We start from the raw sequence: 58,484 nt of genomic DNA, 5'->3' as shown, positions 1-58,484 counted from the left end.
ATGTCAACTCATTTGAGCTTTTGCCTTTTTGATAGTTTTTCGTTTTTTACTCCTAAAAGGATTGACTTCCATTGAAAAATGATGTTTTCCATTGTTGCAGACTTTTTTCACAATCTATAATAGATATAAAGAGAAACGGTAAAAACATAAATGTTCAGTGAAAGATCTACAAAGCAGAACTTAGTCAGGGTCGAAAATGTCAACAAACTCTTGTTCTACATTCCCCATTTCCATTCTCAGTTTTATACTTATAAAAAAATAGTTCCCCTTTATTAACTTGCGGGTATAAATCATCTTTTTTTTAAATATAGGATTTCGCAATGTTTTCTATACATAAGCTTAATCCTATACTTAATAGAAAAAAAGAAAAAAAACCAATATGGCGTCACCGTTCATTTAAGATCACAATCTGACACCCTATGAGCTGTCTGACATAGTGATAACAGAGCAGGATGTGATTGACCATTTCCAAATTTTAAATATTAACAAACCAGCTGGACCTGACAAGCTACCTCCAAAATTTCTTAAGGCAATTTTCCCATCACTGGTTACACCTTTAACATTCATATTTAATAAAAGCTTACAATCAGGAATAGTTCCCAGTGATTGGAAACTTGCAAATGTATCAGCTATCTACAAGGGTAAAGGAGATCAGGACAATGTTTCAAACTACAGACCTATCTCTGTTACTAATTGTTTTAGCAAAATATTGGAGAAAATTATTTTTAAGTATTTACATAACTATATACATGATCATGCAATATTAACTGACCAACAGTCAGGGTTCCGAAACAAGGACTCTACTATAAATCAGTTACTTTTATTATATGATGAGATAGTAAAAAATCTTGACAAAGGGAAAGATGTCAGATTTATTTTTTGCGATGTGTCAAAGGCATTTGATCGTGTATGGCACATGGGACTTCTATATAAGTTAAGAAAATATGGAATAAAGGGTAATTTGCTTAACTGGTTCAAAAGTTATCTTTCTGATAGACAACAAAGGGTTGGAGTAAATGGTTTTTTTTCTAACTGGAATACTGTCAAGGCAGGAGTCCCTCAAGGGTCCATCTTGGGCCCTTTTCTGTTTTTATTGTTTGTGAATGACATAGTAGATGTGGTTACAAACAAAATAAAACTGTTTGCAGATGATACTTGTCTATATTGTGTTGTACATGATGAGAGATCAGCAGCTGAATCCCTGGGGCAAGATCTAGAATCATTAGATCAATGGGCAGGAGAATGGGGTGTAACCTTCAATGCAGACAAAACCAAATCTATGTACTTTACGAGAAAAAGTAATATTGATGTCACATCATTATGCATGAATGATGCACCTCTAGAAAATGTCTCAGAACATAAACATCTTGGTATAACCTTATCATCTAATGCCAAATGGTCTAGTCACATACAGGATATTTATTCAAAAGCTTGTAAACGTCTTAATATTATGAGATATTTAAAACATAAGATTGATAGACAGTCTCTGGAAAGACTTTATATTGCATTTATAAGGCCTATTTTAGAATATGGGAACATAATTTGGGATAACTGCACACAAGAAGAATCCGATCTAATTGAGTCTGTACAACAAGCTGCTGCCAGAATTGTAACTGGGCTTCGAAAGGGAACTCCTAGATGGAAATTATATAAGGAATTAGGTTGGGATTCCCTCCAGAATAGACGTCAGAAAAACAAATTATTGTTTCTTCATAAAACTATTTCTGGAGATATTCCTAGTTATATTGCTGCTGATATCTTGTCGTATACAAACACTAATGACCAGTATGGACTGAGGAAAAAAAAGGGAATTTAAAACTCCTCAGTGTCGAACCACAGCCTATAAGAACAGTTTTATTCCACATACTCTTGAAAAGTGGAATTCACTTGATGGAGAAGTTAAAAATATTTTAAGCTTTACAGGATTTAAAAGAAAACTGAATGAGGACATAAGTCCTTGTCCTGTTTTCTTTTCCACTGGTTCACGTAAAGTTAATATAATCCACTGCCAATTAAGAAATGAGGCTAGTGATCTAAAACAACACCTTTTCTGTGATCATTTGTCAGACAGCTCTATATGTGCCTGTGGAGATCCAGTAGAAGATAATTTAATATTTCTTTTATGTTTGTCCATCTTACATTTATCAGAGATATGAGCTCTTTAGAAAAATAAGTAACTTTAATAATGTCAATCTTGATGTCCTACTACAGGGTTGCTCAGACTTTAATATTGATGAAAACACAGAGATATTTACATATGTACAACAATATATTCATGAAACTGGAAGATTTTTATAATATTTCATGTGATACTATACTGTTTAGAAATCAGCTTATAACCACAGTGTACCACTCTTTAGTCTTAATTAAAGACAAACCTAACTTTTAACACAAAAAACAACCAATTGTGTTTAGCATCTTTTTGCAAATAAATTTATATATATTTTATTTTATTTTTTGTATTAGTAATTTTATTTTCAAAAATCAAGAAATTAATAGTCATGTAATAAGATGGTACACTAAATTACTTATGTATTGCAAAAAAGGGCCAATCAATTCTTGTTATTCATATAAATAGAACAACTTTGTTGCAGTGAGTTTGTGAATTTGAGTAAAAAATCACTTAATGATCTACTTGATTCCTTACCAACACTTAGGGAGCTACCATTTGATTTTTATGGGGGGGGGGGGGGGGGGGGGGGCTAGGATGAAATTTGAAAAAAATAGGCAGGACAGGAGTTTTGAGTAAAAAAAAAGGCAGGATGAGACACTTGCAAAAAAAAAAAGTCAGGACGACAATTTAGGTAAAAAAAGTCAGGATAAACTAAAAAAAAAAGGCAGGACCGAACAGAGTGAAAAATAAAAAGGCAGGATAGAGATTACAGCTAAAAAAAAATGCAGGACAAAATTTTTCATCCTAGCCCCCCCATAAAAATCAAATGGTAGCTCCCTTATTAATGTGGTATAAAATTCGACACCACCTTCAGTAGGTCTTGCTTTGACTTTGTTAACATAGTTATTTATATACATATACACAATAAAATACTTCAAGAAGTGGGGGAATTGCCTCCCCTGACTCACTGCAACAACGTATGATCTATTAACTTATCAGAAAATTATATACTATCATGCATGTTATTCAATCCATCTTGTATGGGAAAGGATTTGTATAGGCACTGCCTTTTGTCCAATCCCTTTGTTTAAATGTACATTTTATATTTGAACAATAAAATATTTTGAATTGAATTGAATTGAATCACAATCTGCCTAGCTTCGAAAGAAGCATGCATTTTTGTTAAGTTACATTTTTTTCTGTTGAACTAATAGGAGAAAAAAACAGTAATATCGAAATATAAAAAGAACTAAATTACAGAAATCGCTTTAATTTTACAATAGTTTAGCTTATGTACAGCTTATTTGAAAATAATAATAAAATATATAGAGCACAGATGAGTTAAAAAGGATATTTCAATTTTAATGCAAAAAATGGCATTTTTTCACCAAAGGCAGATAATTTTAAACTTTTTAAATGATATAAACATTTTAAAAGTCATTTGGGGTCAAAACGAATTGATTTCTTTTATTGATTTTTGTACCATAACATAAAGTAACAACTATCATTGTACAAATCTTTGACCAAAAATCACAGGCACTTGTCTCAGAATTTGTTTTCCCTATGACACATTAAGGTATAAAGGAAATAAAATTTCGGAGACAAGTGCCTGTACAAAAAATGCAAAATGTTGTAACTTGAATGTCTTGAATTGTTTTTAACTTAAAAGTTTCGCACACGGTCTGAATGGTAATTTTTGTAAACACGCATTTGATAATTATGTTTCATTTCTTCAATACTTTGCTCAAGTGCTGACGTTATAGCGTTGACTATCAAGAAGGTCCGAGTTGACTTATTGACGATTCGAGGGTGGTTTTTTTTTTTGGTAGACGGTCCGAGTGGCATTCGGGCCGAATTGTCTCGTACCCGAAAAAAATATATGCTTCGGAGTCAAAAGTCGGTCTTATTATTGTCTTCCCGTACCAAATAATCTGTTTTATGATTGACCCTGCATGTGTTGTACCTAAAATACACGTGCAATGTCTGAAGTGAAAGTTTCAAAGCGAGGAAGGAAGCGATATTTGACAGATTCAGAGAGAAAACAACGACGTGCTGCAGTGAATGCCAAACAAAATAAGAATAGGATCTACATAGGTACCCAGTATGATCGTTGGATTGAGCTTAAGAGTATTCTACGCTTGCAAACACATACTGAAGTAGCGAATATTTTGCTTGATTTGTAAGTTTCTATAAAAGACCGAATTTTATCCCTATAGTAAACAATGATTTTGAAAAACTGAACAAATTTCATAAAAAGTTAAATACATGCATATAGCACTAGCAGCTAAACATATTCAAATGTTTTGTTTTTCAAAGTGTTTTAATGCATGACAACAACCCCTTAATGCTTGATCATGTTTGAAGTGGACCCTTTTGCTAAAATGGCAATTTTTACCCAAAATTTTACTACATAATTATAGACTGATTTGTGCATCTAAAGACAAGATTTATGCATAGTATGATAATAATAATAATAATTATATTGTATTCAATGAAAATATCAAACATATTATTGCATTAAAGTTTTACAATACAAAATACACAATACATATATTTTAAGACATATACTAACACTAGTTCCAACCCCTGAACCCCCCCCCCCCCCCTTTTGGATCCGCCACTGCTCTATTTTCAGCATGTCAATCAATACAGTTTCATTTCAATTGATATTATTATCTGTGGGGAAGTTCTATAAAGTATAAACCCTCTTTCCCAACTTAGTTTATTTTGGCACCTTTTATAGCATAGGCAGATCCAGGGGGGGGGGACCTGGGGGGCCTGGGTCCCCCTTTCGTGGGAAAAAATAGGTTGTTTATAGTTTATATAGGGAATCATTGAAGCATGACTTGAGCGGGCTCCCCTTAGGTCAGTCAGCAGGCCCCCCTTAGGAAAAGTTCTGGATCTGCCACTGTATAGGAATGAAAAAAGTGCACTGCAAAATCCATTGTAAAAAAAAATGTATTTGAAATTTATTTATCTTTTAAATAGAGCATTATATGATTTTTTTTTTTTTTAAATACTTATATACGTTTGTCTGCAATCACAGTAAATTTTAAGGTGAAAATGCAGCAATTTTTAGCCAAAGGATCCACATGAATGAATCTTAAAGCAGCTTTAATGGGACAACCAGAGGCTGTTTAGGGGAAGGGGGACAGTAGGCCTCCCCCTTTTTGTGTGGAAAAATTGGTTGGTTATTTAAAGAATCACTCAACCATGATTGGAGCAGGGCCCCCTCTTTGGTAGTCATTGGCATCCTTTATAAATTCTGGATCAGCCACTGACAACCGTACTTTTGTTGTTTTGGGTTTGGTTTTTTTTTTGGGGGGGGGGTTTGGGTTTTTTTTTTATTCCTCTAAAAATATTTTTTTCTCATCCATGGCTCGTTGACAATGAACAATAATTGTAGAAATTTGCAGGAAATAATTGTCTACAAACGTGTTAAAATTAGCACATACAGTAACTTTTCAAGTTCATGTAGGTTAGTTGGACAAAAAATAAGGAAGTAGACAAAGGTAGAGCCAAAGGTAAAAATGAACATGTCATAAAAAAATCTCCATACTCGATCACCACCCAATATCAAATGATTGACCCCTCTGGCCATCAGTAGAAACCAGATTCCACTCTGTGATGATGTCTATAATGTTAAATTTTTATTATGCCTCACCTATAATAGTAGAGGGGCATCATGTTTTCTGGTCTGTGGGTCCGTTCGTCTGTTCGTCCGTTCGTTTATTCGTCTGTCCAGTTTCAGATTAAAGTTTTTGGTCGAGGTAGTTTTTGATGAAGTTGAAGTCCAATCAACCTGAAACTTAGTATATATATATATATATAGAGTTCTGACCCCAATTTCACGGTCCACTGAACATATAAAAATGATAGTGCGAGTGGGGCATCCGTGTACTGGGGACACATTCTTGTCTTATGTTTATTTTAATATCATTATCAAACATTTATAATATATATTGTATCCTGTTAATAAAAAATCAAATAAAATCAAGTCTAGAAATTAACAAAAACCCAGTAAAACACAACAGTTAGGAAGCTTAGGGACCTTCAAAGAACAACTTTCATTTTTTAAAAGAGAAAAAATAAATCAATTCTACAAAAATGTTCAGAATTGGTCAAAATGGGCCATTCTGTAGTACAGTGGTTGACTTTGATATATGTCTGTCTTAATTGTGTATAGTAAATTATTATGTTATAAATAAGGCAGTTAACAGGTTTTTCTTTTTCAATTGAATTGTTTCATATTGTCATGTCAGGGCCTTTTATGCCAACCATACCGTCATGATACAGTACAGGTTTTTCTCATTTTTGAAGAGCGTACAATGCCTATAATTATTTCCATCCATTTCATTAGAACTTTGGTAGGTAGTTGTCTCATTGGCAATCATACCACATAATCTTTTTCTGATACAGACATCACTTTATGGAATATATATAAAAAAAGAGTGTTTTTAAACCATACTATGAGAGGGACAATGTTTTGAGTAAAACCTGACATACGAAAACAAATGTTGTAATAATATTAATTAAGTAAATATGAATTTCTTTCTTAGGTATGAAAAACATAACTCAAAGATAAACCAAAGAACTCCTGTGCCAAATGAAATCAACAACAGACCAACCAGCCCTCCTCATCAAAAGAAAAACCAAGAAGTCACCTCAGCTGTCAGTATATATGAAATATCAACTCCTGGTCCAATGCAATTTTCATTGCAGCAGCATTCTGTACACATAACTATTGTATCTGAAATTTTATTTTGTCTTGCATTGATGAAGTTGTTATTAAAGGCAAGACTTATGCATGCTTAAGACCTGTGTCTACTTGGAAAAGTTTTAAGCATTGCTTGACCTTGAAAAGTTTTAAGGCATTGCTTGGCATAGAAATGGGATTTTTTTTATAAATAAGTTCTATGTTTAAGAAAGTTTAGAACTTTCCTTAATATTGATTTGGCTTTTTTTTTGTTCCAAGTGCCAAAATAAAATTAAACAGAATGCTTGATAATTGATTCATGTTTGCTTAATATCCAGTGGCAAATATTTCATGCATGTCCAGGACAATCACAGTATGTTTGAAAGGTTCCACTTGGGTAAAAATCATGGACTTGGACAATAGAGTGTAAATATTCACGATACATTTAACTACAACCTTATTAGTGATATAAACTATGTAACCTACTAGAATGTATGAATTGAAATTCAGGTGCTTCTTTAATTTACCATATTCTGCAGACTGAGACTAAAATCATGAATGTCAGTATCCAACAGTTTTTGATTTTTTTAAATGCAAAATCCAAATAAAATTTGGTTTTGCATTCCAAGACTTAAAAAGTCTCTGGTGAACATTATTGGTAATTACATCACTTTTTCAAATTTCATTTTATTTATATCCTTATTTAAAATTATTTCCTTGTAAATTTTGTCTATTAATTTTTATATTTTTAACAGATCAATGCTGGAGTGGTGAATACCAGAGATGTATGTTCCTTTGAAGACCAACCTGATATTGTAGAGCCAGTAGAAGGTACATGTAATAGACAACTTCCGAGTTCAATTCATTTCCATAAAAAATTTGGTTTCAGTGAACATCATTTGTGCGTTTAGGGGAGTTGTCACTTCCGTTCAAATATTGATCGAGTGGTTGGAAAACTTAAAAGCTATACTGCATGAATTATTCTGCAAATTGAATGCTCATAATTATCTTTCAACACTGCTGTCATTAGGGATTATGATTAAGTACCTACAGAACAAATATTATTTCTAATTTATCCTGCAAAATGACAATCACTAAGACACTTGATGAACGTTTAATGTGTAGGATACAGGCGATCCTCCCTATCTGGTAAATGATGTCATAAAGGCGTACATAATTGACGATTTTTTTCCCTTGACGGACAAACTCAACAGCATACCTGTCAACCTGTGACAATGAAAATGCAGGTCATGACCTGCATTGAAAAATCAAATCTCAGGTCATAACGCGTACGAACTTTTTCGAGCTGAATTTCAGTATTTATGGTACATTTTCTTATAATGTATATCAAATATACCAAAACATCAATGCATGTTCACTTTGTTAAGTCATTTTAAATCTTATTAAATATTATTTCATTGCACTTTTAAAGATTTTTATAAATTTGTGTAGCTTAGTCTTATGTGCTTTACTTTTTGAGAAAAAATACTGCAATCATCAAACACTAGAATTTAATATAATTCTTAAATGTTTAAGACTATTGACTATGTAGCCTTTAACCATACTATTTTTCATTGAACAAGGAAATTAGACTATGATAAAATATAGTAATACAGTTAAAGGAAGTATAAATGTAAAAAATAATTTTCAACTTTTTTAAAAAAATTGTATAAAGGTATAAAAATAATGAAAAGTTATTTTTCAATATGTATTTGAATTTTATATTTTTATGATTTAATCTTTTTCACCCATAAAAAATAAATATAAGGAATAATTTTGAATGGTGACAAATAAGGGGAAGTAACTCTAGTTCAGTTTGTAAACCAATGCCATTGGCAATGGTGCAATTTATTTACGACCTAAAGCTAAGGTAATTGGTGTTAATTAACAGTGTGTTTGACACCAAAGCCGTCAAGTGAAGCCATGCACTTAATGGGTCACTTGATTTGACAGTTTACATAGCTAGGTGAACTTCCTATTCATGGAAGAATTACGAATTTGCCGGTATTTCAAAGGACTATTACTTATGAAATCAATCTCAAGGCTAAGAAATACGGGTGAAATCGGGTCATTTTCGGAATTCCCGGGTTATTTCAATGACCCGGCGGGTGTTCCGGTTGATCCCTCAGAATTGTGAAAATCTCGGGTCACACCCGCAGAATACGGGTCAGTTGACAGGTATGCAACAGTGGTCTTTTATAATGACATTAAAACTTTGACAAAAATCCACGACAGCTCTTCCAATTGTTAAATTTTGAAAATTTAGAAATTCTTGAATATATTTGAATTTATAAAGTACAAAGCAGCCACAAGGTTTATTTAGCTTAACCTAACTAAAAATCAAGACTGATTTTTTTGTGGGCTTATGATTAAACCTTTTAAAATTTCAGCATTGTAGATGATTAAAACATTGCAATACATTATATTATTTTGCAATAAAACTTTGATATTTAAAGAAATAATTTGTCAACAGAAGTGAACATGATTACAGCAAACAAACAGAAAAAGCGTGATTTGTCGAGCTGCCGTTTCTGCCATATATTAATTGTTCACAACAAAATGCTATTACAAAAATAAATAATATTAACCAAAAAAAAAGGGTGGGAGAAATATTTTCTATCTGTAATTGGTACAAATTTTATGAAGATTTCTTGAATCATTCTCTCCTCTTTTTTAACTAGGAAAAAGAAATATATATAAATGAACACAATCTAGCTTTCATAGACTGTCACCATAACATATGGTTTAAGGTGCATAGTAAACAAGTATATATTTTTCTATGTTTTAACAAGGATTTGTATTGTAAGATACAAAATACTGTAATGTTTGTATTGACCAAGAGGAAATTTCAAAAGAATTAAATTTTTGGGTGCATTTGTGATTTTCATAAATACCTTCTATTTTCCAAGATCTCCTCTTACTATAAAAATTCTTGGTTTTAACTAATACATGTATCTGTTTTCATGGTCAAATTGACACAAATGCATTAAAATATTTTAATTTTTAATTTTGTAGATAGTGTAGTAAGGAAGAGTCCTGAGACTAAAATGAAATTGATTTTATCCTCTCTCTTATTTTGTAGATAGTGAAGCCAGGAAGAATCAAGAGACTATAATGAAATTGATTTTAACCTCAGAGAGCTCCATTTTTCTAGAGTGGCCAGACAATGAGATCTATATTGAGAATGGTAAGATTTCTGTAGGAATTCAAAAAGTTGGATTACAAATTTTTCAGTTGTCTCCCTGTTTTTTTCTTACACTGTGACACAAATAATTTGTTTGTATCTTGTTTATGCAAACATAATACATAAATACAGTAACCTATACATGTATTTGCATACTTCCATTTCATTAAACTCTATCTTAACAATCATATCTTATTTTTAGCTCACCTGGCCCAAAGGGCCAAGTGAGCTTTTCTCATCACTTGGCGTCCGTTGTTAACTTTTACAAAAATCTTCTTCTCTGAAACTAATGGGCCAAATTTAACCAAACTTGGCCACAATCATCTTTAGGATATCTAGTTTAAAAACTGTGTTCGGTGAACAGGCCAATCAAGCAAGATGACTGCCATGGGTTAAAATAGAACTGAGTGATAGTGAGGACTTAAATAACACGAATATAATGCCTACCTATGTTTAACCTACAATAAAGTATAGCTTGCATCAATTATTTTGATTCTGATAAGGACAATTAAGGTGATTTCTATGTCCGATGTGTATAGGTGTAGATCTTTTGTGTAGGCTCTTCCATAAACCTCCATTTTTTGTTTGTAAAGAAGCAAACGACTAGCACTGTGATTTTTCAGAGGAAGGAGTTTTAACAGCCAACATGAAAGGGTGTCGTATCTAGGTCAAATATGTCAATTTCGGAATGCAACACATTACAGTCATAATAAATAAATATATTATACCTCAGTATGTGTTTTCTATATAAAAAGTAATGAAATAGTTGTGCTATTTCATTCCACAGAACCATTTGCCAGTCAATAGTTTCAAAGACTATTGCCCCGGTTAATAGTTTCATAATCATCTTTCCTGTACTTTTGTATGCTTATTTTTCATTGGACGATAATGATGTCATTGACTACTCTGCTTGGTTACGTATGCTTTGCAACGTCAAACTCACTCTAATATTGTAAATGGTGGAATCTGTTTGTGTTGATTGTAATTTCACTTACAAGAATCAATTATAAAAGAGAAAGAAAATCTTCACATGATTTTTTGTAAAGATCTAAAATATACAGTGATAGTACCTGATTCATAATATGGTTCGTTCTCCGTACATTAAAAGTGAATTTGCGTTTGGTGTACTTTAGCTAGAATTTATTATAAGCACGGAAAGTTTTACACAAGTATTTCTAGTCTTGATTGAAATTAATGAAATATTTATAAACACAAAACGAATTATAAAAAAAAGTATAGTTCATCATGTGCATGTAAAGTTATGTGACATTTTTTTTTCTTTCAGATGATATATATACACTTTTAAAAAATTAGTTATTTGGTATATAAAAACACTTAATGGCTGTGTTGTTCAGTATAATAAAACACCTAATGACTGGTTGTGCGGGTAATAGCAAGTTTGTTGTCCCTTCACATACCAACTATTGCTCTCGGCTTTGCCTCAAGTAATAGTTGGTACCTCAGGGACAACAAACTTGCTATTACCCTCACATCCAGTCAATAGGTGTATATAGTTACTCTAGTACAACATGTGCATCATTTATGAGTATAGAAGTGTTTTTTAAGTTAATGAAATATAAAAAATGCATGCCAATGTAAAAAATGCATAAAATAATCAATTTGATATGCAGATAGATTATTATATAAAGTACTACATAATACTGTAAGGTGATCTAAGGTAAGTAGTGACCAATAGGGAATTTAAAGAATTACTTTTTTTTAAAGAGTTTGTATATTTGTGATTTTCAAAAATACCTTCTAGTTTTCAGGATATCGTCCCCACATTAAGACACAGAACTTTACCCAATAGATTTTACCTGACCTTGCATTTTATTTTATAATTCTCTTTAATAACTTACATGAACATTTTATTTTTATTTTTTTGTTTGATTACAGATTCACTGGCACCAAGTGATGATGAATTCCCAGAATACATTATACAGTATGAATATGACAAGGAGGCCATTGCAATGGAAGGTATATTTCACAAAAACAGAAGAATTTAACTAACTTCCAAACCCTGTAAATTCAGAAATAATTGTGAGGTTTTTATTACAGTGAGTTGACTGTCAGTGTTGCTCTCCACCAATTGCAATTCATTCAAAATTTTGACCAAATTGCAATTTGTTTTATTAAACCAAATTGTTCAACTGGTCAGAATATTGAACAAATTGTTCAGTCAAAATGTGAAAGTGCAAGGTGATAAAATAAAATATACTTACAATCCTATAAGACTTTATCTCCACTTTAATGATGTTGGGACAAAATTAGTTTATCAGTTTGTATAGTTATATTATAGTAATTTCCATGCTGAAGAGGAACTGTTTATTTTGAATTGCTATAAAATTGTCCAAACTAAGCTTTCATATAGTTTTTCTTTCTAAAAGTATTCTATATTTATAAGAATCAGATATCATTTTAAATAAAACATCATATATTCAGTAAAATATGTGTGAAATAACAATATGCTATTGATAAGTTTTCAGGGGAGATAACCTAAAATATTATTCTTTTGAATAAAGACTTTTTGAAAGAAAAGTTATTATCTCCCCCATGGAAACTTCCTACAAACATATATTGCAATTTTACACATATTTTACTGAATATGAAATGTTTTAATTCACATAATGTCTGATTCTTATAAATATAGAATACTTTTAGAAAGAAAAACTATATGAAAGCTTAGTTTGGACAATTTAATAGCAATTCAAAATAAACAGTTCCCCTTCAGCATGGAAATGAATATAATATAACTATACAAACTGATAAACTAATTTTGTCATAACATCATTAAAGTGGAGTTAAAGTCTTATAGGATTGTAAGTATGTTTTATTTTATCACCTTGCACTTTCATGACTTGGCTGTGGTTTTCTACAGCAGTTGGTTCAAATTTCTGACCAGTTGAACAATTTGATTTTAAAAAACAAATTGCAATTTGGTCAAAATTTTGAATGAGTTGCAATTGGTGGAGAGCAACACTAACAGTCGACTCACTGTAATGCAAATAATGTGACTGGATGGGTATCACAATAATAAGAAATTGCATTCTGATAACTGAAACATAGATCTGTAAGCACTATTTTTCAAAATCGCTATACATTGTATTTAAACTCGCATTTTTGTCTTTTCTTGAAAAATCACAATAATAAATGCACCTAATAATTTCTGAATTTACAGTAGCTGAATGTTAACTTCAAACACATTTACTTGACTTGACTTAATCCACTTCGTCCCAAGGGTGACATAGGGCGACTACACATTACTATTAAATATTTGTGATTCCTTGCCAAAAAAAGTACATAACATTATAAGAAAAGATGCATTATAAATGTGTCTGTTCTTTCCTTTGTATTATCTTTTTTTAAGGGGGAGATAATTAAGAAATTACAATAAATATTATGTTCATGTTCTAAGTTTTCATATAAGAAACTTGGTCACCTTCACCTACTTTCAGTACAATGTAAAAATAAGAAATAAAATAAAAAAAAGCATGAAATGTCAATTTTATTTTTATTCTGAAAATTAGAAAAAAATAGGGTCGGCAGATTTGTAAACCAACAAATTAAAAAAACTCTGGCCCTAGAAACTTGAAAGTTGTGCATCTGTTCTGACTTTTTATCTGAATTATTTCAGGGGTTTCAGCATGTGTGAACCATATGCGCTTTTCATTTTTATTAATCCAATTTATATTGGGAGTTTCTCACATAGAATATTCTAATATCAAAACACATTTTTTTTTATTTAGACCAAGAAAGTTTGCACAGTGAAGATTTCAAAATGGAAATGATTGACAGCGATGGCATCTATGATAATGAGTTTTATGTTGTATATTTGGACCATGTCTACTGTCAACGACCATATGTTAATTTTGGTGAACTTGTATATGTAAGAACATTAGAAAAGTATGAACATGAAAGAACCAAAGAAAGGTTTAACATCCTTAAAGGAGAGTGTAAGATAAATCTAACTGGACATGTCAATTTTGAATTAGTGAAAAAGTCAAAATATGTAAGATATATTGAACTGTATGATACAGAAAATCCAACAATACAAACATGCATAACCATTTATGAAAATTCAGGAGTTGAAATAATTGTTCACGGACAAAAGTTATCAGACAGTCATGCAATATGGAAAACACTTGTACTACCATCTGAGTTTGTTGGAATTGAACAGGTGCAGGAGCTGCTGCAAACAGTCTCTTACTATACAGTCTGCATTGGAAACCCAGATCCTGATTTTTTAAACAATTTGCCACTAGGTGACTATGGAAATAGACCGTCCTCAACAAGTCCAGGCTATTTGGAAGAAAATTTTGGCGCTTACTACAGATATTTTCACTATAACAGAACCATAAGGTCAAGCAACTGCTCTTTTTTGTCACTTATAGAAAGGTGTAAGAATTGCAAAATTTACCGAAAAACACTCATCAACAAGAAAAATCAGTTGGACTGGTTACATGACAGAAATGGTCATTGATGGTATATGAAAAGATTATCAAATATAATCGATTTATAGTTCCAACAATAGATTTGAAAACATGATTAAAACCTTAGAGAAGAATATACAGCAAGCAGTGAAGTGAATGATTTTATATACCAGTATAATGGCAGTTATCTTAGGGCCAGTGGTGGAATCAATTATATAACCCAACATTGCAATAGTTCAGTTGTGCAATGGTAAATATGAGGGTTGCCAGCTCATAAGCTCTTGTTTCACTCATATGAAACAATTGTAGAAAAATACAAGATTTTGTTGTGGAAAGTTAACCTTAGTGCCAGGAAGAAAAGGTCGTGACAAGAATCTCACTATAGTTGCTGCAAATGCAGGACATGCAAATTTGTGTGCAGCATTTTAACAGAAAAATAAATTTTATATAGTTATCTTTAGGTAGTTGTTAATCTTTCTTTTGAACATTTAGTTAAACATGTAAATTGTAATTACAATGTAACATTATATATAATAAAAAAAAGGACAATTCTGATTGAATAACTAATTAAAGAATTAAAAAATAGAAGCTGTTGAACACATTACCTCACAATTATGTATAATCATTTTGACCTTCAGTTTTCCAAAATATTTCATAAAACCAATTAGCAAGAAAAGAAAATGTGAGGTATACGTCAATGAGACAGTTATCCAATGCCAAATATAATCAAAATACTTTTAGAGGGCAAACTTCAAGTATAAGAAATTATTTTAACAATTCAACAGTTGAATATGAAACTCTAACATGATGGGTGTCACTAATGGAGTGAGATCTATTTACCTTTCCGAAACATGTGTACCGTCTTAAACATTAAACAATTTTTTTTAGGTCTTAATCTTTCCAAGTCTATAAAAGTAGTTAACTAACTTAAATAAAGGCAACAGTAGTATACCGCTGTTCAAAACTCATAAATCCATGGACAAAAAACAAAATCGGGGTAACAAACTAAAACCGAGGGAAACGCATTAAATAAAAGAGGAGAACAATGACACAACACTAAAATGTAACACACACACATAAACGGACCAAGCATCAGACAAAATCCCACGAGAATAACAAATATAATATCAAAACCAAATACATGAATTTGGGATAGACAAGTACCGTGACACGTCTTATCGCAATGTGAATTTACACTCAAAATAAGAGAAAACAAAAAACGCAACGTTAAAATGTAACACACACAGAAATAAACAATAATATAACAATGGCCATATTCCTGACTTGGTACAGGACATTTTTAAAGGAAAAAATGGTGGGTTGAACCTGGTTTTGTGGCATGCCAAACCTCACACTTTAATGGCAATGTTAAATATAACATTTAAATGACAACATAATAGTACAGGACTACAATACAATTAAATAGGAGAATGTATTAGACAAAGAAACACATGATTAATAGATAACAAAAAGCATTAGGTTTAAAATTCAATACGCCAAAAACGCGCCTTGTCCACGCAAGACTCACCAGTGACGCCCAGATATAAAAGATGGAAAGTGAAAAAAAGTACAAAGTTGTACAGCACTGAAGATCAAAAGTTGAAAAAGATTGTGTCAAATACGGCCATGTTTTTATGCTTGGGATAAGAACATCCTTATTAATTAGAACAATTAATGCTTTTGCAAACAGTAAATTTCATCAAATGAATATAAAAGATATACATAATGAAACTGAAGTATTAACTAATTACAGAAAACAAAAAATGAAACCCGAATACATAATGCAAAGACCAACACAGAATAGACACACCCGTGACAATCAGAGATCTGCCATAAACATCCTGCTACTCAAATAAAGACAAGAGTGCACATGCTGAAATCTCTTGCCTTCTTTACTAATCATTGATATTGTGTTGATAGTCCTAAATATAAAGCTTTATTACAACTGTCACATAAACGTAACATTAACCAAAAAAACTAAACATTGACCAATAAACTATGAACATGAGGTCAAGGTCAGATGAACGGAACCATGCCAGGCAGACATGTACAGCTACAATTCTTCCATACAACACATACAGTTGATCTATTGCTTATAGTTTAAGAAAAACAGACCAAAACACAAAAAATTAACACTGAGCAATGAACTGTGAAAATGAAGTCAAGGTCAAATAAAACCTGTGCGAGTGACATGTAGATCATAAAATATTTCCATACACTAAATATAGTTTACCTTTTGCATATAGTATTAGAAAAAAAGACCAAAACTCAAAAATTTAACTTTGACCACTGAACCATGAAAATGAGGTCAAGGTTAGATGACACCTGCCAGTTGGACATGTACACCTTACAGTCCTTCCATACACTGCATATACTAGACCTATTGCTTATAGTATCTGAGAAATGGACTTGACCACCAAAGCTTAACCTTGTTCAGTGATCAATGAAATGAGGTCAAGGTCAAGTGAAAAGTGTCTGACAGGTATGAGGACCTTGCAAGGTACGCACATACCAAAAATAGTTATTGTATTACTTTTAATAAGATAGAATTTAACATTACAAACATATTTTAACTTTTTTTCAAGTAGTCACTGAACCATGAAAATGAGGTCAAGGACATTGGACATGTGACTGATGGAAACTTCTTAACATGAGGCATCTTTATCCAAATTATGAAGCATCCAGGTCTTCCACCTTCTAAAATATTAATCTTTTAAGAAGTTAGCTAATGCAGCCACTGGATCACTATCCCTATGACAAGCTTTCTGCGACAAAAGTTGCAGGCTTGACAAAAACTATTAAGATATGAATTACAACAAAGTTCCCGACTCTTCCAGTAGATGGAAATGTGGTAGGGTTTAGCTAGTAATTTCAGCCATCAACCCTCTCCTTTTTAATCTTTGATCAAAGCATACATAATAATACAATAAACCAGGTGCTCTGCAGGGTGCAGCTTTATACAACCGCAGAGGTCGACCCTGAACAGTTGGGGCAAATATTGACACAATATTCAAGCTTGATACAGCTCTGAATTTGGATTTTGATAAAATATTTGACATAATATGAGTTTCTGACACAAAACAAATGTCAAGATCTTACAAATCTATTATGCAATATTGTGCATATAAATCTGAACATACTAAACATTGTATGTTAACTCTTTTTGAATTACTTCCCTTACACTTAAAATTGTCTTCATTGTCCATTGAGCAGTAAAACCTAGTTTTCCCAAATTTTGTCCTTAATTCCAATACATTTTGAGCCATAACCCCCAAAGTAATTGCTAACTATTCCTTAATGGTATGGAAATTTGTGATATAATTTCAGAGAGATTCACTCACTTAAACACAAGTTAATAGTTTGAAAACTACAAAAATGCTTATTTTGGGCCCCCTTTTTGGCCCCTAATTCCTAAAATATTGGGACCATAACCCCAAAAATCAATCCCAACCTTTCTTGAGTGGTATAAAACCTTCTGGTAAAAATTTATAGAGATCCATTCACTAAATCTAAAGTTATTGTCGGGAAACTAAATGCGTCTAAGGGCGACCGCAGACGACAACATGATACCATTATAGGATGCAAAACATTTTTTGCGGTCGTATAAAAATAGGAACAGGTAATATCCTTCATTGTTTGTTTGTAAAGTATCTTTATACCAGATAACAAACACACAACATAAATAACAAATTTCTACTGTATAAAAAAATGCTTGCAGTAACTGAATGCAAGCTCGAAGTACGTCACTACATAACCTGCTAATAAGATGCCATGCCATTCTACCCTTTATATCAGTTGCAATACTTCATGGAAGATTTCATGTCATAAACAGTACAGGAAGACATGTTCGTGTAACAATTTCCAAGACAAATTGTACAGAAAAAAGAACCATTTAAGCATTGCTTTAAATTAAGAATTAGCAAATTGATGTTGAAATTTGAAGGTCACTCTGAAACATATAAAGTTTATGGAAAATGTGACAGTTCCAAGAGTCTCCTATTAAGTTGTACCAGTGTAATCAAATTGTTCAATTTGTATTGTTTGTAAAATTTAGTACAAACAGAGGATTAGAGCAATAAAGCCCAATATCATAGTTTTGAAGTAGAAGAAACAGTTTGTATTTGTGTAAAACAAATGTAATCTTTAGCAAGGGGCTGGTCTTGAGACTGTAAAGTTTGGAGACCATTTATAACCAGATGCTCCGCAGGGCGCAGCTTTATACGACCACAGAGGTTGAACCCTGAACGGTTGGGGCAAATATGGACACAACATTCAAGCTGGATTCAGCTCTAAATTTGGATTGTGATAAAATAGTTGACAAAGCATAGGTTTCTGACACAGAATGAATGTGGTCTAATGAACTTGAAATATTTTGTTTGCCTTTGAGCAATTCACTATGCTGTTGAATATTAATCCTCTCAAAATAATGTTTGAAGAAATTTTCTTTTTATTTATGAAATCTGAAATGAGAAAAATTGAACCCCCCCCCCCCCCAATTTTTTTCCACATCCCCCTTTCCCTTATTCCAAAACTGATCTCAATTCAAATTTCTAATGGAGTTTGCAACAATAACTACTCATTTAAATACATCATAAAATATTAAAATGTAAAAAAAGTGCTTGTTATCACTGAATGGTAAAGATTGTTTTAATTTATCAGTTGGTAGTAAAAAAGAATATACATTGTATATTGTATAAAACAATGATTTAAGTTGATTTAACTACTATTCTGGACAAAGAAAGATAACTCCAATTGAAAATTTCTTGCTATTGTGCAATTTTGTGCAATTAGATATTTCTTGCTATTGCGCAATACTGTGCAATTGAAAATACTTGCTATTGCACAATACTGTGCAATTGAAGATTTCTTGCTATTGCACAATACTGTCAATTGAAAATTTCTTGCTATTGCATGAACTGTGCAATTGAAGATTTCTTGCTGTTGCTGATTACTGTGCAATTGAAAATTTCTTGCTATTGCACAATACTTAATATAATAATTTTGGATCCTGATTTGGACCAACTTGAAAACTGGGCCCATAATCAAAAATCTAAGTACATGTTTAGATTCAGCATATCAAAGAAGCCCAAGAATTCAATTTTTGTTAAAATCAAACTTAAGTTTAATTTTGGACCCTTTGGACTTTAATGTAGACCAATTTGAAAACAGGACCAAAAATGAAGAATCTACATACACAGTTAGATTCGGCATATCAAAGAGCCCCAATTATTCAATTTTTGATGAAATCAAACAAAGTTTAATTTTCGACCAACTTGAAAACTGGGCCAATAATCAAAAATCTAAGTACATTTTTAGATTCAGCATATCAAAGAACCCCAAGGATTCAATTTTTGTTAAAATCAAACTAAGTTTAATTTTGGACCCTTTGAACCTTGATGTAGACCAATTTGAAAACGGGACCAAAAATTAAGAATCAACATACACAGTTAGATTCGGCATATCAAAGAACCCCAATTATTCAATTTATGATGAAATCAAACAAAGTTCAATTTTGGACCCTTTGGGCCCCTTATTCCTAAACTCCCAAAATCAAACCCAACCTTCCTTTTATGGTCATTAACCTTGTGTTTAAATTTCATAGATTTCTATTTACTTTTACTAAAGTTATGGTGCGAAAACCAAGAAAATGCTCATTTGGACCCTTTTTGGCCCCTAATTCCTAAACTGTTGGGACCAATACTCCCAAAATCAATCCCAACCTTTCTTTTGTGGTTATAAACCTTGTGTTTAAATTTCATAGATTTCTATTTACTTAAACTAAAGTTGTAGTGCGAAAACCAAAAGTCTTCGGACTACGACGATGACGATGATGACGACGCAGATGCCAACGTGAAACCAATATACGACATACGACCAAAAAATTTGATTGAAATTTGAAATTTGATTGTATTTCGTTTTATTTGGTGCTTTTTTTTTCTATTACAGTGATCTCAAACTCAATAGAGGTTATTTTCAAGGCAATTTCATACACCAAAGTTTGGTAAAGATCTAATTTATAGGTCTTTTTCTTAGATAATAAGCAATGGGTCAACTAAAACCAATTTATGGAATGATTGTCCATCATTTTCATGGATCATTGATAATGCTTAGTTTTTGTGGTACTTGAAGTTAAAACTTTTTTCATATAGACTTTCAACATGAATATGAACCAAATGTAGTAAAGCAGGTTCGACATTTCAGCGTGTGCACTTTTGTTGTTAATCATTTTCACCTGATTAATTTAATTACTAGCCTAAGGACATTAGTGCTTAATTAAAGTTGTATTATGTGACTCTTTTTTTAATTAAATTTTCAATATCTCTGTCTATCCCATAACATGAAAATACTGTCATTTTGGAAGATAAAATTTACATGTACAAAATTTCTTAACATATAAATTTTATTGACAATAATTATTGATTTCTGTCTCTATTTCCTTCATTTGTGTTAAAACCTCTGTCAGTTTTGTTTCGTCCATCTCAAACCGCACAACTTCAGATTTCTGAAAGAAAAAAGATGCTTCTTATCATGCAAATACAAATTCATTTAATATAATACAAGTTTTTGACCTATATTTTTTTAATCCGGCTGATGTCATTTTTGGGCATGGTTAATGTATCTTTTATTTCAAGTTTGTATAAATTTGAATTCTGATGATGATTATAATTACAAGATTGTATGAGTTTTAATAATTACTTTTTCTGTTGTCTTCCTATGGGTGCTGGTTCAAATGAGGATGCTTATACTCAAGGATTTTCTGATTTGATTGGATTTCAGCTAATTTCTATACCATGTTTATATAAAAAGAAGATGTGGTATGATTGCCAATGAGACAACTATCCACAAAAGACCAAAATGACACAGACATAAACAACTATAGGTCACCGTACGGCCTTCAACAATGAGCAAAGCCCATACCGCATAGTCAGCTATAAAAGGCCCTGATAAGACAATGTAAAACAATTCAAACGAGAAAACTAACGGCCTTATTTATGTAAAAAAATGACCGAAAAAACACATAAACTAACAACAACCACTGAATTACAGGCTCCTGACTTGGGACAGGCACATACATAAATAATGTGGCGGGGTTACATTGTTAGTTTTCACGAGGGCTTATTGCTTAAGAGTACATTTGCAACATTTATGGCTATTCATATTAACTGTACCTGAAGAAATGGCAAAATCTATTTAAATCTAAGTTTTTTGTTTGAAAACTATCTATTTCAGTATAATAATCACACTACACTTACATTTTCTGGAGAATTTATTTGGAATTCCATTATGGCCGATGATTCATTCATTTGCTCCATATTCCTAGCCTGAGCTTTTAAATCTATTCTCCATAACACATTCTGTAATGAATTATTCCATTTTGTTTTTGCAATGATACTGTCATGAATTTTATTTTTATTGTTTTTCCAGAACTTTCTGAATACTTGTGTTTGTTCTTCTGTTAATGGGTTTTCTCTACGTTTGGTTTGTGACACTAGGAATGCATCCAATTGATTGAAATCCATGTCAGCTGACACCATATTCTGAAGAAAAAAAAATTAACATATTTACATGTTTTAAAAAAATCTCAATCATTTAAAATATTTTTCCTGCTATCAGACGGAAGACACAAATTTTCCCCTAAAAGTTGAAACTTAGGAATTGAAAATTCTGACCTTTTGAAATTAAAATTATCTAGAAAGCTTAGCATGAATTTAAATATATGCTCTATTGACAAAATTATATAGAGCAATAGCAATAAATCAGTTACTTTTTATTCATCTTGCAAAAAATAACATTTTTAAAACAATCAAATAAATAATGTAAAACATTTTTTTAATACAAAGTTCATATTTGTAATGTTTGTTTTTCATTAAAATTGTTTTGTAATAAATAAAGCTGTTAATAGCTTTCTCAATTGAATTGTTTCATATTTTTCATGTCTGGACCTTTGATGGCTAACTATACAGTATGGGGTTTTCTCATTTTTGAAGGCTGTATGGTTGCCTATACATTAATTGCTTACATTCTATTCATATTAACTTTGTTGGATAGTTGTCTCATTGGCAATCATATGTCACATTTAATTTTGATATAGGAAAAGCTACAAGGACCAATTCATATGCATATAGAGTAATTAAACAAGTACAATGTACTGAATTGAAACAAACAAAATATAAATAAAGCAATCCTGGATGCCCAGTTTCAACAAGTCATGCAAATATCATATCTGATTTTATAGGTTTTCCTTCTTTTATTCTGAACAACTTATTGTATGAATGCTCTATATGTATGAACATGTTTCTATACCAATGATTAAGAATAAAATGGGAAGTGATGAGTTTTTGAAAACTATTTTAACCCAGCTACATACTGACATATGAATGTGCCTTTCCTTAGATATAGCTTAATTAATCTTTATGGTAGATTTTTACTTGATCTACAACAATTTACTAATATAAATTATGTTCCTGATTTTTCCATATTTATAACATCTACCCTTTGAAGACCATATATATTTAAAGACTTCTACAAGTCAATTAGTCACTTTGATTTTGATATTTTATTTTTATTGTAACATCTGGCACCACAACTCTTGCATAGAACTATGTTCAAAAGATTATGAACTCCTAGAAAAATCAAATGTACAGTGGATATGCTGCAAATGTGAAAGCATGATCATAAGCTCATTCACCTTTAGAAGCTATGAATTAGAAACATCCAACATATACGAACAAATAACTGGATTGGACTTCACCATGGACTCAATATCATCAGTCTTCAGCCCACTGAAGTCAAGCAGCCCAAAGAGTGGAAACATGTCATCTCACAGCAAGACACGATCATCCATAAACCAAAAGAAATCACATCTCAGTAGCAATCCTTACGAGATACCAGAAAAAACCAACCTCCGCATCATGACAATCAACTGCAGGAGCATAAAAGATAAAAAACAAGAATTTGAGGCAGCACTCCACTACTTGAAACCAGACATAGTATGCGCCACAGAATCATGGTTAAAAGGAATAAAACCAGGATCAAATCCAACAAAAGACGCCATAATGTCAAGCGAAATATTTCCAACTAACTATAATGTATACAGAAATGACAGAGGGACCCTTGGAGGGGGTGTATTTGTACTTGTAGAGAAATCCATTACATCAGTCGAACAAACATCCTTAATTACTGATGGAGAAATTGAATGGGTAAAGATCAAAATAAAAAACAACAAAGACTTGCTAGTTGGATCTTTTTACATGCCACACAGAGATCAAAAACACCTAAACGAACTGCAAAAGTCACCTGAGAAGGCCAGGACTAATGGGAACACCAATGTCATTCTAACAGGAGATTTCAACTGCCCCAACATCATATGGGACACAGCAACAGCCCATGGACCAGACAGAAATCCAACAAGGACTAGTTGAAATAGCTGAAACATATAATCTAACACAAATTCACACTATACCAACTCGTGAAGGAAACCTCCTAGATCTTGTATTTGTTACAAACCCAACTCTAGTTAAATCCTCCAATAACGTACCAGGTATATCAGACCATGACATCATAATCACCGACCTGGAAACAAAAGTACACCATCAAAAAAGCCTACCAAGAAAATGTTACATCTACAAGAAGGCAAAATGGGACCAAATCACCACAGACCTTAAACACACCCTAGAAGAGCCTTTTGAGGTCAAAGAAAAACATCATCAAGGAGCTGAGGTACATCAACTTTGGGACACCTTCAAAAGTCAGCTTCAACAAGAGGCTGTCACAACGACAGCAAACCGGATTTATTAACATTTATTTGTGTCCTGGCAATATCACAAGAACCATTACTGATGAATGGTGAAAGTGAAAATCGTCAATATCAAATTTGACCTCCATTTTGTCATCAGTATCAACATATTAAAATTTGAAAAGCTTAGATTGAATGGTTCATGAGTAAATGCAACAACCTGAATGGAAACGCCATTTTACGATCTTTCAAGAACCATAACTCCTGAACGGTAAAAGTCAAAATCGTCATTATTGAACTTGACCTCTATTTTGTCATCAGTAACAACATATTAAAATTTCAAAAGCTTTGGTTGAATGGTTCATGAGAAAATACACAGACACGACGGGAAAAACCATTTTTCAATCTTTCAAGAACCATAACTCCTGAACGGTAAAAGTCAAAATCGTCATTATTGAACTTGACCTCCATTTTGTCATCAGTAACAGCATATTAAAATTTCGGAAGCTTTGGTAGAACAGTTCATGCATAAATGCACGGACATGACTGGAAACTCCATTTTTCAATCTTTCAAGAACCATAACTCCTGAACGGTAAAAGTCAAATTCGTCATTATTGAACTTGACCTCCATTCTTTCATTAGTAACAACATATTAAAATTTGGGAAGCTTTGGTAGAACAGTTCATGCGTAAATGCACGGACAACTCCATTTTTCAATCTTTCAAGAACCATAACTCCTGAACGGTAAAAGTCAAAATCGCCATTATTGAACTTGACCTTCATTTAGTTGTCAGTAACAACATATTAAAATTTTAAAAGCTTTGGTTGAACGGTTCATGAGTTAATGCACGGACAACATTTGATTGCCGCCCGCCCGGCCGCCCGCCGTACATCCCCAAATCAATAACCGACATTTTTGTCACAAAAATCCGGTTAAAAAACCATGAATACAAATATTCCGAACAAAGAAATAAGATCAAGAAATAACATCCCATGGATCAAACACAAACAGAGGAAAATGCTAAAGAAAAAACAGAGGCTATACAAACAAGCCAGAAAAACAAACAAATGGTCAAATTATAGGTCTTTTCAAAAGGAATGCAAGAAACAACTGAGGAAAGCAGAATATGAATATGTCAACCAAAACATCTTTGAGGGCCTAAACAACAATGACACAAAGCCGTTTTAGAAATACATTAAATCCAAACGCCAGGACTCAGGAGGAATAGCACCATTAAAAAAGGGGACTAATCTTGTCAGTGACAGTAAAGGGAAAGCCGAACTCCTACTAGAACAATTCAAGTCCGTATTCACAATAACATCAGACACTAACCTACCAACAACAAGAATACGAGCTAAAATCAATATAACACCATTAACGATCGACCAAAAGGGACTGGAAAAACTACTTAAAAACACCAACCCAAATAAAGCCTCTGGACCAGACAACATCCCAAACCGTATACTCAAGGAATGTGCTGAACAACTCGCACCCATCCTACAAATCATAATGCAATGCTCGCAAGACACAGGTGAACTACCAAAAGACTGGAGAGACGCAAACATATCCAGTATCTTCAAAAAAGGAGACAAACACCTGGCAGAAAACTACAGACCTGTATCCCTAACATCTGTCATCAGCAAAATTCTAGAACATATCGTATGCAGGCATATCATAAAACATCTGGAAAAAAACAAAATCCTAACCAACTTAAACCATGGCTTCAGGTCAGGATACTCATGTGAAACCCAACTCATTACTACCATCAACGACTTCCTACAAGAACATGACAAGGGACATCAGATCGACGTAGGCATATTAGATTTTTCAAAAGCTTTCGACACAGTACCACACAACAAATTATTACATAAATTAGATCAGTATGGAATTAAAGGAAATACACACAAATGGCTTAAGAACTTCCTAACTGCAAGATCAATGAGAACCATCGTGGAAGGCGAATCATCTGGCGAAACAACAGTTGACTCTGGGGTCCCCCAGGGCACAGTCTTAGGACCAATCCTATTCCTGTGCCACATCAATGACCTACCAGACAGTGTAACATCATCAGTAAGACTATTTGCTGACGACTGTTTATTATACAGAACAATTAAAAATAGCCAAGACCAACAAAAGCTACAAACAGATTTGGAGCAACTAGAAATCTGGGCCGACAAATGGGGAATGCGTTTCAACGCCAAAAAGTGCTATGTTCTATCCATAAACAAAAAAGCAGACAAATTCTACACGCTTAATAAACACATCCTACAAGAAGTACAAGTGAACCCCTACTTAGGACTCCAAATCTCAAACGATCTGAAATGGAGCTTCCACATAAATAACATCAGCAAGAAAGCCAACGCCACCTTGGGCTTTCTTCGGAGGAACTTGAGGAACGTACCAGAAGCATGTAGGAAAGTAGCATATATATCCCTAGTAAGATCAACAATGGAATATGGCGCAACAATCTGGAACCCATACATGAAAGGGGATATTGACAAACTAGAACGTATCCAAAACAGAGGCTTACGATTCATCAAGAAAAACTACAGGAGTCGAGAAACAGGGTCCATAACTAATATGAGACGCCAACTTGAAATGGAGACGCTAGAGGAAAGAAGCCACAGTCTCCGTCTTATCCTGATTTACAAGGTGGTTGAGGGTCTGGTGCCGGCTCTACCAGCCGACAATTTTGTCATACCAGCAAGACCTAAACGAACAATAAAAGCCAAAACTTATTCAAACTGTGAAACTGACAATATTATCGAACGTCAAGTTATCAACAACACCAAAGGACTTAAAGTGCCAAATAGCAACAAACCACAGTACAAACATTCATTTTTTGTGGAAACAACTATTTACTGGAACCAACTACCAGATAAAGTTGTGCATGCAGGTTCTGTAGAGGCATTTAAGACCGCTCTACAAGAACACCGCCCATAACATCGGCGCTCTTCTCCACCGTGTATAAAAGCCTAAACAGGATTCTACACGTACCACTACAGATACAGATATATATTGTTGGGTTGCTGTCTCGTTTGCATCATACACCATTCTTCTTTTAATTTTATCTTCTATTCTTATGTGAACTTATGTTAATTCTTGCATAAGATCTAGTTTTAACAAAAATATTAAAGAAATTTCCAATAACAAGGAATTAATCAAAGATTAAAAAACCCAAATTCAAATAAATTTGGAAAAGGGGGCGTGTCATGACAAACCTTTAGTAAACCTGAGCATTTTGTGATCAAACCACTTGATTCCTCTTTTGGCGAATCTGGATAAATTTGTGAGAGAAGGAAATCGTCTGTCATATCTTCTTCTCCATAATATGTTCGTCTTGCGATACCATTCAGCAAAGCAAGAAGTTTTTTGGATTCGTCCCCCATCTTCCCGAAAACTAAGCTAAAACCCGGAAATGTAATGTTACTGAGTCCGCAACAGATAGGAGATATTTATTTAACATTTCAGATAACTGTTTCTATTAGTAAAGACTATACCTATCCATAATGATTTATATGAAATTTTCAACTTTTATTTTAATAAACTTTGTAAAGAAAATCACATAATTTCACGGTTTACTTGTTGGTTCCCCGTCCAGAGTCTCGGACTTAAGTTATGTCATCCACATTTGCTTCAATGGCAGCGCCCATGCAAACTGTTCTTTCTCAAGACAATATTTCATCTGAACAAGAACAGGATGCCAATTTGGCATTTTCTGAATTAGATAAAGGTTGTATTATGATCTTTTCTGATTATTGTGTGTTTGACGATGGTAGATCAAACATTCATGCTAAGATATCTTTTACAGTACAAAAAAAACATGAATCATATTCGAGTTCACCGCAAAAATCGACTGTATTCCTGTGTTAAAAAGTGTAATATTTGTACTTTAAAGCTACTAGTGCCTCAAGTTTTCTTTAATTGAGCACCCAGCTGTGATAGTTTCCTTAGCTCATATAAGATAAGACCAACTCTCATTGCGTTGCTGTTATAACTTGGTGGTGCTTGTGGCAAGGACTTATAACTATCGTCGTGTCATATGTTTTCGTATGTCATATGTTTTCGTATCAACCACATTTCGTCGGTTTCGACTGCATACGCGTACATTGTGGCATGTTTTTCTGTTTCTATATTTAGAACAACAACACCACTACAACTTGATATATTTAAAACATATTCAACGTCGCTTTTTAAAGACGTTAGAACAAATTAAATAAAACTGACCTATTTAGCCATTTTTATTTAATGTCAAAAATACGCATCACTAGAATAGTTGTGGAAAAAAATTCTGAAGGGTTAAAATAAAGTCCAGATATGTTTTTTGCAAGTCAGACACCGGATCTTCAAGACGTATGACTGTCATGTGTTTTTTTGGCCGTTTTAATTACAAACCATCGAGTTAAAATTAGCAGGGTTCTTATATAAAATGGTTGTTCAAAATCTAACTATTCAATATTTCATTGACAATTTTTTTTATACATCCTTGATACATGAAGATGAAAACAGTCTTAACTTTTTATATTTAATCATAAATTTTGAAAACTGCATTTTATTTTAGAAAAAATAATGTATTTTGTACAAACCAGGTGCCAATCTGAAATTAATCAAAATCTAAAAATTTCATCACACGAAACACCAACTTTACACTTTTTACTAGTAATTTTTTGTACTGAAAAGTATTTAATAACTTTTTTTAAGATTTAAGCGATCACCCGAACCACGACTTTAGAAAAAATGTATTTCCGGATTTTGTAGTCATCTCCTGTCCGTGTACTGATCCAATTTTTATTTCATACGAAAACATATGACGCCGTTTTTTTGACATACAAAAATCGCAAAGTAATCGGAAACAGTAAAAAATCGTAGAAATCATTGACAAAAAAACTAGATACCTAAAATCAATCTACAGGACATGCTTTTTAAATTTGAGTAAACACCTAAATAAAAACTCAACAGTAAAAACCGTAAGCAGTGAAAATTGTTATTAGTACGAAAACACATTACACGATGATAATATACGTCCTTGGTGGTGGGTACGCCAGGCAGTGCCAGTGTTGATATCCTTCATACCCGTATCTTAAACAATTGATTGATAATGATTACAGGAGAAATTATACTGGTTTATGCACTGATTATATTCGTAAATTATTCCTGCACATGCACATAGTTGCTCAATGCTTACAGTAATCATTGCTTATCCGTGCTACACTAGTCTACAAAAGTAGTGGTACTCAAGATTCATGTAGCATGGATAGTGGAAAAAAGAATTAAGAAGATTCCTAAATAAAAACAGGCAATAGGCCGAGGTCCAAAAATTAGAAAAGAAACACACATTGCGTTGAGGGAAACACAAGAAAAACGAAAAGTCCATTAAAGAAGGGGGGCAAGGGGGGTCCCCATAACAGCAAAACAGTGAATTGATTTGGTGAAAAACAGATAACAAGGAATTGAAAAGGGATAATAACAGATAACAGTAAATGAAATATGAAAATAAATCTGCCCAGGACCAATCCAGTAGATGACTCGTAGATCTTAGTATATAACTTGTGGTATGGACCTAGAACATTGTAATTTGTGTAAACAAGACGTTTCGGCCGTTGAGGCAATTCTGCCTTGGTTGATTTTTTTCCGTAACTTGTACAATAAGTTATAGTATGATTGTTGAATTTTTCGGAACGAAATTACTACTTTCTGTTTTTGATACAGGGATATTATTAAACTAGGGCATTTGAGGGATCAATTGTTAAGGATTTAGGTTTTTTTATTTAATTTTTGAAAATAGTGCAGCCAGTGACACTTTATTATCAATTTGATTTTTAGAATTTTTTCTTCTGAAAAGCAATATATATACTTTACAAGTAATAAAAAAAACATTGATGCACAATATATTTTTTTTTATTTAATGACCTCATGATAAAACTTACTTATAAAATACAAAAATACCCAGATCAGTTGAGACAGGACATGTAACTGAAACACGCATGCCAGTTATGGTTCTTCTGATAATAGAAATTGCCTCAAGTGACAATTCTGATAGTATAATAGAATTTGGACCTAGTGAAAATTTGGATGACACCAAGTGAAACACCAATCATGCATCTTATGTGAAATTATAGAATATGGAAAATTTGGGTACAGCATTGGAGAAGCTGTAGGATTTTAAAAAGGGTATTTGTCGAAAAATTAAACTGAAGACACATCTTTATTTGCATCAATGGTTTCAGAGCTTCAATTTTCGCCATGTGAAGCAGTTAAAAAGCTTTAAAAATATAGTGGTCAGGGTTCTCTTTCATGTAAATGAAAAGAGAGGGAGTAGCACTTATAATATAAATGCTAAAAGAAAAAGATGTTGTATAATTTCAAAAGCCATAATTCAAACCCATACCACTTAGTAATGTAAAACAATTCAAAGGAGAAAACTAACTGCCTAATTTATCCACAAAATAGTGAACGAGAAACTTAGTAACACAGTAACAAACTACAACCACTGAATCCAGGCTCCTGACTTGGAAGTAGACACATACAGAAAGTGATTGTGTAAACGTTAGCATGCTAGTTGGTGTCTAATCCTCCCCTAACCAGACAGTGGTGTAATAATACAACATAATGATTATTATGTGGTCATTGAATAAAAAAAATCTATAGGGTGTACCAATGCTTTTTTATAACAAAATCCATACTATAAGTTATTGCACAAGTAATAAGTGAATTACAAAATGTATAATTTGTACTAAATGCTACATGTTCACAGACAATGGAATTTATTACAAAGTATAATAATAATATATACTGGAATGGTACCAATTGATTTTAATATGTTTATGTGATGTATGTTACCAAAATTTTTCTGAAAATACAGGGCCACCTGATATTACCAGTAGAAAGACCCCAATAGATATACATTGTAAGAAGATGTGGTAAGTGCGCCAATGAGACTATTATCCATTCAAATCACAATTTTCAATTATCTTCAAATTCTACAGAAGATTGGCTGTCATAATGCTAACATTCCAATTTTCAATAACAGTTAACAGCAAATACATTCTCACAATAACAGATAACAAAATATATAATAGTCCTATAACCAGATAACAGCTAACAAAGAATAAGACAATAACAGCTAACAGTAAATATATTTTCAGAATAAGAGATAACAAAGAATTAAAATGCCCCATAACAGCATAACAGTTAAACCCCTTGCCCCACCTCATTAAACACTTTACATGATGATGTACATGTACATATAAAAAAAAACTATCCTTGACTTTACCTAGTCCGAAGTTACTCATGGCCCCAGCATGTCTGGCAAAAAAGCCGTTGGATCTCAGAGTAATGTCAGACTAGGCTTTACCATGTTGGATTTCACAAACCCCACCAAAAATTGGTTGGAAAGGAGGCATAGAAGTGTTATTGTCTTAAACTATGAGAAGTTTGTGATTTTAATTTCTCACTTAACCCTTTCCTCCATAATGACGCCTTTTGACGCCACCCCCTTTACTCCATAATGACGCCTTTTGACGCTTGTGTAGTACCTCAGTTGAAATGCTCTGACTACGAAATGTCTGGATCAGACTTAGAAACAATTGTATCCAATATGAAAAGGATATCCATGAGAATATCTGAATTGAATTTCATTGATGAAATATTTGTTTTCACAGTGCATCAATACTTCAAACCTGATGATTTTTTTTTTTATTGAAAAAATCCTATGCAAATCTAGTATGTAAAAAAAAAATCCATGGAGGAAAGGGTTAAAAATGGTAAATAAGTATTTCTTGATTTACTTATAGGTAATTTTGTTAAAAGGAATTAAAATTCATCCAAAAATGGCTGAAACATATATTAAAGATACGAAACTTTGGAAGGTGTGTATGTTTGTAATACAGTGTATGTATTTTGAAAATTGATGGTAAAAGGGTTTCTTCATTCATTTTTTTTTTACTTCTTCAGGTTTGAGATCACCCAAGATTGGAATACAATGTGAATCTATTGTAAGATTTCCAAGTTTGTTTGAGAAATATCCATTTCCTATCCTGATCAACACAGCTTTTCTTAGATTGGCAGATATTTTTAGGAATGGGTATGTTTGTGATCTTGGCTAGAATTTTTAAAAATCTAATAAGATTATCTAAAAATAAATTTATGTATTTTTATTTCGTTCTGAAGAAAAGAGTATATTGTTAATTAACTTAATTAAGAAATCAATAAGGTCTTCATTTATTTAAAAAAAAAACACTTAAAACTTTGTATTGATTGCAAAATCTGATATGAGTTTGACAAATGTTCTTGTTTAAAAATGTTATTGCAAAATTGACAATATTTAATTCATTAAAAGGATAAACATCTTTATCTCCGGCTTAGTATATATCTAGGATTTTGATTGGTTAACGCACGTCGTTACAAAACCCATAGCCCCTGGGTGTTTCTTACCCATATCCCCGGACGTTGCTAACCATTATCCCGGGGAACTTCACGCAAGTTTTCCTTAGTTCCATGGTTGCTCCTTGTGAAATATTGAATTCTGTAGATTATCCATGATGTTTGTAATTAAATATTTAATTCATTAACGATTTTGTCCTATTATGCCGATCTTTTACACACATTCCATTAAATGCATCACTTGACTGTCACATTTTCAAGGAATGGGACTACTGACCTAGCTATGCAAATCACCCACGTTGACGTCACACCATCATTAATCCTGGTATCTATGATGAGTTTATTTTCATTCATGAATGATAGAAGGCATTGAGGCAATATCTTAACCTATGTACATGTACATGTATCTGCCCCTGTACTCTAAGTTAAAAAATTTATCTTCGTAATGTTCATGCATATTTCGTTATTTTTAAGGAACAATTTCTTGCGATGGTGTATCTTACAAGTAACAGAACAAAGTAAAAAACATTTGGAGAAAATTCTGAACATTGATGAATTTGTAAGAAAGATATTCTCAGTAATTCACAGCAATGACTGCACTGCCAGAGCTTTGACTCTAAGGTATGTTGTCTTTTATTTTTATGTCTTGGTTTCAGAAAATAAATTTAAAACAAAAATAATTGACAAATATATATGAAATAAAGATATTTCATGTATAAGATATTTCATGTATTTAGACTATGAGTGTAAAGACTATGACTTAATTAAAATGACAAAATTACAATTAACAGGCTATTATTTGAACTTGGAATTATTTTTAAGGATCATTTGTGTCATTTTTTTTCTTTTTCGACTGAATATTTTCTCCAGAACTCTAGCTAACCTTGCCAGTATTATAACTGAAAGGAAGAATGTTCACCATAGTATTGTGAATGGTTTTGATTCTAATGATGCAGTGGAAGTGGATGCTGCTGTTTTTGCCGCTGGAAAATTTGCTGAACAATCAAGGTTAATATTTTTGAAATTGTAAATAAATGTACATGTATAATGGTATACTTAGCTGTAAGAAAAATAGTTACATAGCTTCTAAGATAAGCAATGAGAAAATAATAAGAAGAAAAGAAGGATTAAAAAAAATACAAATTCTTTAAAATAGTTACACAAATTCACAGTTTTAATGTTATAAAGGGACTTTGAAGGTCATTTTGTATACTTCATAAGTTGGGAAAAAGAAAGAAATGATTTTACAGATATTATGTAAATTGTATTTTAAACAATTGAAAAAAAATATCAAGATATTGTATTGTAACAGTTCTATTATATTGAGTAAATAATAACATGATTTTTCAGATCCATTTATAAGACAGCTTTGTATTTTGCTATTTTCAGTTCTTTTGCTGCTAGTATCTGTAACAATTTATCTGACATGATTCAAAACATAGCAACCCCTGTTGATTTGAAGCTACAGTTAATACCTATACTACAGCACATGTATCATGATATGCAGACGTCATCTAAGGTAAGAAATAAGGTCACATCTATCTAATTTTTAATTTTTAGGTAGCAAAGGTTTGGGATTGAGAAGAAATAAACTCCAGTTATATCTAGCTATCTCTTAGGCTATGATAAGTGCTCAATAGCATTTTTTTTTTGTAAAAAAAGGAGTAGTTTTATGATTTCAATCCAACATTAATTGTGTATAATTTTCTTTTGAGATGGACAAAACATAAGATATTAATATTGAATGTGGTATATAAATCTGTTTTACATAATCTCTTTCATTGCTATTCTTCATCTTTTAAAAATAAAGACACAGAGAGGCTTTCAAGGTGGAACTAAAGCTCACACTTCACATCAAGTTAAAGATGACTTCCAGCACCAATTTAAGCAAAATCTTTGCAATAAGCCATGAAATATCACCTAGCTTTACTATGATAGAATTACCAAAGTCATTAAAACCTCATCCTGCCCCTAACCTTAACCAATAAAGACACATTTATGTAAAAGTAGCAATTCATCAATATTTTGCAACTTGATTTGAAAGTATTTTTTAATTTTTGAAATGTTATTTTGTTATTTTTTACAGGCAAGACAAGTATGTTTGGAACTACTATCCAGTTTGCCCTCACAGAAGTTTGTCATTAGGACACTACAGACAATGACAGCACTGGCCTGTCAGTCCCTAATTGATGTCCAGTCACAGGTTGATCTATTGATCAGTCGTGTCATTGATGATCCAAGACAATCGGTCAAACTCATAGCTCTAAAAGATCTGAACCGTCTAGCGATGAAAGCTCCTCAGATGTGGAAATATTCATCTGTGAAGGTATTGTATTTTTTTTTAAATCTGTTAGATTAATGGTTATTAAGAATTTTATTGGTATATATTTTTTTAATTGGTATACTGTTAACTTATTGTTGCAAAGTTTTTGTTAAAGGGAAACTTCGCAAAAAAATGAAAATTTCATATTATGTTTATTTGATATAAATAATCATATATTCATTAAAATTATTGTTCAATTCTTCTAGATAAGTGATTAAAATAAAAATTAAAATCCCACTATCACTTCTCGACTTATCGCCATTTTGACGGCATCTCCGATACAAATTGTCACGTGATGAGTATATTTGAATAAAATATCTAAATACCACAAAACTAAAAAACAAGCATGGCATATCGTATATTCAGTATCAAAATGACTTGTCAAGCGTACGGATGTTCAACTCGAAATTCACATGGCATAAGCTTACACACTTTCCAAGATCCTGCAAAAAAGAAAGAGTTGTACCAGACGTGGATGATTAACCTTAACATAACACCAACCAACTCACAACAAGTTCAAGAAAGTGTGTGCAGACCATTTTGAAGCATCTTGTTTCGATGGAAATTTGATAGTAATTATGATTTTTTTCTCATGAATGTTTTTATTGCTATTTCGTTCCAAGCCTGGTTGAAAGGAAATTGTCAGATTAATATAGTTCAGTATTTCTGCATTCATGCATTAGTAACAGATTTTGTTGTTTACAAGTAGAAGTTTAGTACACGGATAAAAAGTCACAGACAAAAAAATTGTTGAATATATACAGGAAAAACATCTTTAAATATTATATTATTTATTACATTTATTACATTTTAAGTTTATGAACTTGTTTACAAGCCTTAAAAATAAAAAGATATTTGATTTCAATCATGCAAAGGATATATATTTCTAGGGACAATGAAGCCATTTAAGGTACCTCGCCAGTGGCGGATCCAGGGGGGGGGGGGTTCCGGGGGTGCGCACCCCCCCTTTATTTTTGCCGATCAATGCATTTGTATCGGGACATATGTTTTGCACCCCCCCTTTGCCCTGGGTTAGCACCCCCCCTTTCGAAAATTCCTGCATCCGCCCCTGCTCGCCACTTTGGCATTTTGATTTTATAACAATTATTTGATGTCATTGATATTTATTTAATAAATTCTGTTTAAAACTTGCTTTAAAATAATATTTCAAGAACAAACCAAAAAAAGAATTAATTAATTTACGTTTTCTCGTTTAAAGAAAAATAAACTCGAAACTGAATTATGACGTTTTGTTCTGTGTCTTTCTGTCGTAAATTCACAAGTTCAATGAAGTATATATTTTTTAGGTGCAAAAAAACTTATGTATACATAAAAAATTACGTAAAACATTTAAAGGGTCATTTGTTTAATATAATAATGGTTTAAAAATAAGACTTTATTTATTTACATGTAGTATAATTACAGATGCTGTTTAACCCCCCCCCTTTCCTTTTCCATATTGTGCCATATAAAAGGTTGAAGAGGTGATAGGTAGATGGGAGCATATGTCTTCCCCGATTCGTGTGGAAACTTAATAGATCTTACCGCCCCCTTGTTATACTTTATAGCTGTCTACTAGGTCAACGCAGTTGCGTAGTCCTACAAGTTAAGGCTGAGCAGTTTCGGGATATAAAATGTCGACAGCTAGGCTATCGAAGTTTGTAATGATTTATGGTCAATCGTAGTAGGAGTATTTTTTCTTTCTAAATTTATGATAACAAGATAATAGATAGGAATACATCTAGTGGGGCGGACACTAATTTGGAAGTTGTAAAAGCATAAATATATTCTTAATGAGATTAAAAGGTATCTGTAGCGGCTTTAGACTTTTCGAAATGCTTGCCAAAAAAAACCCACCTTTTATATGTAATAGATTTTATTCATTTCGGGTACTTCTAATATGAAAACCGACGATCTTTTGAATATTGCCAGAGGTCATGTAATAGTGTCACATTCAGGTATTCTAGTGACTTCCTGCGGGCTAATAAACTGGTGACATTACGCAATTCAGGTACATGCATCGCTTCCCAGCTGTTTGACCTAGGTGTGCACAGGTAAAAGTGCCATCGAAAATGCTGTCGGGTGTATTATACATCCTGTTAACAATGTATGTCCCTAACCTGATTGAAATACACAAAGCCGTCCAAACATGAAATTAAGAGTTTAAAATTTATATCTACAGGCTGATTGATTCTGACATGTGCAAAGACAGAAATAATAAGACCGTAAATTATTAATTTTGACTTCTGTTTCAAAATTCATGTGTAGAAGATTATCTGGTACTGTACCATGTAAAATGATTTTTTTTTCAAATTTCAATTCTACTTCTCAAATAATACACGATGGTCTTGATGTATAGATTCTGCGTACTAATGTTGTGTATCATCTTAACAACATGTTTTATTGTTCTTGTATTTGTTTTTGTTCTATTATTAAGATTACTTGTACTGTTGAATGGTTTTATGTGATATCCGTTTGACGTGGCTCGGTACTTATACATCTCGTCAATGTGTTTGTATTGGCTTTCATTTTTTTGTGATTTGTTTTGTATATGTGACTCTTTGTATTTCTTTTGTGCTTATAATGTGACTCTGTACTTTAAAAGATCCCGTCAGTATGATATTTGTCTATAATATGTCATATGTCATTATGATATATTTCTATTATGAATTACTATATATGTTGAACCACAAACGTCAAAATCAATCAATGGCGTAGTGGAATAAACAATTTTGGATTCTCATAAATTCTATGTATAACTTTTGGACTAGTTTGAATCGCGGTCTATTTCTGTAATTTATTCTTACATACTTTTGATTTTTTAACCCTGTATGCGTACATTGCCTAGGAAAATTTTAAAATTGTTTGTATTCACATTGAACGACAAATTTATGTGACGTATATAATTTTTCTGACGTCAGACACTCAAATCAATCCATGTGTTCTTAGACAGTAGATGTTTTTGTGTCCTGTTAAATTGTTTCTTTTAAAAGTTTTGGATTCTCATAAATTCTATGTATAACTTTTGGACTAGTTTGAATCTCGGTCTATTTCTGTAATTTATTCTTACATACTTTTGATTTTTTAACCCTGTATACGTACATTGCCTATGTAAATTTTAAAATTGTTTATAATCCTGGTACTTTTGATAACTATTGTATGCACATTGAACGACAAATTTATGTTACGTATATAATTTTTCTGACGTCAGACACTCAAATCAATCCATGTGTTCGTAGATAGTAGATGTTTTTGTGTCCTGTTAAGTTGTTATACGATGATGACTGATGTACCCATATTTTGACTATTTTATTAATTGTACTGTTTATTTAACGCATCATGTAAATGTAGCGGAATTTGATGAGACTGTTATTAAAGTGAGAGGGTTAGCGCTATAGAACCAGGTTTAATCCACCATTTTCTACATTTGAAAATGCCTGTACCAAGTCAGGAATATGACAGTTCTTGTCCATTCGTTTTTGATGCGTTTTGTTTTTTGATTTTGCCATGTGATTATGGACTTTTCAAATTGATTTTCCTCTGAGTTCAGTATTTTTGTGATTTTACTTTTTTCACGGGCGGATCCAGCCATATTAAAAAAGGGGGGTTCCAACTATATGTCCCACTTCAAATGCATTGATCGGCAAAAAAAAACGGGGTTCCAACACCCGGAACCACTCCCCCTGGATCCGCCAATGCTTTTTTCACACAATAGCTTACATAATGTTTTGTCAGCTTGTTTTATTTGCTTAGCAAATGTTTAATTTACGTTATGCGGTCTAGAGTTGTGATGAATAATTTAAGGAAAAAAAAACATACTGCATCATTTTACAACATTGTTTGGAGTAAATCCTAGAGAATTTAACCGAGAGATTACTTTCATACTTTCTTGTCCTATTTCCGATATGAGCGGGCGCATTTACGAAATATTTTGCCTATTAGAAAATTTGCGTTTACTTGTATGTGAAGAGACAAGCATGCGCAATTATGACACGAAGATGTTACTTAGTTCGTGGCATGTCTCTAGAACGTGTGGTAATCATTTGTCTGTTTACTGTACATGTACATTCAATTATTTAAAGGAGTGTCATTTTTATCAATATAAGATTTTGAGAACACTAAAACACTCCCGCGAAATCGCTGGCATTTCAAGCTTTTAAGCTGTTGTAGGATGATTTATTGTAAAAGATTTTATGTCTGGAGAAAAGGTATCAAAAGCCCTCTACATTTTTGCCAAAGTCCGTTATTTGTTTCCTTTTCTGTTAAATTCCATTATTTTCGAGTATCTGACACCAGACCACAATTACTCTACCCCTTTGCTACAATGCATTTCTTGGTAAAAGTCAAATTAAATTTTAAAAAATGCACCGCTTCAAATATGAAATTAATGTAACTGCTTATAGACCATTATTATTCTCATAAAATATGCTTCTAGGACAATCCATCAGTGCTTTTTCTTTTGTAGTAGCATGATACATTTCCAATATTCAGTTTCATGGTCTTGTTTGTAAAAAGACAGAAGGTACCAATACGGATAGTCATATTCAGTATTAAAAAACACACTGACAACGTCATAGCAAAAAATAACCAATAAACGATCGAAAGACAAACAAAGAGATAAAAAACACATAAAAAACTGGTTTAGGTCGCACAACAAGAACCCCAACTACATCTCGGGAGGATCTCGGGTCAAATCATATCAACGCTCCGTGGTACTGTGGTAGACCAAACCTTCATGTTAATACAACATGCAATCTATAAAATTAGACCTCAAAGTGAAATAATTCTTAAATAGGTTTATTAATACACAAATAATGAAATGAATCTGAAACATTCGGTGAAAAATTGTATTGGTAAATCGTTTAAATGATTTTAGAACTATTCAGTCTGAAGTGTCACTTTCACATTCTTTGAATCATTCGTATACCCCATCCAACGATGGAAACTCTTTTCTAATTATGTTTACTACACAAGCCGGTAGTATTATTCTGTGTTTCTTGCCAAGTGGTTGACCTTTCCTGACCCAGCACACAAACTGACGATAAGCCATAAGCCTGCTTTGTATGTTAATAAGTACGTCTAGAGCTCTCCCTCCCTTCCAGTAAGACAAAGTTGACCTTTAAATTTTCTGTCAACATTTTTGATATTTTCGTTCAAATAGCTGAAGAATTAGTACGTGGTGAGAATTTTGATAAGGACATTACTTCCTGAATATTTAAAAAAAAAAGAAGATCGCTTTGAACAACCCACTTATATAACTGCAATTGGTAATTACTATCTATTTAAAAAAATCAGAATTCTTAGAAATTTTAATTCATTTACTCGTGTTTATAAGGACTTCGTTATTCATAAATTTATTCAATTAAATTAATTCAGTATTATTTTTTTTTTAACAAAAAATATTCAGCGTCAATAATATATTTAATTAAACTGAGCTCATGGAAAATATTAAGATTCCCCCGTTTATCATTCATACGAAATGTTGTTCACACCTAGAAGAGTGAACCGTGACGGCTTAAATTGACTGAGTAAAGATCAAAAGATACAAAATGCTAATCTTTTAATTAACTTGAATTTAACCACGCATTCAACAGGTAGTCACTATGTGTCAAAGTACAATACACATTGTATTTGCGGGGCCGTATTTGCACACTACAAATGGACTAGCAGCACATATTTACTAGCCTGACGTAAAAGGTAAAAAGTACAAACATGCATTTTTAAAACACTACCAGCTATACATGTTAGTTCAAAATATCCGTCGGAAAAAAAATCATAAAAAAATATTTTATATGATTTACTTGTATCACTATAATCATTTCAGAAAATATTAAAATATAAATAGTACATTCTACTTTAAGCTGAGCGCTGTTCCATCTTAATTATAAGTTGGTTAATAGCTACACCAAACGTCGTCTATGCGCTTTAAATAGCGTTATAAGATGATTAACGATTAAGATTTAAAATGAGATTATTTCCACTCCCGGCATGCTTAAAGACTTAAACTACGTCACATAAGTCAGGAAGTTCGAAGAAATAAAATTATTAATTCTTAATTTTCTCCTTTATTGCTGTTCATATCCAGATAAAACTTGGTGAATATGTTTTTTATGGTATTATGGACATAATTAGCTGATAAGTAAAAATTCGCGAATTATCCCTTTAATGTGAATAATGCAACTGGGTGAGTAACTCAATAATAAATACTCTCATTCTGATACCTAATAAAATTGAGAATGGAAATGGGGAATGTGTCAAAGAGACAACAACCCACCAAATAAAAAACAACAGCAGAGGGTCACCAACAGGTCTTCAATGTAGCGAGAAATTCCCGCACCCGGAGGTGTCCTTCAGCTGGCCCCTAAACAAATATATACTAGTCCAGTGATAATGAACGCCATACTAATTTCCAAATTGTACACAAGAAACTAAAATTAAAATAATACAAGACTAACAAAGGCCAGAGGCTCCTGACTTGGGACAGGCGCAAAAATGCGGCGGGGTTAAACATGTTTGTGAGATCTCAACCCTCCCCCTATACCTCTAACCAATGTAGAAAAGTAAACGTATAACAATACGCACATTAAAATTCAGTTCAAGAGAAGTCCGAGTCTGATGTCAGAAGATGTAACCAAAGAAAATAAACAAAATGACAATAATACATAAATAACAACAGACTACTAGCAGTTAACTGACATGCCAGCTCCAGACTTCAATTAAACTGACTGAAAGATTATGATTTCGTCATATCAAATCATAATCTTTCACATATATCTGAATGTAAATGTTCATTAAACACATTTATTCAAAAACCAGTTGTTGGCATGACACGGGTTATGTTCTTCTCATATATGTTATGATGGTATGATACTAAACCCCTAACGGGAAGGATTTTGCCTGATGTTCATATGACGAAATCATAATCTTTCAGTCAGTTTAATTGAAGTCTGGAGCTGGCATGTCAGTTAACTGCTAGTAGTCTGTTGTTATTTATGTATTATTGTCATTTTGTTTATTTTCTTTGGTTACATCTTCTGACATCAGACTCGGACTTCTCTTGAACTGAATTTTAATGTGCGTATTGTTATGCGTTTACTTTTCTACATTGGCTAGAGGTATAGGGGGAGGGTTGAGATCTCACAAACATGTTTAACCCCGCCGCATTTTTGCGTCTGTCCCAAGTCAGGAGCCTCTGGCCTTTGTTAGTCTTGTATTATTTTAATTTTAGTTTCTTGTGTACAATTTGGAAATTAGTATGGCGTTCATTATCACTGAACTAGTATATATTTGTTTAGGGGCCAGTTGAAGGACGCCTCCGGTGCGGGAATTTCTCGCTACATTGAAGACCTGTTGGTGACCTTCTGCTGTTGTTTTTTTTTTTTTTTTATGGTCGGGTTGTCTCTTTGGCACATTCCCCATTTCCATTCTCAATTTAATTAAATCACAATTGTTAATCTGGTATTATTGTCCATTTTCCCTAAAACCATAAAAAAAAGGTAATAATTTCTTAATTCACAGTTTTAGTTCTAGGTATTCTCAGTTCTCTAATATTGAAAACTCTTTTTGAAAAGTACAATATTCAAATGTGGAAATAATCATTACTCAAGATGACCTAAACAAAAAAAAAACGTCTCTGTTTAGTCTGTTAATATTATTTGTTATACTTTCAGAGTCTTATTACAGTTGTACTGCAAGCCAAGTCAACAGCTGTTAAGATTGCCATACTAGAAGTCCTAGGAACATTAGCAAAATCTGTAGCATTTCACCTATTTCTAACTCATGATGGTATGTATGTAAAAAAAAAATCAAGTACATGTATTCCATTGCATTTTGATTTACCCCTATGATAGAATACACCTTATCGCTCTATTACTGGATATCACACGGGTTCCCGTAAAATTTTGACATCATAAAACAAAATATCTGACACCACAATGGAAAAATGATTGTTGTATGCGTGAAAAGTTCAAGCGCCCGGGTCAGGCGGGATTAGCGATAAGGTGTATAGAGAATGAAATTGGGAAATGTGTGAAAGATACAAAAACCTGACAAAAAAGTAAACACAGCCTAAAGCCATCAATGGGCATTCATCACAGTGAGAAAAACCATGCTTCCAGAGCCTGGATTGTTAAGATGGATAATAATCATTCCTTCAGTGTAACTTCAATGGGTCAGGTGAATGTATGTAGTTTTAAGGATGGCATGTAATATGATATATTATTTTATGTAAATAGCATAAAATAAAATTGCATCAGGCTTCATGTAAAGAAGAATAGTTAAACATTTTGTCACAATCTTTATTTTTCAGTATCAGCAGCAGACATGCAGAAAATTCAGGAAGTGTGTAATCTATGTTATGTATCCCAGAATCCAACATTATCAGCCAAAGCCATGGAGTTCTACACAAACATTGCCATTTGTTTCAAAAGTTTCAGTTAGTTATTATTTTTTAACCTTGAGTATTGATCAGAATGAATGTCAGATAGGTCTAAATAGGAAAAAGCAACATAACTTTATAACTATGAAATTATCAACAGTTTGTTTGTATGGCTAATAAATTTTGGTAATTTTTTTTTTGTCATGTTAAAGACTTATGACATGGGTTTCTGAAAAAAACTTGCTAATACTATATTGTCATGTGCATTTTTTAGATGTTATTTGCTATTTCAATGGCATATTTTCTGTGGCTAATTTTTAGTCCTGCGTTTTTCCATCAATTTATAAAACTTTAAAACTACTTCCTTGATTTGTTTGAAAATTATTCAGCATGGTTATGAAAATGTATTGCATTCTTTTGTACAGAGCGGAAATTATTTCGCTTGGACCAGGACCCAGTAGAAGGGGCTAGACTTGCAATAACAACACAGTGCTGTTTATCTGTCTGGGGTACAACAAAAGAAGATAAAAAAGTTCTCAAGGTAAAATCTTCTGAAAGTATTGACAAACACTTTTTGCTATTTTAGGAGCAAATTTCATCCACCAAATTAAATTGATCATAAAAGTTTAATGCACCAAAAAACAATATGAGAAAAAAAGGGTTATATCAACAAGGAGAGTAAATATATACAGTCCCTGCAAAATTTTTAACAAAAGCATATTATTGATACTTGTATTACAGCTTTGTTTACAGTGTGCCGTACACCTGGTTAAAAAGTTTCCAGATACAACCATGTTCTTCTTGTCAGAAATCGTAGAACTTTTAGAGACAACTGAAAGTGGTAAGTAGAGGATATTTGTGACAAATAAAGAACAATCTGCCAGCACTAGGTACAAAAACTTACATAGCTTGTCATGTCATGCTTGGTAGAAATTATATGTAGGAGGCAGATACAAATTTTGTGCAAAAATGACATATTTTAAGAAAAAATTAAGGTATTATGTTATTACTCTATGAACACATGAAATAATATGAACAGATTAAACAGCATTCTAGATGCATTTATTTCTGTATCACCGGGGAGATTAATAGGTTAATTATGGATTTATCATGGTACATATATAAGGATAGGTATTTTAGGATAAACTCATCAATGAAGTCCAGTCATTGTTTTGTAAATTCCTTTGATGACAGTGAAAGGTGATTAGAAATCAGTAATAATTATAACGGCAATCATTCTTATCACACCTATCTTCAAATAGACTGTCCTTATTCAAATTAAAACAAAAGCTCCGCCCAATCAGTTGAAATAACATTGGTAATATAATGCATTAATGACCTACCAACACTTGAGTTATTGGCAACCCTTTTCCGGAATCATCTGAATTTTTTAGCATGGTTAAGTTAAATATTTTTCTGCAGCAAGTTTTCTAGGAGACAATTAATTAAAATAAAATAAAACTTTTGTTTTTATTCCTGAAGTTCCGACACAAAAAAAATTGAAATGAAATTAAATATTTGAGTTTGAGAAGTTTTATTCTCAAATATTTTTTTTTTTCAGAGGAACATGCTTTGATATTGTGTGAAGGTCTAGCAGCCATTGGTTCAGAAAATCATATATACATAAGGGAGATAATTCCCAACATTCTCTCACTGTTACAAAGTAGTGCCATTTGTCAAGAAGGTCAAGTTAAGGTAAGGCTATTATTATAAGACCATGATTTACTTTGCCTTTTCCAAACAGTAAAATTGGTAATAAACTTAAGCTCTTTCCCACAATATGCAATGAAAAATTGACATCCTCTGCATTCTTTTTTCCGACATCTATTAAATATGAAGGTAAATTTAAGCATATAATCACATGAAAAAAGTATAGGATTTTATAATGAATTAGGACTTAAAATAAGCATATCTGCTATACATGTCAGTCATACAAGATCGTAATTTAGGATTTCATGTTATGAGATCTTATCAGTTTAATCTGGAATCAGTAATGATGTTAATATTCTCTAAAATAAAAAGGTCTTTTGAAATAATCAAAATTATAAAAGTTTCAGACTCCAAGAAAAATTCCAAAAACGGAGAGGTCTTTTATAACAAATGGCAAAATTAATAGCTCAAACACATTAATTGAAAGGAAAACAACTGTCATATATTCTTGATAAGGCATTTTCTTATGTGCAAAATGGTGGATTTAACCTGGTGTTATAGCTAGCTAAACCTCTCACTTGTATAACAGTAATGTATAATTCCATTACAACAAAGTTAGCAAAACAAAGTAACTTAACTTGTAGGCTTTTATCAATATCATTTCCAATATTTTATCACAGACATACCTAGGAACGTTGATATTCCAAGCAGCAGGTAGTGAATCAATCCCAACTGAAATACAAAAACTGATACTTAGAAATGGACATAAGTCACCCTGGTTTATGTATAAACTGGCCAGACAGGCTATGAGATATGGACAGCACCCTGTTGCAGCTGATCTTTTCAGTTCACTCTCACATCTGGTTAGTAAACATACTAATAAATGCACTTAAATCACTCTTAAATAAAGTTTTACTAACTCTAGATTCATTGAGCTTCAATGACCCCAGCTTGTGGATTCTTGATTTTGTGCTTTGCTCTTTCTGAACATTATTAATATTTTTTTCATTCAACTCTTCAATTAGGGTTTACTACTGCAACAATGTCGACACTATGAATAGGATTTGCCATTTAAATGAAAATTTTGTTTTCTGAAAAGCCTTTCTTCTTATGCTTTAATGACATGAGGCAATGTTTTATAGGAGAATTTCCAGGTCCAAGTAAGCCCCATAATATACCTAATCCTTGTCCTTTCCCAAAAATAATTCTATACCTATTTTCTTTTTGTAGGTTGCTTCAGAACATCTGCATTTTTGGATGGTTGCTTTACAAGAAATAAGTGAAGGTGAAAGTTATCTGATGAAAGAGAAAGATGACAGTGGGATGACAAAAACACTATTATGTTATCAAAAATCTCTTTCTTCGCTAAAGGTAAGCTTTAAGTTCTTAGAGAATAAAAATATTGTAACTAAGAATGAAGATATTGTACAATCTGTTTTTCAAAATCATTTATGATAGCATACCTTTTTTTCAAATTTCCATCTAAAAACTATGCATATTTAAATAATTGATGTTGGTTTAAATTTGCTCTGAGAACACTGTCAGAAAACGTAGCGTTGAAATTTTTATTGATTATATAAGATGTTGAAGCTAGTAAAAGCAAATGATACATCCCAAAATTGTATATGACTTAAAATATAACATCAGGAATGACTCTTCATGAATGTGATCACTGTTCCTCTGTTTATAAGTAATGCCTTTTGTTAAGTTCCTCTAGCATATGCAATTTTTTTACAGGCTGCTTCCACACAAGTGTTTCCGATGCAGTTTCAGACTGATTTAGTCCATCTGAGGATAGAACTTCTCCAGGCTCTGACTCAACTGATACAGACCTGTAATACATTCAGGACATGTCCTCCACCTGCCATAGCTACAGCATTAGCACTCACGAATGGGCAAGAAATATCACGCTGTGGTCAGATATTGTCACAGGTAGGTCAAAGTAATCAGTGCATCTAATAGTTTTTCTGATTCTCTCGTTTGGCTGTGACCTCTAATCCCAGTTTGTTAAATACTTAAAGGGAAATTCCGCGATTTTTTACTTATCATCTAATTATGTTGATCTTAACATAAAAAACACATTTGCAAAGTTTTAAATTTATATTTCTTCTAATAACGGAGAAAATCAAGTATTTGTAACTTTTTTGGTTGAATTCTCGAGTGGTTCGTGACGTTTTAGCCCGATGTGTTGAATTCTGGGAAAAAATAAAATCTGTTTAACTCTTATAGCTTATCGACAATTTACATAATTAAAAGCGCACAGCTGACGAATGGTCGTAGTTATTAACCACAATATAAGAATGAATGAATATGCATATACCGTTTTGTATTGATTGAATTAAACTCCTATGAAATTATCTCTAGTAAATGTTTTCGAATAAATTTCATTAATTATTGTTGAGATTTTTTTCAAAAAATATTTATTGAACATTTTTACTGAAATTGAACTGAAAATATTTCAGTTCTATTTACCGTTATTGTTTTGATAATCATTTCAATGCAACTAATGTGTGAGCAGAGTGTGTATATTATTTTGTAAAGGTCACTGTATATTTTTCGGCTTGAGGTCAATTCGTTTACCTTGTAGCTATTTAGCCGTAGGTGTGAGTTCAAGCGTACACAGGTATGAATGTTGTTATTTGGAAAGGATAACATGACAGAAAGGATTAGAAAGAGTATGCTGTATTTAATACACTAAGATTTAATACACGATGAGAATAAAGATACAATAATTAAATTGTGTAAATTAATTGAAAATAAAATTCAGATTCGTAATTCCGAAAGTGTATAAAAATAAAAGGAAACAATTTTTTTTTACTTTCTTAGCGGCAATTGGCGTAAAGATTCAAATATGAAGTAAAAAATAGTAGTTTTAATCTTTAATAAAAACTAAATGCAATATTACTCAATTTGATATACCATTGCACATCTGTTTGATATCATTGACTTTACCGGAATTTCTTAACTTGTATTCAAATCTGGCTGTGTTTAAATGCTCATAAAACTATCGCAATTTAAAAGTTTTTAATTGAAAAAAAATACAACATACAACATGCATGATTTTTTTTTTAGTTTCTTTTTAACATTTCATTCTTACATAATTAAATTCATTTGACAATCATTTACATGAACTTTTTGTGAAAAGAATACCAATTATCTAAGCTAAGGCATTATTTTTTTGAGGATTTTTGTACATTTTTTTTTAAAATTCTATGATAATATTTGTGCAATGTTGAACATGATAGCCGTCATTAATCCAAATAAGTAATACAGTAGTTGTAATAAAACTTATATTTAAGTCATGCATAACTGATATTGATGAATTTAGAATAGTTCGTCCATACATCGTTGTTCTTGAAACAATCATTATTAGTATACATGTAAGTTTCCTGACGTATAAGCGCCATTGAGGATGAGCTCCAGAGAAAGCAGACTAGTAGCGTTTCGTTAGTTTATTTGTTGGGAAAGGAGAGGAAAGGCAACCACTTGTACAGATAAACGACAGAATTACCATACAAGCATTTATAGTCAACACAACCAGAAAGAGTTCCCATCGTTGGACGGGGAATATGAAGGCTTCCAAGAATGAACAAGTGACATGTCTAACTTTGAACAGTTAGAAAACGGACTATCGACATCGACCTCTTGTTCTTGATATTTGAAACTGCATGCATATATACATATATGTTTGACGTTACGCACGGTAATGCGTTCTGATTAAAATTACGTTATTATATGATTTTAGAACAGCAACCATTTGCCTATAAAAAAAATAAATCACCAACATCCATATATCTACAGAAAGGCCCGGACATTTTTTTCATATTTTAAGATAATTCTATAAATTTTTGCACCATACATTTATTTTATTGAACTTAATTTATCTTCTCATGTGTCCCTCCCAAAGCAAGATTTTTTTTAAAGGTTGCTATGTATTCTATCCAAAATAAAATTGGAAAAATTTGTATTTGTAAATTGTTTTCATCTAATCACAGATCAGAAATAATATCCTTACGTAATTAATTGCCTTATACATGGTAAATTTGAAACATTTCTTCAGCTTATGGTATTTATTTGATAAAAGTCGATCGAGTAGGTTCCGCTCTTGATAACAAAATGTCAAAGTTAGTATATGGCGTCAAATTTGTCAATTATACATGTTATGTTTTGCGACACAATACCGTGCGTAACGTCTCTATGATAGTGATGAGTTCTTGCGTCTGACAAAAACTAAATTCCTTCATGGTTATATCTTGCCATAAGTTTATATTGGTTTGTAAGGTGATTACTCAAAATCATTATTTGAAAATCCTGTTTGTGAGATGTAGATTCATTTCTATACAGAAATTTCGTCTATATATTAAGTTTCACAAGTGTATATGTGAACCATCGATGTTTACAGCAATATCAAAGAATAAGATGATGATGGTAGAAAGAACTATGGGCGTCATGTGGCAAATATTACATGCATATCGGACCATGAGTTGTCAATCTGAAAAGCTTTCCAATACAACCATATTATTGAGAAGGAATGTTTACATGCTATACTCTCGTACTAGTATTACAGGGTTCTTGTGGCGTTCACCTTAGACACACATCTTTTTAACGATGTTTAAAAAAAAGACAGAACCAATTTAAAGTCATATTTCCCTATTTTTTAAATATAACTAAAAGTCTTTTATCTGACAAGAATACCCCTATTTAGCAGACAAGTAATTTATTCTTTTTTCTGTTATTGAATACCAAGAAAGAAAATAAATTTCGAAATTAATTTGAAACTTTGATACTCAATAGTTTCCCACCAAAATATTCACATCCCTTGGAGATAATCAGTGTTCGTCCAGTGGCATATATAACAATTGTGATGACGAATTCCTTCCTTTGTTTGTGAACAATCTTATTGAAATATAAATCTGTGATTTTACTATGTCCACAACTTCGATGAACCAAAGCAAATTATACATCGACCTGTATTTAAATCAAATTGGTTCTCTTCTTCTTCTTCTTCTTCTGGTATACAATAGTCTATCGACATTCAATGATTACATACTGTTGGCATACATGGACTAGTCTATTTACAAATCTTTTACCCCAATTTATTCAAAATATATGTTTTTTTCTTATGTTCAATGTATACATGTATATATTTTAAATTGCGCTATAGTTCCGTAACTTTCTACCCAGTCGTGGACAAGTGCGTACATTTTTTTAAATCAATATTTCTGGTATGTTCCAATCTGTCCTTCACTATTGACAATGAGTATATATTACATTTTCCCAAATTCACCCTTGGAAAAAATATTTAAATAGAGTTTAATTTCATCAAATCTTATTTTTTGGGTATTATTTATATTTTTATGAATAATATTCTTTACACCAGAAATGTTATTTATAAACAAGGGTATGAGTTTAGTAATGACAAGTAAAACAGAGTTGTATATTATACATCTGATAGTTCAAAATGGAAAGTTATAAGTTATCGGCCGTGTACACTGATCAATACTTGCAGAAGTGAAACGATGCATGAACTTGCAAGCCCGACAGGAAATCGCTTGAACACCTGGACGTGTCACCTCACACTCCTCACAATACCTTTGGAAGTAATACCTTTAGCCATGCTGGTGATCAGATGAGAGAAGATCAGAATTTATTTGAAAAAAGTTTATTACTTTAAAGAATTATGAACAAATTAGATTTTAGAAAACAATTTTCACGGAACACTTATTTATGATTTCAACTTTGACTTTTTTCTTAATTCCAATATCAACAGTTTAAAAACAGCAGACCATGGTAATTTAAAAAATAAGAATATTTTCCGTATCAAGTTAGTTAGTCGGATAAAACAACCGTACGATTGACAAGATATCGACACGCAATTACGACTACATCGGTTACTGTAGTTTTGTTCCTTTGTGGTTTATAGACATATAGTTGTTATTAATCAGGAAAGAAGACAAAATGGCCGAACGCAGAGAATTGATACTCTAAATTTAAAATCGATGGTGATCGCTTATCTAGCAGAATAAAACTTTAATATCTATGAATTTGAGCATTTTTATACAGAATGAACATAATATTAATTTTTGATTTTTTTGCGAAGTTTCCCTTTAATAATAACTAATACGAAAGACTGCATTTATTTTATTGGGAAATCAGCATCATGAGTCAATATAACATTTCCATTGGCTTTTTGTGAGGTCATTGGTGACTTTCAAGGGGTTAAGACGATGTCACATTTCCACCATGGCAATGGACAAATGTGATTTCTTCTATACTATACAAAACACTCACACTTTTGACCTAGAAATCTTCTATTTGTCAAATTTAATTCCTTCTGAAAGCATTTAAAAACAATTTAAATGTCTGATGCTGGTACAGGACATATAAGAAAATGAATTTAGAACAGTTATTGAAATAAACTTTGATTAATAATATCTACATTTTGTATGCATTTTATATTTTAGTTAACAAAGTGTATGAGAGATTTTGAAAATCTAAAACAGAAATTTGGAGATTTGTACTTAACATGTTTTGATGCTGACCCACAAACCTTATATACAGTGACACAGTATCCTTTATTGCAATCAATCAGGAAGACCTTGACTTTTTATACGACCACAAAAATTTAAATTTTTTGGTCGTATATTGCTATCACGTTGGCGTCGTCGTCGTCGTCGTCGTCCGAATACTTTTAGTTTTCGCACTCTAACTTTAGTAAAAGTGAATAGAAATCAATGAAATTTTAACACAAGGTTTATGACCACAAAAGGAAGGTTGGGATTGATTTTGGGAGTTTTGGTCCCAACATTTTAGGAATAAGGGGCCAAAAAGGGCCCAAATAAGCATTTTCTTGGTTTTCGCACTATAACTTTAGTTTAAGTGAATAGAAATCTATGAAATTTTGACACAAGGTTTATGACCATAAAAGGAAGGTTGGGTTTGATTTTGGGAGTTTTGGTTCTAACAGTTTAGGAATTAAGGGTCAAAAAAGGGTCCAAATAAGCATTATTCTTGGTTTTCGCACAATAACTTTAGTATAAGTTAATAGAAATCAATGAAATTTTAACACAAGGTTTATGACCACAAAAGGAAGGTTGGGATTGATTTTTGGAGTTGAGCTCACAACAGTTTATGAATTAGGGGCCAAAAAGGGGCCCAAATAAGCATTATTCTTGGTTTTTGCACCATAACTTTAGTATAAGTAAATAGAAATCTATGAAATTTAAACAAAAGGTTTATGACCATAAAAGGAAGGTTGGGTTTGATTTTGGGAGTTTTGGTCCTAACAGTTTAGGAATAAGGTGCCCAAAGGGTCCAAAATTGAACTTTGTGTGATTTCATCAAAAATTGAATAATTGGGGTTCTTTGATATGCCGAATCTAACTATGTATGTAGATTCTTAATTTTTGGTCCCGTTTTCAAATTGGTCCACATTAGGGTCCAAAGGGTCCAAAATTAAACTTAGTTTGATTTTAACAAAAATTGAATCCTTGGGGTTCTTTGATATGCTGAATTTAAAAATGTACTTAGATTTTTAATTATTAGCCTAGTTTTCAAGTTGGTCCAAATGGGGGTCCAAAATTAAACTTTGTTTGATTTCATCAAAAATTGAATAAATGGGTTCTTTGATATGCCAAATCTAACTGTGTATGTAGATTCTTAATTTTTGGTCCAGTTTTCAAATTGGTCTACATTAAGGTCCAAAGGGTCCAAAATTAAACTAAGTTTGATAGGGTCTAAAATTAAACTAAGTTTGATAGGGTCTAAAATTAAACTAAGTTTGATTTTAACAAAAATTAAATTCTTGGGCTTATTTGATATGCTTTATCTAAATATGTACTTTGATTTTTGATTATGGGCCCAGTTTTCAAGTTGGTCCAAATCAGGATTCCATCTCAAGTATTGTGCAATAGCAAGAAAGTTCATTAGACCACATTCATTCTGTGTCAGAAACCTATGCTGTGTCAACTATTTAATTTTAGATTTAAAAAGTTTGAAGAAGAAATCTTTAATTGATTTGTAAAATCTTGACATTTGTTTTGTGTAAAAAAAAACCATGTAATGTCAAAAATTTGATCACAATCCAAATTCAGAGCTGTATCACGCTTGAATGTTTTGTCCATACTTGCCCCAACTGTTCAGGGTTCGACCTCTGTGGTAGTATAAAGCTGCGCCCTGCGGAGCACCTGGTTATGAGTTAACAGGGTGAAATATAGTTTCAAAATATTACTTCCCCTGTAAACAATGAAAACTTTTATCTTTTCATTTTTTTTCCTGTTTAGCAAGGATGTCATTAATTATAATACACAAAATACCATTCAACTTCTGGTAATTTTGAAAGATTTGTAAAATTTTTAAAATTTTAATCCTTTGTAATTAGATTTGTCAGTGGAAATAAGAATATACCCGCAAGATGTGCATTTTTGACCAAAATTAATTAATAGTCCCATTCTTTTGAGATTTATGTGCTATTCTGTGGTTTTGAAATGAAAGTCTATAGATAAAGCTTTATTAAACAAATTGTCTATTCAATTTAATGTAATTGAGTTCCATACCTGGTCTCAAATTTAAACACATGATAAGACACTAAAAACTATGATCACAACATTTTCTTAACCACTGATAAAGATTACAGTATTGTTGTGAAGTAATGAAGGCTGGAGTATCATCAGTTATAACAACAGATAACTCCAGGTAAGGGGAAAGTAATATTTAGGAATAAATACATGGTATACATGTATCATAGAAAAACAGAGTATAAGAACGTGAGGGATACATGTCAAGCAGATGTGAACATAACAATGTTGTGTAAAACCAAAAGACAACTAGACATAATGTCTGCAGTGAAAAATATGTGACTATTCAATATTTAAATATCTAAATCAGGACTCCCAAATCTATGAGCATGCACCAAAAAATGTGATACAAAACCACAATGAACATGGATGGAGTCAGACATTGACATTTACTTTTGGCAGGGTTTAAACAATTTTGTGTTTTACTGACATCCTCCTTTATTTGATATCAGGGGAGTTATAAAATGTACAAAGATAATTTATCCTTAACAAAAACAAATCAGTGCTGAACAAAAACCTAACTCCTTAAGAGAGGTATAATAAACTTCAAAATTACAAACACTCAGCTTGCTTCAAGTATAAAACACTAGACTATTGAGGCCCCTCATGGGGGGGTCCTAGTAATCACATAATCACCATTTTTTTGCCAATATAATCACATAATCATTAAATATTTGCTTATCTTTAGTAATCAAATAATCATAAACTAAAAATACAGTCCTAGGTAATCAAATAATCATGAAATATTTGGCTTAAGGTAGATGGGGTGTCTAAATTATAATCCATAGAATTTTTTAATAATTTGCCAAAATGTAGTTTATATCATGCTTTTTTGAAAAAAATAATAAAAAGAATGGGTCACCGGGCTTATTTTCACGCTACACGGTGTTCAAAATTGACAAATTTTGTATAGATTATGCATGGAAAACCCAATTTTCTGCAATAAAGCGTAATCTACACCATAGAATTTTGAGATAACATATGAGAAGATGGCTTTAATAGTATGCTTTCAGTTAAGAAAAAGAAACAATGGGGTCACCGGACCCGTTTTCTTGCTACATTATAAAATAGGTAAATTCCTAACACATTCTATAGTAAAAGTACCTTAATCTGAATTATCTGCCCTTGCATTTGAGTTGCCTCCCCTTATGTTGCAAAGTTGGAAAAAAAATTGATTAAACAATTTTTTTCTGTTTTTTGTAAAATACAACCATAAATATGATAAAACATGTCATTTTCTATATCGAAGTGGAAGTTCTTACACATGAATTACCTACTACTCTAAACATTTGCACATTCTATTAAAGATTTAGACCTTGCTTTCTGGTATTTTCAAATCCAAGATGGAGGAAGACACCCTATCTACCTTAATAATCAAATAATCGTTAAAAAAACGGCCAAGTAATCACATAATCAAAAACCCCATGAGGGCCCTCACTATTACCACAAGTAGTTTTAGCACCTGATTGAATGTTTTATTTAAGAATTGAATGCTTTTTGTAAATTTTTTGGGGTGTAAACGCGTTGACCGAGGTACATTTTGTATGAAGCGCGGAAGCGCTTCATTCTAAAAATGTGTGCACGGTCAACGCTTTAAAAACCCTATAAAGTTAAAAAAGAAGCATTCAATACTTTTAATTACATTTTTTACCTGTGATCATGAAAACACGAATTTTATATATTTTTTTATTTAATTCACCTGTGCACTTTATTGTTGGACCACGTGTTATCATGAATGAAAAGTTGTATTGAGCAATGCAACTGCTTACGGAATAACACGTAATGTGCAATTAGCGAATCAGAATAAAGTATTATAATGAAACATACATCTAACGTAATTATTTACTGATATACAAATTGCCTTGCCCTGTTTTTAATTTGAAATTTCCAGAGTTATAACTGTATTACATATGATATGATTGTTATTTCAGACTGTTCCCTGTTACTAGTGAGAATAGTGATGTCTTGTCAGTAACACTAGTTAACATACAGAAAGATCTGAACCATATACTCAAAACTAATAGCCAAGCATTAACTCATGAGGTACGACAAAATTGTTGTTTGATATGCAGAATTTACTATTAAAATTAAAAACTTATTTATGTCTGTACCTCCATTTCAATTGTTCAGTCATCAACATTTAAAATACATGGTGTAAATTTCATCTCTTGAACTTAATTATGTCTCATTGCATAGGGAACTAATATATTTGACATATGTTCTTGTAAATTTTAATTACTTTTTTTCTAAATGGACTTGAATGAAATAAACAATTTATAAGTTTCGAGCTTTTGAAGCATTTTTGTGGCTTAACCTTCATAAAAATGCTCAAACCAACCATTTGAGAGCCAAATGCGTAAATGCACTGCAATTTTGGGGCTATATGACTAAAACGACCTAAACATAATATCCAAATTCATCTTGAATCAACTTTGCCAGAGGGAGTTTGAATCTTAGTTTCTTAATAATAATAATAGTTGCTTGAAAGAACATTAAAACCATTATACTGTAATTATTAACAATTGTTTACTGCATTATTTATTCTATCAAAATGTTTGACATTAATGTGTTGAAATCAGTTTTGCATGTAAAATATTTGTAAATTCATGAGCCCCCTTTTTACAGCACATGGATTTCCTAAGTAAAAGTGTACAGAGTTTGTTACAAGTACCATTTAGATATCCAAGATATTTCTTCCAGAGCATACAAACAACAAAACTTAATGTAAGTTGTATTTTTTAGTTCAATATATATTTTTTTAACCATAATACATGGTTGGTCTGTTTAAGCTTGTTATTCAGCTTAAAAGAGGGACGAAAGATACAAAAGGGACATAATATAATTGGTCATACAATCCAGTGTTATTTTTAGACACTTTAAATCCATTCTTTGTCAATTTACTAACTAAAGAATCAAATGTGTCAACCTGTATAATAGAAAAACAAAGGATAAGGGGTATCCATCCATGTCACAAAATCAGTAAATGCACAACAAAAAAATACTCAAAAAGTAAAGGAACATCACTTTTATTGCTATTCTTCATCTCAAAGTCACTTCAGCTTTGGGCAACAACAAAAAAATCACCACACTGCAATTTAAGACTACAAAAAAAAATGCATGTCATATTTTAATTATAGAAATCAATCAAATCAAAAAAGATATTATTGCTAAAAATACATTTTAATCTTTAGATTTTGCCAATTGAAAATATGCATCTAGATTTGCTTACATTTTAAGAAAATGTCCAATAAGACCTAGTATTATATGTGTGTCAAAAATAATTTTTCATTTGTACAATGTATGCCTTTGTTTTTACAGTTAGCAGTTACACCTCAACAGAACATGAGAATGGAACCATTACTTGTACATCATAACACTTTATTTACACTTAAAGTTGAAGGTGTGATAGAACACAAGAAACAAATGTTTAGACAAGTTAGTCAAATCTGTATAGCCGTAAAAACAGAAATAACTAATCAACAACATAATACGGACACAAAGGTAGAATATTATAGAACACAAGAAACAGTTGTTAAAATAATTTGTATGTGACATGATTTCCATGCACAAAACACATGTATGTTTTTTGTATAATCTTCATCAGATACATTCAAGGTAAAAACAGTTTGAAAGCATATGATCCATAAAGGCCTTGACGGAAAAGTCAAAACCATTGAAGGCCATCTTTGCCTGACAAAGTAAAGCTATAATGCTTTAAACACAAAAATCACTAGTTGGTAGCATAAAATATAAGACAAGGCCAGATTGATCTAGATTAACAAATATGTCAAAAGGCAAAAAAGGACAGAGCTAAATAAAGGGGTTCAGGGATATAGTTTTGTTTACACTTGGATGAGTTCCAAGATGTAAACTCCCAAGGATGATGTTCACCTACATTTAATGGTTGAATGATTTGTTAAATTTTTGGTTTTAGTTCATGTTTAAGTGATTTTATAACATCAAGCCCATTTGCTCTAGAATAAAAACTCATCATTAAATATATCAAGATGGTAATAACACAAAACAATTTTGTCAAAAGTAATCTTATGTCACACAGCTGTCATACTTTTGACCTAATTGCAGGTGAAAGATCCAAACAGATGTTATGAAGAAACAGTACGACCACATAAAGACTATTTCTCCTGTAGTTTTCTGTTATCTTTTCCCGTCGCTGGACAATACAGTGTTCAAATCAGAGGTTTAGTTTTAGATGATGCTGGAACTAAGTGGAATACAGGACCTCAATTTACAATGACCTTTAAATCATATGATGATACAATTCATAGAAAACCTAAAATAATAGTTAGCAGAACTTCATTTGGACAGATGTAGAGACTCATTTTGGAAATATGTAATAAAAAACCAATGAACAGAAACAATCAGAAATGTCAAATGTTTACCAGATGTTTATATTGTCCGTCTGCTTTGAGTAGCGTGACCAGTTGAGAACATTTCTACTAAAGCACATGTTACATATATGATGTAGTTTGTAATAGCTGGATTTATGTATATTGATTTGAATTGGCATGGGAAATGGAAAAAAGTCATAAATAAAAATAAAAGGACACGAAATGATGAATGATTACTACAGGAAATATGTTGATTTTGAAAATTCAAAGATATAGACTTAGATGTTAGTACTAAAGAATTTGTTATGCTACAACAATAAAAAGCTAAAACACAATCATTGAGTTATGGTCAGATATTTTCTTGAAATTTATTATTAAGCATGAAATACCAATTTATCAGACATAATATTATTTCTGAAACACAAAAACTAGAGGCTCCATGAAACTTATATTAATCACCTAGCATTTTCATAAAATTGATACAATGCATCAAAAATATTAGTGGTAAATTGAAACCATGTAGACCAAAATCTCGTCTTATTGGTTGTTAATTCTGTATACAGATTCTCATCTTATTTTCAGCATATTGTCCCTGTGTTGTAATTGTTACCTTTGGTTGGCAAGTTGGTTGACCTGCAGATTAATTGAACACAATGTTCAAACTGG

The 58,484-nt window shown here is 32.0% G+C and overlaps 3 protein-coding genes across 3 annotated transcripts; 2 read left to right on the top strand and 1 right to left on the bottom strand.

Moving 5' to 3' along the window:
• Positions 1-3,991: 3,991 nt before the first annotated feature.
• Positions 3,992-14,883, top strand: LOC139516497 (uncharacterized). The gene is made up of 6 exons (XM_071306646.1): positions 3,992-4,292; positions 6,673-6,784; positions 7,565-7,640; positions 9,892-9,996; positions 11,890-11,970; positions 13,740-14,883. The coding sequence occupies exons 1-6, from the start codon at positions 4,093-4,095 to the stop codon at positions 14,471-14,473; spliced, it is 1,308 nt and encodes a 435-aa protein (XP_071162747.1). The 5' UTR covers positions 3,992-4,092; the 3' UTR covers positions 14,474-14,883.
• Positions 14,884-20,805: 5,922 nt separating this feature from the next.
• LOC139516463 (COMM domain-containing protein 1-like) lies at positions 20,806-27,567 on the bottom strand. Its single transcript, XM_071306599.1, has 3 exons — positions 27,383-27,567; positions 21,677-21,961; positions 20,806-20,925 (listed from the first exon to the last, which is right to left on the bottom strand). Exons 1-3 carry the CDS (start codon positions 27,548-27,550, stop codon positions 20,824-20,826), a joined length of 555 nt encoding a protein of 184 aa, XP_071162700.1. The 5' UTR covers positions 27,551-27,567; the 3' UTR covers positions 20,806-20,823.
• Positions 27,568-27,759: 192 nt separating this feature from the next.
• Positions 27,760-58,153, top strand: LOC139516462 (integrator complex subunit 7-like). The gene is made up of 20 exons (XM_071306598.1): positions 27,760-27,894; positions 32,115-32,244; positions 33,018-33,164; positions 33,414-33,551; positions 33,933-34,062; positions 34,630-34,869; positions 42,537-42,651; positions 43,175-43,300; positions 43,669-43,784; positions 43,985-44,084; positions 44,805-44,938; positions 45,574-45,756; positions 46,124-46,264; positions 46,631-46,825; positions 51,358-51,461; positions 53,522-53,587; positions 55,401-55,512; positions 56,095-56,193; positions 56,788-56,970; positions 57,553-58,153. The coding sequence occupies exons 1-20, from the start codon at positions 27,780-27,782 to the stop codon at positions 57,799-57,801; spliced, it is 2,823 nt and encodes a 940-aa protein (XP_071162699.1). The 5' UTR covers positions 27,760-27,779; the 3' UTR covers positions 57,802-58,153.
• Positions 58,154-58,484: the final 331 nt, after the last annotated feature.

Source organism: Mytilus edulis, chromosome 3 (assembly GCF_963676685.1).
Source record: "Mytilus edulis chromosome 3, xbMytEdul2.2, whole genome shotgun sequence".
Taxonomy (NCBI): domain Eukaryota; kingdom Metazoa; phylum Mollusca; class Bivalvia; order Mytilida; family Mytilidae; genus Mytilus; species Mytilus edulis.
This window is presented reverse-complemented; position numbering and strand designations above follow the sequence as displayed.

Coding starts and splice junctions, on each gene's coding strand:
- LOC139516497 (XM_071306646.1), top strand. CDS start 4,093: ATGTCTGAAGTGAAAGTTTCAAAGCGAGGAAGGAAGCGATATTTGACA. Junction 7,641..9,891: donor TATTGTAGAGCCAGTAGAAG/GTACATGTAATA, acceptor CTTATTTTGTAG/ATAGTGAAGCCAGGAAGAAT. Junction 11,971..13,739: donor GGAGGCCATTGCAATGGAAG/GTATATTTCACA, acceptor TTTTTTATTTAG/ACCAAGAAAGTTTGCACAGT.
- LOC139516463 (XM_071306599.1), bottom strand. CDS start 27,550: ATGGGGGACGAATCCAAAAAACTTCTTGCTTTGCTGAATGGTATCGCA. Junction 21,962..27,382: donor AATGCTCAGGTTTACTAAAG/GTTTGTCATGAC, acceptor TTTTTTCTTCAG/AATATGGTGTCAGCTGACAT. Junction 20,926..21,676: donor AAATAAATTCTCCAGAAAAT/GTAAGTGTAGTG, acceptor TTTTTCTTTCAG/AAATCTGAAGTTGTGCGGTT.
- LOC139516462 (XM_071306598.1), top strand. CDS start 27,780: ATGTCATCCACATTTGCTTCAATGGCAGCGCCCATGCAAACTGTTCTT. Junction 27,895..32,114: donor ATTTTCTGAATTAGATAAAG/GTTGTATTATGA, acceptor TTACTTCTTCAG/GTTTGAGATCACCCAAGATT. Junction 46,265..46,630: donor AATCTCTTTCTTCGCTAAAG/GTAAGCTTTAAG, acceptor ATTTTTTTACAG/GCTGCTTCCACACAAGTGTT.